This window comes from Dendropsophus ebraccatus, chromosome 14 (genome assembly GCF_027789765.1).
Source record: "Dendropsophus ebraccatus isolate aDenEbr1 chromosome 14, aDenEbr1.pat, whole genome shotgun sequence".
In the NCBI taxonomy this organism is placed as follows: domain Eukaryota; kingdom Metazoa; phylum Chordata; class Amphibia; order Anura; family Hylidae; genus Dendropsophus; species Dendropsophus ebraccatus.
The window spans coordinates 60219354-60272067 of record NC_091467.1 but is presented as its reverse complement, the minus strand read 5'-3'; the positions used below and the strand labels follow the sequence as shown (position 1 = coordinate 60272067).

Below are 52714 nucleotides of genomic sequence, written 5' to 3'. Positions count from 1 at the left end.
TGGATGGAATACTAGAGAGGGGCTTCCCAGATGGATGGGATACTAGAGAGGGGCTTCCCAATGTACTTTGGTTAGATGGATGGAATACTAGAGACGGCCTTCCCAGTGCACTTCGGTTGTGAGCTTTTGACCCCCATTTTGTCTCCTTTGTTTAGAAATTGGATGAACAGTCAGCAGACATCATCTAATTCTTATACACGCAGCCTTGGAATTCTTTCTACATTCCCGGTGACTCACATATACAGCCAGATACCTAGAAGGGCGTTGTCTCCTGTCAGAACACAATAAAGGAATGGTGCCATTAACCTGGACTGATGATGCCCTCAAGGACCTTCTAAATCCACGTGCGAGTGTTGGTATACAGCATGACTTGACTTCAATGGTGTTAGCTATATGTCTCATTATTTCTAGTACCTATGTAATTACAGGTTTACTGGCTTTATAAACAATAAGGGGTGCAGGATATTCACATGGGACCCATGTGACTGCACATCCACCTAATATTGGAGGTGCACACTGGCTAGATAAAATGCAAAGAGTGCCGATATACTATCTTAGAGAATCCATATAATCATAACCAAAGAAAAAAAATCTAAGGTATACATCCCAATGTAAAATTGTAATATACTTGATTGAAACAGCGGACTAACAATAAACTGTATACAGAATGTAGAAACCATCAGGATTTCAACCTGATGAAGTCAGGTTCATATAGACGAAACATGTGGGGAACGGTTGTGCCAGAACCACTCTTTTCTTTGCTTATGACCATGCGGGTTTCCTGCCATACACAAAAACCTGTATATTGGCCATGGTGTGTGGTAGAACTATGGGGATGATATGGTGAGCTCACCGTGAACAAGGACTGATGTGAGCCATAACCTCTGTGCTTAAAATGTTGGTTCTATAGCCTATATAGGGGCTTTGGAGTCCAGCAGGTGGTCCCTATCAGTGATTGACAGCCGTCCCTGTATCAGTGTACTGATTAGGACCGCCCACTTGGCTCCTCAGCCCATAAATGGATAGAACTTATCCTGAAACTTTTCCCATCTACACATTGTAATATAGTGATCTCCTTTTACCTCCTGAGTGGATCTGATATGTCAGTATATTATCTAATCTGATGGCTCGCTCCGGGACGAGGTGAATCCTCATTGCCTGGTGACCTTTGGTTATCATAGTAATGGTGTCATTAGCGAATATACAAGACAGATGTTAATATACCACATGTAGTAAGATGATGTGGCCGATGCTGCTGGGAAACAAACTGGTTAGACTGGAAATCACATGTATTACTGCTGCATTTATATACAGGCAATGAAATGTACATAGGTTTGGAGAGGGATGTCCTACAATACTCTTCCTGACACAGGTTTTTCTGAAATAGTTTTTTTTTTTTTTTAATTTAAAGGGGTTATCCAGCGTGGGGGCTATTTTTAGATCTGGCCGGGGAGGAGGTGGCTGAAAGAAAAGACGTCCACTCACCTCCCAGGGTCCCGCATCGGGTCCCACACCCAGAAGCGGCCGGGAACCAGGCACCGGAGCGCAGCGATGCGGGACCCGCCGCTGGAACCCGGGGAGGTGAGTGGACGTCTTTTCTTTCAGCCACCTCCTCCCCGGCCAGATCTAAAAATAGCCCCCACGCTGGATAACCCCTTTAAGCAATTTAATTAATATTTATAATTTACTTAATTAAGCCATTTAGCCTCATACTTTACTGAAATTTCAACTAAATCCCCCCAATCCTAAAATATATGTTGATATGCTGAATCTGTACATATTAGTTGCAGCAAAGCTTGCTTTCCCATCCCCAACTTTACTAGATACCGTATCCGATGCCTGAGACAGAGAGCATCGGGCATATGATGCAATGTGGGGATGGCTCTGCTATTCCCTGCTGCTGCCCGATCCCCACCAGCCTGCCCACCGTTTTTTTCAAATCATTGCCCAAGGAGCAGTGACTAATAAAGCTATTTAGAGACAGAGACCAGGGAAGCAGGGTGGGAAGGTGAGCTATGCTGCGTCCATACTCCACTAATGTGCACCGATTCAGCATTGCATTGGGCAGTGCAGAATTTTGGGGGAGGGGCTCTTTAGTTGACATTTTCTACCAGAAAGGGGCCAAATAGCTTTAAGTCAATGTACTATTAAGCAAGTTATTTTTTTTTTTTAATTAACCGATCGGCGCTGATGCGGGGATCCTGGTGTCTTGGTCCTTTTTTCAAAACAGTGACAGGTTCCTGTGCTCAGCGCCATTTTGTTCTTGAGCATCGGCCCGGCTCTATATACTGGAGGTGGGCCCAGCCCCCCCAATGTAACAATATTCCTTCCCCACGTTGATGTGTCCCTATTGATTCTATTGGAGGCGTGTCACTGAGGGAGGGGAGATATCGTCACACTGGGCCCACCTCCAGTACAAAGAGCCGGGCCGGTGCACAAGAACAAAATGGTACTGAGCATGGGAACCGGGCCGAGCCACCGGGATTCCCGCCCTGAAGCCGATCAGGTAATGTATAAAAAAAAAAAGTGACTTCCCTAATGGTACATTTGCTTTAATAGGATCTAAGTAAGGGTCCTATTCAAGCAGATATCTCTCTGTGTAGTAATGGCAACAATCAGCTGAAGAGCCGATCATTGGCTGATTGTGGTCTTTTAGCAAGTTTAAAAATCATCGGCTGCCGATGTGCATAGCTACATGTAATAGTGATGTCCCAGGTCCCCACTGAGATCCAGAAGCGGCCGAGAGCGGGCGACTGGAGCTGCAGGATACCGGCCCCAGTACTGGAACTGGGGGAGGTGAGAGAATGTTACGTCTTTCATGCTCCCCTCCCCAGCACTCTGCCAAAAGTCACCCCAGCCCGGAGTTCTCCTTTAATGCTTACTTTGTAGCATCTTTTTCATACCTGCCTAAAACTTTGCACGGTACTGTATAGTTAGGGAAGGTCTTGAAAAGAAGATGCAAAGAAATATTGAACAAGCATTAAATTAACATATTTTAAACATGTCTGGCCATTCGGAGGTGAACATACTTTGGCCATGAAGAGGTTTATGTACAACATCTAGTGGGTGATCACCTGCTAAACTATGTCTATCTGAGTACGACACATACTTCATTCATCGTGACCACGATCGTGCGGCCATGATCCATTCTCCAAGCAGTCAAAGTGCAGCAGCTAATTGCCCATGTCATGTTATAATTATGAGCGGCAAAGTGTGTCCTGAATGTAGATCATCAGACTGGAGGCCATAGTCTGATATGTATCACCTTCTACTGCTTTTATTACACTGTTAGGAGGGTAATGTCACATGTAGCTGACTCCTCCCTATTTACACACCCGAAATAAAAGAAGAAGAACCAGATGGGTCATCGCATTTAGTAGCTTACTGTCTGGGATCTTCACAAAGCAGATGACACTGGAGTGAAGAACATCTGAGGTTGCTTGCGGTTCACTTATAGGTATGTACCAAGCCTTAGATAAAGAGAAACCTCGGGGCCTTCCGGGGTGTTGTGATGCATATAGCAGTTTAGTGGAAAGCAGGGGTGGGGGGTTGGGAAGGGGTTGGATCATATGTATCTGGTGGCTATAGGGCTTACAGTGGTCATGTTGGCTGGGGTCCTTTCATACTCCTTGGGCTGCCACATTGGACATGAGGTTGCACTTATGTGTGATGCTCGTGATCGTGTGTAATAGTCTCCTGGCTGGTGTAGGTTAGGGTGCCCTTGTTGGTGAGGTGCAATAAATAGCCTGGGGTAACTTGAAAACAGTAAACCACACTTTACTTTACTTGGTAAACAGAAGAGTACTTTCACTTTAAGATGGTGGCACAGTGTTTAATAAGAATCCATACAGACTTTGCAGAGGCTGGAGAAAGTTTCCGAAATACTATTCCTGCAATTCTTCTCTGGTGTTATCTTGTACAGTTTGCAGCCACAGGGTGCACTAACTATAGGCACTGCAATTCCCAGCTGTGGGGTGCACTAACTATAGGCACTGCAATTCCCAGCTGTGGGGTGCACTAACTATAGGCACTGCAATTCCCAGCTGTGGGGTGCACTAACTATAGGCCTGCAATTCCCAGCCACAGGGTGCTCTAACTATAGGCACTGCAATTCCCAGCTGCGGGGTGCACTAACTATAGGCACTACAATTCCCAGCTGTGGGGTGCACTAACTATAGGCACTGCAATTCCCAGCTGTGGGGTGCACTAACTATAGGCACTACAATTCCCAGCTGTGGGGTGCACTAACTATAAGAACTGCAATTCCCAGCTTCCGGGTGCACTAACGATAGGCACTACAATTCCCAGCCACAGGGTGCACTAACTATAGGCACTGCAATTCCCAGCTGTGGGGTGCACTAACTATAGGCACTGCAATTCCCAGCTGCCGGGTGCACTAACTATAGGCACTACAATTCCCAGCCACAGGGTGCACTAACTATAGGCACTGCAATTCCCAGCTGTGGGGTGCACTAACTATAGGCACTGCAATTCCCAGCTGTGGGGTGCACTAACTATAAGAACTGCAATTCCCAGCTGCCGGGTGCACTAACTATAGGCACTACAATTCCCAGCCACAGGGTGCACTAACTATAGGCACTGCAATTCCCAGCTGTGGGGTGCACTAACTATAGGCACTGCAATTCCCAGCTGCCGGGTGCACTAACTATAGGCACTACAATTCCCAGCCACAGGGTGCACTAACTATAGGCACTGCAATTCCCAGCCGTGGGGTGCACTAACTATAGGCACTGCAATTCCCAGCTGTGGGGTGCACTAACTATAAGAACTGCAATTCCCAGCTGCCGGGTGCTCTAACTATAGGCACTGCAATTCCCAGCTGTAGGGTGCACTAACTATAAGAACTGCAATTCCCAGCTGTGGGGTGCACTAACTATAGGCACGGCAATTCCCAGCTGCAGGGTGCAAAACTATAGGCACTACAATTCCCAGCCACAGGGTGCACTAACTATAGGCACTGCAATTCCCAGCTGTGGGGTGCACTAACTATAAGAACTGCAATTCCCAGCTGTGGGGTGCACTAACTATAGGCACGGCAATTCCCAGCTGCAGGGTGCAAAACTATAGGCACTACAATTCCCAGCCACAGGGTGCACTAACTATAGGCACTGCAATTCCCAGCTGTGGGGTGCACTAACTATAAAAACTGCAATTCCCAGCTGCAGGGTACAGATCCTCAACTATACAACACTTAAGCTGTCCGGTGTTAAGCTAGGTCAGGGCCATTATATTGTCTAGGTATGTGAGGTTTTTACCTACATCTCCCTATCAGCTTCTCCTTTCTGCCTTCATAGACCAACACACTCCAGCTTCTTACTCTTCTTTCTGATTTCCTTTGAAGAGACAGATGGGCTAGGCCTATGCCTCGCCTCCCTTCCGCAAGGTCCCTACAGAACGATGTCGGCTGATCGTTGCACTCTATTCCACGGAACGATTATCGTCCGTATTCGGCCGATATCGGCCGCTACGGACGATAATCGTCCCGTGGAATAGAGTGCAACGATCAGCTGACATCGTTCATGTCGCCTGATCGTTGCAGTCGCTTGTTTTTCAACATGTTGAAAAACAAGCGACTGATACAGCAACGATCTGCTGCCGTCGCTCTGTTGAATAGGAGCACTGGCAGCAGACGCTGCTGTATCCTATGGGCTGCCTGGACGATCAGTGTTCACCCGGGCAGCCCCCCCCCTGCCCCTCCCGCACTCACCCGCTCACTGCAGCCGCGATGAATAGCGGCGGCAGCGAGCGGGGAACGAGGAGCAAACGAGCGCTGAGAGCGCTCGTTTGCTCCTCTAGACGACCCGTGAAATAGGGCCATTAGATGGGAAAACCATTTAGTGTCACTATATCACCTTCTTAAGAAATTCACCCACATATATGAGCCAGATATTCTGTGCCAATTTTTTTTGTATTGTCTATCCCCTTGAGAAAACTTTTTTCAATGCACATTTGGGAGGTTTTACTGTATTTGCCTGACAAGGTGAGATCCTAGGATCATTACTTAGATCCCATATGACAGGGGTATCAAACTCAAATACACAGTGGGCCAAAATTTAAAAAACTGGACAAAGTCATTGGCCAGCTTTGATAATTATTGAAGCGCGAATGCGGCGGTCCTGGCACTGTCAAAGTAGCGTGCTGGCACTGTCAGTGGTGTGCGTCTCCCAGCTCTGTGCACTATGATAAATTACATGATAAATTTCCATGATATGATCAAACCCATGTAATAGTCAACCCCCCAATATTGCCCCATGTTGTAGCCAACCTAACCAAAATTGCCCCACATATAAGCCAGCCCTGCCAATAGTGCCCAAATAGTAGCCAGCCCCCCAAGTGTCCCATATAGTAGCCAGCCATCCCCAATAGTATCATATAGTAGCCAGCCCTCCCCTGTAGTCTCATAGTAACCAGCCCTCCCCAGTAGTCTCATATAGTAGCCAGCCCTCCCTATAGTCTCATAGAGTAGCCAGTCCTCCCCATATTCTCTTATAAAGTAGCCAGTCTACCCTGTAGTCTCATATAGTAGCCAGCCCTCCCCCATAGTCTCTTATATAGTAGCCAGTCCTCCCCAATAGTCTCTTTTATAGTAGCCAGCCCACCCTGTAGTCTCATATATTAGCCAGCCTTCCCAATAGTGCCCAAATAGTAGCCATCCCCCAAGTGTCCCATATAGTAGCCAGCCCTTCCCTGTAGACTCTTTTATAGTAGCAAGCCCTCCCCTGTAGTCTCATATAGTAGCCAGCCCTCCCCCCATAGTCTCTCATATAGTAGGCAGTCCTCCCCAATAGTCTCATATAATAGCCAGCCCTCCCCATAGTCTATTATATAGTAGCCAGCCCTCCCCAATAGTCTCTTATGTAGTAGCCAGCCCTCCCCATAGTCTCATATAGTAGCCAGCCCTCCCCCATAGTCTCTTATATAGTAGCCATGGTGGGCCAGATGTAATTCAAGATTTGGCCCGCGGGCCAGAGTTTGACATGACTGCCGTATGAAATGTTGAACTCCATAGAGGAACCATAAAGCTACAGAATAGGTGAGATACATTACTAAGAAGAGAGAGATCTAAATACTCCCAGACTATGTTTGTAAAGGTTATACAGTTATATGACTCATAATCTTTTATTTCTGTGCCCTGACTTGTACATAGAGCTAGGAGGCACCGGCTACATTTATGAGAACCTTTTACCATCCTCTTAGAGTAAAAAAGTCCGCTAGATGTATTAGATTAGATCCGATGGGGAAATCTTGGACATACAGAAGATATGTTGTATACTATATAGAATTTTCCCATATAAAGTTGTATGATGGGATTATAGGTTTGCATTGTCCTACATGTGGTCGCCATATGCAAGAGAAAAGTCAATAGTACTATTGTAGCATATAGTGTCATATATGTTTTACATTAGATCTTCTCATGGGTCCTTCTTATATTTATATGGCGCCAACATATTCCACAGCACTTTACAATTCAATACAATGCTTTGTGACGTCAATACATGTTGGATATTTTAAACCAAATGTACCAGCAGGTAGACTGGCACCGGTGCGGGGTTGTTGGCGCCGCATCCTTTTCTTTGAACCGCGGCCTGGTTCCCGCGCACATCGCTGGTCTATTCCTGAGCACCACCCTGGTCTGAAGCACTGGAGGTCCTCTCTAAGTGTGACGAAACCCCTCCCCTCTGTGACGTGGCTCCATTGACTCTAATGGAGACGCATCACAGAGGGAAGGGCAGAGTGTCACACCAGGGGCAACTGGGCCCGCCTCCAGTGCTACAGGCCGGGAATAGACCAGTGCCATGCGTGGGACTACAGCACCACCATCCCTATGCTGGCACCAGTCTATTGATGTAAAAAGTTTAAAGTGATGTAACTGATGGTCCACTTGCTTTAAACAAATTAAACTCAGTGGAAAGTGATCTCGATCCGTCTTGCATTTCAGTTATCAGATATTGAGGAACAATCATGTGGGTTCCCACTCTCACTTTCCTTCTATTCACCCTGTCGGCCATTTGTTATGGAGACAATCCTGGGGCCAAGATTCAGGTCACAGAACATGGCCTTAAAAAAGGTAAGTCGTAAGCTTTGTGTATTATGCTATTGAATACTTAAAGTGTCAATGCTGTTTGTAAGAACAGTTTACGTATCGTAGAGACATCATAGAAACATGTCAAAATACTTGACTAGTCCGGGTCTCAGTGTTCACACTTGTACCAATAGGGAGAACGAGCCGGGAGAAGACCACGCTAAGCACGATTGTCTCCCGGCTTCCTGTCATGTCATGAGTTGGGCTCATAGTGTAAGTTTATGGAGCCCGACTCTTTTTCTCACACAGAGCAGAGAGCGGACATGCTGCAGCACAGTGCTCTTCCCGCTCATTCTCCTGATCAGTCAGACCAGGAACCGACAAAAACTTTTGACTTTTTTTTTTTTTTTACAAACGACAGTGATACTTTAACATCCTTGCATTGATTTTATTATTGTTGAATTGATCATTGTTAGAGAAAACAAGAAGAGGGGGTTGGCTACACACCAGCTCAGATTGAGGACTGGAAGGAAACAAACACTGGGGGACATCTTCCACAAGCTGTAGATAGAGAAGAGAGCAGCTACAAGGAGTTCATACAAGAAACTGCAGAGGCTGTAGACAAGAAACTAAGCAGCATTTTTTAATAAAGTTCTATTGAGAAAATGTTGTTGCACCATAATAAGTATAAAATCAAGAATAAAACTATGTGTTTTATGGGAACTGCGGTGCAGCAACTATAACATATATCACCTAATACATGGAGCTAAGGCTCTTTATTGGATCTTTATTGTTTATTTCTGGTACCACTGCTATATCAATCATTGGATCCGATCAGCTGACTAGCCTATGATGGCCTATTGTGTGGATAAACTATAAATAATTTTTGCCCGAAAAACCCATTTACCTTCTAACCAATGAATATTTAAAGCCAAAAAAGTTATTCTTATCAATGATAAAGTTTTAGTTGCTGTTTTCAAAATAGCAGGACAATTTATGTAAGTGTTCAGTTTATAAGTAATATTTAAAGTGACACTGTACCCACAATCTGATCCCCCAAACCACTTGTACCTTCGGATAGCTGCTTTTAATCCAAGATCTGTCCTGGGGTCCTTTTGGCAGGGGATGCAGTTATTGTCATAAAAATCTAATTTTAAAAGTGCAAAGTTAGGGCACAGATACGCCCATAGGGCACAGGGCTGCAATTTTAAAATTAATTTTTTATGACAATAACTGCATCACCTGCCAAATGGACCGCAGGACAGATCTTGGATTTAGGGTATAAACCCACACACCGTATATGCAGCGTATTTACTGCTGCGATACGCAGCAAACTCGCAGCAAACTCGCAGCAGATTAGATCTAAATAACTGAACACAGCATCAAATCTGTACCAACAAATCTGCTGCGTATTTGTTGCATATCTGCTGCATATACGGTGTGTGGGTTTATACCCTAAAAGCAGCTATCTGAAGGTACAAGTGGTTTTGGGGGGGTCAGGAACATGGAGACAATCACTGCAGCCTGTGCTCTATTCCTTCTCTGTGGAGCAGTGGAAGGTTTCTGAATTCAGAACCTGGAGATGTTCTGTGGCCCCGAACTGATTGTCTTCCCATTCTCAGCAACATACATCCAGACGTACAACATGTAGATGTTGTTTTCGGCCAGATTTGGCCAGGACACCGGTGTTACAAGGCAACAGTGTCATCCTCTGAGCCACCATGCCACCCATATTACATACAAATAATACTTAAATGACCATTTCTCTGATTTTATTCCGCAGGGGTGGGCTATCTACTGAGTAAAATTAAGGGAAATAACACTGAGTACCTGCTGCCAGATGTGGCTGGAAGTGAAAATATAGCATCTGAAGAAATTGGATACGAGTTCACCCAGTGAGTAGTTATAGCCAGTATATTGACAATGTATTAGGACACCACCACATTACATCTACAAGAGCTGTTAGGACACCCCATCCTAAATCTATAGGCATTGATATGGGGCTGTTGCAGTTATAGGAGGTTCTACTCTTTGGGTGGGTTCACACTACGGAATTCTTGGGGATAAACTCCACGGAGTTCCGCCGGCTGTAGCGCGCTCATGGACTTGCGCCTTTCCACCGGCTCCATAGACACCATTCTATGGGACGGCTGATTCCGCATTCCGCCAAAAGAACTGACATGTCAATTCTTTCGGCGGAATGCGGAATCAGCCGACCCATAGAATGGTGTCTATGGAGCCGGCGGAAAGGCGCGCGTACAGCTGGCGGAATTCCGCGTTGGTTATCCGCGAGAATTCCTCAATGTGAACCCACCCTTTCGGAAAGACTTTCTACAAGATTTTGGAGGTTAGATGGTTTGGCTGACCATCTTACTTCTAGCTTGTTCCTAAGGTGCTGGATGGGGTTGAGGTCCAGGCTCTCTGAGACCGGTCAAGTTCTTCCAAACCAAACTCCCCTCCATGCCTTCATGGGCCTTGCTTTGTGCACTGGGGCAAATACAGATAAGACCTTCTTCAAACTTCTTCATAGAGTTAAAAGAATATAATTGTCCAAAATATGTTGGTACAATGAAGTATTAAGATTTCCTTTTAGGCTTAACCCTGAAAACACCCCTAAAGCATTACCCCCATCCACCAAACTTTACAGCTGGCACAATGCAGTCAGGCAAGTAACGTTCTCCTGGAATTCACCAAACCCGAGATAGAGAAGCGTAAGTCATTCCACAGAACATGTTTCCTCTGCTCCAGAGTCCAGCGACAGCGGCTTTACACCTCTCCATCTGACACCTGGCATTGTGCTTAGTGAAACAAGGCATGCATGCAGCTGCTCAGCCATAGAAACCCACACCATGAAGCTCCCAGTGGGCTTAGTGGTTGTGCTGATTGATCCTAATGCCAAAAGAGGTTTGGTCTCTGCAGTTATGGAGCCAGCAGAGCGTTAATGAACTTTATGCCCTATGATCCTCAGTACTCGATGACCCTGTTCTGTAACTGTAAGCGGTCTCTGATTTGCTTTGGTTCATACCCCCACTTCCCAATATTACTGCTCACAGTAGATCATGCAATATCTAGGATTAAAAAAAAATTCACAAAATGACTTATGGCTCCCCTGACAGTTGTCCTTCTTGCTTCTTTGTGTTTAGGATTCGCATTGAAGATTTTCATCTGGGGTCTGCGTCTTCGCAATGGGCGCCCAAGACGGGAATGCATGTATCAATGGAAAATGGCAATGCTACCATCACCTGCAACTGGAAACTGGACAGCTGGCTAATGTGAGTATACTGACGGCTGGAAAATGACCTTAAAATACAGTGGAAGCTAACACATTTTTTTATTTTTTATTTCAGTAAAGACGGTGGATCAAGCGTGCTGACCTTAACCGGTCTATCTATCTCCATGGTCCTGGGGATCTATCGAAGTGATCCAGGTGTACCATCTATTTCCCTGGTCGAATGCCAAGCCAGCGTTCTAAATGTGGACGTCCAAATGATGGGTGGAGTAAGGTAAATAACTAGTATGGACATTTCTATTCACTTTATCTACAAGTTATTTTGACCTACTGGGAACATGGCTACAGTGCTACATAATACTCATTGTAAAATTTCATGTTGCTTAAAGGGGTAGTTTACAAAAAAATATTCTTTCACATCAACAGGTGCCATAAAGAGATTCGTAATTTATTTCTTTTAGATAAATCTTAAGTCTTCCAGTACTTATCAGCTGCTGTATGTCCTGCAGGAAGTGGTGTATTCTTTTCAGTCTGACACAGTACTCTCTGCTGCCACCTCTGTCTATGTCAGGAACTGCCCAGAGAAGAAGCAAATCCCCATAGAAAACCTCTCCTGCCCTAAAGAAAGGAAAGAAAATCACTGCCTGCAGGACATACAGCAGCTGATAAATACTAGAAGACTTGATTTTTTTAATAGAAGTAAATTACAAATCTCTTGCACTTTATTGCACCAGTTGATTTGAAATAACTTTTTTTTTGTAAATTACCCCTTTAAGCATGGTTGCTAACTATTTAGAGAGGACATGGGGAATATTCCAAAAGGGGATGAATAAATTAATTTTGATAAGCCATCAACCTACATCATTTAAATCCCACATAGTACATAACTACAGCTTTCAGACCAGAACCCCAAAAGAAATACAAATCTTATACTCCCTGTATAAATGAAGCCCCCAGACCAGAACCCCAAAAGAAATACAGATCTCACTAGAACTGCTCAAATACAGGTTCCAGACCAGGAGCCCTAAACACATACAGATCTTACACCTTCTGCATAAATACAGGCTCCAGACCAGGAGCCCTAAACACATACAGATCTTACACCTTCTGCATAAATACAGGCTCCAGACCAGGAGCCCTAAACACATACAGATCTTACACCTTCTGCATAAATACAGGCTCCAGACCAGGAGCCCTAAACACATACAGATCTTACACCTTCTGCATAAATACAGGCTTCAGACCAGGAGCCCTAAACACATACAGATCTTACACCTTCTGCATAAATACAGGCTCCAGACCAGGAGCCCTAAACACATACAGATCTTACACCTTCTGCATAAATACAGGCTTCAGACCAGGAGCCCTAAACACATACAGATCTTACACCTTCTGCATAAATACAGGCTCCAGACCAGAAGCCCTAAACACATACAGATCTTACACCTTCTGCATAAATACAGGCTCCAGACCAGAACCCCTAAAGAAATACAAATCTTACACTCCCTGTATAAATACAGGCTCCAGACCAGAAGCCCTAAAGAAATACAAATCTTACACTCCCTGTATAAATACAGGCTCCAGACCAGAAGCCCTAAAGAAATACAAATCTTACACTCCCTGTATAAATACAGGCTCCAGACCAGAAGCCCTAAAGAAATACAAATCTTACACTCCCTGTATAAATACAGGCTCCAGACCAGAAGCCCTAAAGAAATACAAATCTCACTAGAACATGAAAAATACAGACTCCAGACCGGAACCCCTAAAGAAATACAAATCTTACACTCCCTGTATAAATACAGGCTCCAGACCAGATGCCCTCAACAAATACAGATCTCACTAGAACATGAAAAATATAGGCTCCAGACCAGAAGCCCTAAAGAAATACAAATCTTACACTCCCTGTATAAATACAGGCTCCAGACCAGAAGCCCTAAAGAAATACAAATCTTACACTCCCTGTATAAATACAGGCTCCAGACCAGAAGCCCTAAAGAAATACAAATCTCACTAGAACATGAAAAATACAGACTCCAGACCGGAACCCCTAAAGAAATACAAATCTTACACTCCCTGTATAAATACAGGCTCCAGACCAGATGCCCTCAACAAATACAGATCTCACTAGAACATGAAAAATATAGGCTCCAGACCAGAAGCCCTAAAGAAATACAAATCTTACACTCCCTGTATAAATACAGGCTACAGACCAGAAGCCCTAAACAAATACAAATCTCTCTAGAACATGAAAAATACAGACTCCAGACCGGAACCCCTAAAGAAATACAGATCTCACACTATCTGCATAAATACAGGCTCCAGACCAGAACCCCTAAAGAAATACAAATCTCACTAGAATTGCATAAATACAGGCTCAATCTATGGCTGCTTTTACATGCCTATAGCATTCCATATTATTCCACTGTAAAATTCTAAAAAATATTTTTTCATCATTTTCAGCTACATCATTGATAACATAAAACAACCCATTCAAGATGTGGTACGAAAAACTGTACAGCAGCAGGTGAGGATTAAGGGGCTCTATAGTTCACAAACTATAAAAATGTTAAAAATTGTGTATGAACACTGGTAAAGGTTTAGGTGTGAGTACAGTATACGACTAGATGGATCATTATCATCCCATTATTAAAGGAGTAGTTGAAATAAATTCAAATCAACTGGTGCCAGAAAGTGCCAGAGATTTGTAATTTACTTCTATTAAAAAAAAACCTCAAGCCTTCCAGTACTTATCAGCTGCTGTATGTCCTGCAGAAAGTTGTATTCTTTCCAGTCTGGAGAGAAAGAAAAGTTTTATTTGGGAATTTCCTACTGCTCTGAACAGTTCCTGAGATGGCAGCAGAGAGCACTGTGTCGGACTGGAAAGAATACACCACTTCCTGCAGAACATACAGCAGCTGATAAGTGCTGAAAGACTGGAATTTTTTTTTTAACTAGAAGTAAATTACAAATCTCTGACACTTTCTGGCACCAATTGATTTAAAAGAAAACAATTTTTGGTGAACTTCCCCTTTAAAGGAAAACCCCTGGTCATATACTCTATTAGGAGAGCAGCTACAGTCCTGGAGGACCCAGCGTAGCCATGCATTACAAGGAAAGCTATTTGGTTGAATGGCCAATAGGTAATGCGACATAACTTGAAGTATAATCTAAAGCTATGTGGAATCTATCCATGAACCCCCTGTGTGATGTGCCGTTCCTAAAAAAACAAATGGGTGTTCCCAACTGGGGGGCGTGTCCCAACACAGTCTGGTGCTGTCAGCTCTGATTGGATAGTGTCAGAGTGTGTAGGGACACGTCCCCCCAATTGGTAACACCCAGTTGGTTATTAAGTCTTACATTTCTAGAGCTGTAAGAAAAGACTTTCCAGAATTGAGATTCCATGGGCATTGCATGTATTTTCTAAAACAGACAGGTCAGGGGTGGTGACAGGTTCCCTTTAAGAGAATTGATATTACAGTGGTACCTTGGTTTAAGAGCAACTTGGTTTAAGAGCGTTTTGGTTTAAGAGCTCACAGTTTTTCAAAATTGTGACTTGGTTTAAGAGCATTGCTTTGGTTTAAGAGCTCCCGGTACTGGGTGGGAGCAGGAGTGGAAGAGGGGCATGGCCTGCATAGTGTGGTCTACAGCCTGTACTCTGACCCAGGAAGTCTCCCTCACCTTCCAAATCATAGCAGATTCACTTCAGGCTGGGGCTTACATCAGGGGACAGGACTGTGGGGGGTAATCACTCCATAGCTGTAACCCCTCTCTCCCCGGACAGAGAGCACTGCATGTATGTACCTGTCCTGCTCATTCCTTCATGCCCCCTGCAGTCTCTGTCCGCCCTTGTGTTTCCCATCCTCTCCATTACTGTACAGTAACTTATAATATCACAGATTCTGCTGTTTCTGAATGTTGGTTTCATTTGTTTTACATGTTATTCAGAATAATAAATCATTATTTTTGGGGTGTGGAACCAATTGTCTGCATACCAGTGATTTCTTATGGGAAAATTTGCTTTGGTTTAAGAGTGGATTTGGATTACAAGTGCCATCCCGGAACGAATTATGCTCCTAATCCAAGGCACCACTGTATTTCTTTCATTTGGGGATATAGTATATGTAGTATACTGATGTATTATGTAGTATACTGCACTGTCCTATATGGAGGAATGTATTATAAAGTGTATACGGTAAGATCAATGGAAGTTGATGGCACATGGACCCAACTTACTGGCCGATGCTTATACAATCATGTATGTATAAGAGGGTCGACACTCACCAGGCTTCCTTCTACATACACTGCTGGACTACTCCATCTTGTGCCTACTTTCTACGATGGTTGTACAATGGCATACATAGGGGACTACTCCCATCTGTGATGGAAGAATTAGATAATTTATACAGTGTAGGGCCATGTTCACACAACGTGAAACACCAGCCATTCTGTGACCCGGCTGGGTCGCAGAACAGCCGGTGTTAGTGAAGATCATCCTGGCTGGTCTGTAGTACTGGCCAGATGATCTTCATTTGTGCTTAATTGGGATGCGGGTGCACCCGTGTGTGCCCACATCCCAATTCATCATTGCATACAATGGAGAGTGTGGCCGGAGCCGCACTCTCCATTGTGTGATCTGACAGGCTTGTGCGGCCACTATTCAATGAATAGCGGCTGAACAAAACTGACATGGTGTGGCCAGAGGGTATACCATGGGGAAGATTTATCAAACATGGTGTAAAGTGAAACTGGCTCAGTTGCCTCTAGCAACCAATCAGATTCCACTTTTTATTCCGCACAGACTCTTTGGAAAATGAAAGGTGGAATCTGATTGGTTGCTAGGGGCAACTGAGCCAGTTTCACTTTACACCATGTTTGCTAAATCTCCCCCATGTGTATACACTCTGGCTGGGATTCCCTCTAACCGCAGTGCACGTAAGTTGTGTATTAATACACAATTTACGTTGTGTGAACATGGCCTAGATATGTATTACTATGTGTGCTGCAATAATATAATATACTAATAATAATACTCACTATTACCTCTATTTTAGCTGTGCACGGCCCTAAGAGAGCAAGTTAAGAAACAAGATCAGTCCTTTAGTCACCTCAACTGTGAGTATAAGAAATGTTCTCTATAATGGGTACAATATGGCGGCTGTCACAGCATGGGCTTTCTCTATCAGCAATGTGGTGACATTTGTTTTATTATATTTAGTTATATTCTTCTTCTTCTTCTTTTTTCCCAGTGAATATGTCATTAAATCGACATGTGGGCGTCGACCTATCTCTTGTGGGTTCTCCAGAGATATCAGATCACTACGCGAACTTAGGATTAAAGGTACAAATGTGCAGTATACAATAACAGCCATAGCTATTAACTGTGGTATTATAACTCGGCTCCATTAACTTCAATGGAACTGAGCTGTAATACCACACGCAACCTGAGGAAAAGAGAGGCGCTGTTTGGTGAAGAAAGCGGCCATGTTTTCTCTAATACAACAACATACAATGCGTTTCCCTAATATTAGTCCATCTCCTCCATGCAGGGCTTTTTCCATTCACATAATGAATCACACAGCGAGGCTTCCTTCTCTCCAGCACCCATGACTATCCCAGTCCAGGATGGCGCCATGATTTATGTGGGAGTCTCCCAGGCTACATTTGATTCCCTCGCTTCTTCTTACTACTCTGCTGGGTTTATGACTTTTCTGGTGTCCCATATGGCGGTAAGTGTGAACAGTAGTGCACAGGATAGTAGTGCACCCACCGTACACTCCTCCTACTGGTTACTGATGCAATATTTTATTGTGCAGGGATCCAAAGAGTTAACAACCACAGAGTTGGCAGCGTACGTGCCAGAGGTAGGTGTATCCAATTAGGGTGCTGATCAGTATGTCCGTGTTGTTTAGCCACTCCAACTTCCATGAGTATCACCCCAAGACCACAGTCCCAACCTCCATGAGTATCACCCCAAGACCACAGTCCCAACCTCCATGAGTATCACCCCAAGAACACAGTCCCAACCTCCATGAGTATCACCCCAAGAACACAGTCCCAACCTCCATGAGTACCAACCCAAGAACACAGTCCCAACCGTGAAGCATGGAGGTGGAAACATCATATGTTGAGTGACTGGACCATATTGAAAGGAGAATTGAGAATGGGTCTTGTCTGGGCCTTCCAGCATAACAATGACCCGAAACACACAGGAGCGGCTCTGTAAGGGCAGTGTCGGACTGGGGTATCTGGGGCGTACCAGAAGAAATGATCCTGAGGGCCCACCAATGAAGAACCAGTGAGAAACGATATGTCAGTCAGTGTTTATGCAGGTTCTAAAGCTGGGGGCCCACCGGAGGATTCTCCAGTCTTCTGGTGGGCCAGTCCGACCCTGTGTAAGGGCCCTATTACATAGAACGATAATCAGCCAAATCAGACCTATTTGGCCAATTATCGCTCCATGTAATAGAGACAATGATCAGCCAATGAAATGATAATCCGCTGATTGTTTCTTTAGGTCCGGACCTAAAATCATTGGGCGTCGCTACATATAATTGCAATGCGTGGCCGATATCGCATGATTGAATAAACTGTTCATACATCACCTCTCCATGCTCCGTGTCTCCTCCTGCCCTCTGCTTTCTCTCCCATCACCGCATGCTGCAGCTTCTCTGAGCTGACAGGCCGCTCAGCCGGGACCGCTGTGGCCAGTGATTGGCTGAGCGGCCTGTCAGCCCAGAAAAGCTGCAGAGAAGAGAAAAGCATGGGGTAGGAGAAGACCTGGAGTGTGGACAGGTAATGTATGAACAGTTTAGGGCAAGGGATGCTCGGACATCACTAACAATGTCCATGCAGCCCTTGCTAAACGACAATCGAGCCATGTAATAGGCCCAGTAAATGAATGCCGATATAGCAGATTTGCGTTTGTTTACATTTTTGATCCGGCTGTGTAATAAGACCCTAAAAGCCCTACTACAAAGTGATTATCAGCCACATTTTGCCGATCGGCGGCCATTGTGGCCGATAATCGTTTTGTGAAGTAAAAGGCAACCATCAGCCAACATGAGTGATGTCGTCTGATCATTGTCTTTCAACATGTTGAAAGACAAACGACACGGGGAGCAACAATCTGCTGCCGTCGTCGCCCCGTGCAATAGAAGCGGCTGCAGCAGACTGCCACTATCTCCTATGGGCTCCTCCCGCAGCACCCTCTCACTGTGACCCATGTAATAGTGCCGGCAGTGAGCAGGGAATGAGGAGCAGGCGAGCGCTGACCTGACAGGTCGGCACACGCTTGCTCCTGGAGATCACCCCGTGTAATAGACGTGTGTATGACTGACAAGACACATAGATAGCGTATGACTACTGTGACTAGTCACTATTATTACCTGTAGAAAGAATAGAGCAGCACCTATGTGCACAGTCACCACTAAAGCACGAGTGACAATGACTATTCACAAAATCATAAAACTGGGCGTCTTTTTCAACCTGTCAACCATTGTGCCCAATGATAAAAAAAATAATCCCGAAGGAAGATATGGAGACTGACTGTCAGATAGGCCCGAGTCCCATAGAGATGAATTATACTGCTCCTGTTTTCTAGATTTCTCAACATTACCCAAACCCTGCACCAGTGGAAATCCAAATGGAAGCTACGAGGGCCCCGCTGGTGTCCCTTCTGGCGAACAATATGACCGTCCAGTTTGGCGGGCTGTTACAGACCTACGCCAATGCTTCACAGACCAAAGTCGAGAATATCTTCAGTGTTGATGTAGTAAGTCAGCTGTCATGTGACTGGATGTTCTAGCATAGTATATACAGATGTCAGTCTATAACACGCCTGTATTTCTCCTATAGGTGGTCAGCCTCCAAGTCACCTTTAAATTATCAGAAGCCAAAGGAGCCCACGGCTTGAATCTTACAGGTTCTGTTGAATTTGTCAGGTAAACGCATGGTTTCTCGTGACTTTCTCTTTAAAATGCCGTCCTTATTATAACGGCTTAGTGTTTTGCGATAATAAATGAGATGACTAACTGGTCCCACCTATATAATGTCAATGGGTCCCATAAACAACCGTTTGCCCCTGGCATCTGAGAAGTCCTTCTGCATAGAGACACATATATACAGTGGTTGTCAGGAAGGGGTTAAAAGGACAAGCCATCTTTGTCCATATATGCCATTAGGACATATAGGCATTAAGACTCTAAGACCAGGTTCACACTATGTAAAAACAACGGCTGTATTTCATAACAACGGCCGTAATTGTGCAAACGACGGCCGTTTTTTCACAACTGCCGGGTTTCCCCGAAAATAAGACAGTGCCTTATATTAATTTTTGCTCAAAAACAGGCACTTGGGGGGGAGATTTATCACAGTGGTGTAAAGTAGAATTGTCTTAGTTGCCCCTAGCAACCAATCAGATCCCACTTTTCATTCCTCACAGATTCTTTACAAAATTAAAGGTGGAATCTGATTGGTTGCTAGGGGCAACTGAGCCAATTCTACTTTACACCACTTTGATAAATCTCCCTCTATGTCTTATTTTCGGGGTTTGTCTTATTCCTCTTTCCCCGGCCAGGGGGAGAGAGATAAGACATCCCCCCGGACCTCCCTGGAATACTCACATCCTTGCAGCGGGACCAAGAGGGCATTAGGACAGTGGGACGTGCGTCAAGCGTGCGGGTGGCAGCATGCGCCAGGAAGTGTGGAGGACGTGGGGGCCATGGTTCAGTATACATGCGGCGCAGGCTGCGAAAGGTCCACGAGGGGATTAGGTGAGTTCTGGGTGGCAGCGGGCGGTCTTACTTTTGGGGGATGCCCTAGTTTACAGTAGGGTTGCCTTATTTTCAGGGGGGTTCTTACTTTAGGCTATTTGGTGGGGTAGTTGGGGTGTCTTTTTTTAGGAGGGTGTCTTATTTTTGGGGAAACACGGTACGGCCGTTGATTTGAAATACGGCCAATGTTTTTACATAGTGTGAACCTGGCCTAATAGTCATAGGCTTCACTATCATCCTGTACAGAGAACCACTAAAAAGAGCTGCTGCGGTCTCACCAACTACAGGTAGCATATATTATTATTGGTGATTGGAATGATCACAACACTGCAGATATTCTGGCTATATACAGGTTACTGCTTTCAATGTATGTATATAAATTTTGCGCTAAAGATATCATTTGCCTTGTGACAGGTTACAGATAGAAGGGAGTCAACAGGCCATTACAGCACAGAAGGTAGGCCGCATACCCATCAACTCTTTATTATGCTGCTGAACATCATATTATAACCTTATGAGTCACTGAGTCTTTTTATACAAAACTCCAGTCGAGTCAAGTACAGTAGTTGTGATACTGTGATGGTGACTATGAAAATGTTTTCTGGTTGATCTAGGGTTTTATTTTTCAATTTTTATATAGAAACACATTCATCGTACGACTTATAAGTGCTTTACGAGTATTAATCTTCTAGGCATATGGCCATAGTTAAAAAATAATAAAGAAGTGATACTCACCTACCCTAATCCCCCTCTGCTGTTACTCACTGGTACGCCCTGGTTCCCAGTGCTGCCCTCACAGGACCTGCTGGTGTCCCACCTCAAGCAGTAAGTGACTGAGTGCAGCAATTCCTGCAGGGAATCACATTACCAGGAAGAACTGGTGATAAGCAGAGGAAGAGTGGTGGGGGCTCAAGGTCAGTGAGTATCACTTATCACTTGTTATTTTTACACCAGGTGTATCTAAAAAACTGTTTTACGCGGCCGGTGTTTGTGAGCAGAGAGCGGCGTCCGGGCGGTGAGTCACCCGCGGTATAGTTTGAAGTTTGAAGCTGCGAGAAGGAGGAGGGGGAGCGGAGGGGACATGATGAAGCCCTTGAGTGAGGAGCGGCATCGACGGTGGTGGCAGAGATGTAATGGGGATAGTACAGGTACTACTCCCCCATCATCTGCTCATACTATGAGCAGATGATGGGAGGAGTAGTACAGTGCATATATGGCGGCGGGGAGGAGGTTGGTGGACTGTTTGGTAATGGCCCTGGTACTACTCCTCCCATCATCTGCTCCTACTATGAGCAGATGATGGGAGTAGTAGTACTGTGTATATGTGTCCAGCCCGAGCAGGGAAGGAGAGGGGGAGGTATTAGATGCACAGGCACCTCTCTCCCTCCCTGCTCGGTGCCCTCCAAATTGATTGAATACATTTATGGAATACTTTGGGGAGCAAGGACACTTGCTCCCCAAAGTATTCCATAAATTTATTCAATCAAAAACATACTGTACATTACATTTTTACATACACATCAATTGAATCCATAGAATGTCCAGCAGGGGGAGCACTATATATAGAAGTCATTGGTACTCATTGACTGCTATATATAGCGCGCCCCCTGCTGGAAACTCCATAGGAATTACAAGTGATTTGTGACATCACGGTTCCGGAAAGAATTCTAACATTCCATGATCTACTAAATTAAGGGAAATAACAGTATATGTGCATTTCCCATAATTAATGTACATTAGAAATTTGTCTAACTTTCCATAAGTAATAACATATTAAAAAATACTTTTGGCCGGAGTTGTCCTTTAAGCTCTGAAGCCTGCAGAATTGTGAATTCAGCTTTGGACTATAATGCAAGCTATATTTAAGCTGCAATCTGTAGAGAGACAAGTCAAACAAACAGAGCCAAATGGGGACACCAACCTGAAGGCACTTAGTTGCATAGCTCGGTTTCGATCTGTTTTCTCTGGAACGGAACATTGTTTGTAATAAGGGTGCCTGTTGAAAATAATGCTGCATTGTTTGACCAGCATACATTTCCTAAAAGATTCCCTTTAAGGGTTGTTTGGTGGTCTTTTACCCCACAAATGTTACTTAAGTCCTTACTTTAATAAAATAAGGAAACCATTGCAGTAGAAATCATGGGTACAGTGTGGTGGGATCATATTATGAGAATTTTGCCTGCGATGTTTCATACAGGTAAGTGGTGGGACGCAGAAGATGCTACATAGTAGGATTTACAGGCATTCATGGAGCCTGCTGCTCCTTAGAGACACTGTAATCTGTCTCCTGAGGCGAGATAGTCATCTCACCTCATGGCAGATCCAGCCCAGCACATATAGTCAGCACAGCAATGAATGCATCTTCCCCAGACTGCTCAGTATATGTTATAGTGACCCCATTCTTCTTGCTCTAGGTGGTTGTAGCAGAGAGTGGAGTCCAGCAGCTTTTTCATAAAGTGATTATACCAGTTATTAATGGTAAGAAATACAATACCAGCTCTCTTAATACTATTTATCACCATTGTCCATTCATATTATATTATATACTTATCTGTTGTATTTTACATTACAGAAAATTTAGCAAGTGGAGTGTTCATTCCCACCACCTTCCTGAAAAACGGTTCTGTCAGTATTGAGAAGGTGAGAGAGTCCTTACTATGTCACTCACATGTCGCTCTATTAGTTACACAGTAATGTGACCTATGCCCTGTTCACACCCCATATGACTGTAGAGCTCCTTTGCCTATTCTAAACATAGTCATGTGGCCCCTGTCCCCCAAAATAGTGTCCCCAAGGTGGTATATAGTGACTGTACGAAAACACTGTTAAAGGGGCCATGTATAAATCTTACCTGTAGCAAATACATCTATACTTCCATAATTTATGGCCCCAGAAAAGCTGCTGATCAATATTGTGGCTCCTAATGGGTGGATAGCAGACATTTAAAGGGGTTGTTCACCAAATGTTTTTCTCTTTCAAAACAACTGGTGCCAAAAAGTGCCAGGGATTTATAATTTACTTCTATTAAAAAATATCAAGTCTTCCAGTACTTATCAGCTGCTGTATGTCCTACAGGAAGTGGTGTATTCTTTCCAGTCTCACATAGTGCTCTCTGCTGCCACCTCTGTCCATGTCAGGAACTGTCCAGAGCAGGAGAGGTTTTCTATGGGGATTTGAACAGTTCCTGACATGGACAGAGGTGGCAGCAGAGAGCACTGTGTCAGACTGGAAAGAATACACCACTTCCTGCAGGACATGCAGCAGCTGATAAGTACGGGAAGACTTAACATTTTTTAATAGAAATAAATTACAAATCCTTTAAAGGGGTTGTCCCACAAAGGACATTCATTACCTACAAGGAAGTCATTTGTGACCACATGGGGAATCCCCTATTCACGTGATAAGTGGAAGCGCCAGCAGTCAGACCACCACAGATCCGACGCTCATTGGTTAGCATGCGGATGAGATGCTGACCACCATCCTCTTTCACCAATCATTAAGAATATAATGTCTTCATTTCAGGGATTTGCGGTATTGGCGGCCGATCTGCAGTAGAACTCTTCAGGCCGGAGGCGTCACATTACGGATTATCGGATGTATTCTGCATCTTACCAGCAAGGACTGTGTGGATTTCTGTAGACACTACAAGAACGAATGCTAGGACGTCTGACCATCATGGCTGTAGATGCTGCGCAGAATATGGACTGTAGCCTATTGTATATAGAGTGATTTTTTACATTTGTATACCTCAAACACCCTGGATTACTCCATTACTTATCTGGATTATCATAACTGATAATAATATTCCGACTGGACAGATGAAAAAAGGGGTTCATCCATTTCCCCAAATAAGTGACCCTAGAGATGTCAGCCACTACCAGCGCCGCCCCTCATAGAGGCAATATGGCTGCCTGGTCGTCCTAAATGTAATGGGAAAATGTAAATTACAGATTAAAGGGGTTGTAGAAGATTAAAAACATAGCTACTCTTTTCTAGAAACAGCGCCACCCTCAGTTTGTGTGAGGTATTGCAGTTCTATTGAAGTGAGTTGTAATACCGCAGACAACCTGGGGACAAAGGTTTTTGATTTTTTTTTTGGCAGAAATCAATAGTCCAGGCGATTTTAAGAAACTTTGTAATTGGGTTTATTAGGCAAATATGCCATTATCTGCATTCACAAAGACTTTCCCCAGGTCCCCCCCCCTCCCTCCTCTCTCTCATTCACTGCTCATTATCAGGAAATCTCGACTCTTTAACATCAATCGGGCCCTGTCTGTTCTATGGAGTCAACAGCAGAGAGCAGAGAACAAAGGATTACACAGTGAGAGCTGTGTGAAAGCTGGTATTCAGAGGTCTGAGAGGTCAGTGCTGACTGTTAGAGGGGATAGCCTGGTGATGTAGCTGTAAATTAACTCTTTGTTGTCCTGTTTTGGTGCCTCATCTCCCTCCGACCCTCCCCACTCCATCGAAAACAATGTAGACAGGGGGGAGAGCTGCAAACTGCTTTTTCATGATAAAAATGCATTTTTCGACTAATAAACCTAATTACAAAGTTTCTTAAAATAAGCTTTCTTAAAGCGTAACTGTCATTTCAGGGTAATTTTTTTAAAAAACATTAAATATCAATAGTACAAGTGATTTTAAGAAACTTTGTAATAGGTTTTATAAACCAAAAGAGTTTCCTTCTGTAGTGAAAAAGCAATCTCCCAGCCTCCCCCCTCACATCATAAGCAGCAGGATTTCTGTCTCCATTATGTGGCTATGGAGAGGGGAGGGGCTGTTAGGAGTGACTGAGTACGGAGCAGTCCTGCACAGCACAACACCCTGCAATCTTCTCTCAGTAAGTTCATAGATAAGCACTGACCTTTCTGACACCTGAATTTAGCGTTTTAGGTGCCCAGAGAGTCTACAGACAGCTGACCTTCATGTCACCTCTACTTGCTCCCTCATCTCCCTCAGCCCCTCCCCCCTTCATAGGCTTACAATGGAGAGAGCAGAACCCGTCTTCACTGGCTTCTCTGTAATGAAGAGGTGTTTGCCTGATAATGCACAGATAAGAAGTCAGGGGGGGGGGGGGAGGCTGGGAGATTGCTCCTTGAGAACAGAAGGAGGCTTTTTTGGCTGATGAAACCTATTACAGAGTTTCTTAAAATCGCTTATACTACTGATTTCTGCAATAAAAAAAAACACGACAGTTACGCTTTAAACTTCCAAAAATTAGTGCCGTTACAATGCAGTGTTTTGTAATGTAAGAGACTGATTTTCACCATTGAGTGACGGCTGCAGTCCACAAAACTGCAACGTCATGTACTGCAGCTGTAACCTGATAGGTAAAGTGTGATCGTCATACAAACACGTGTAATGTTTCCATAGGTCGGGGTCAGGATATTAAGACTCTCCTCAAGCACTAAAAGATGGGAGAATCGCTCAGCTAAGTGCTCCTCTACCCATCTCTCCTCTCCGCAGGAGTCTGACTCCATTGAGAGACTATGTAACTGGTCTTATATAGTGAGCAGTAAATAGGGGAGAGAAGCCCTTATCTGAGCTCTTCTCCCCATTTCTTCCATTGGAGTCAATCAGTTTTTTATCCAAAGATACAGACAGAATGGTAAAATGCCGCTAGATTCCTTTCCTGAGATGTTTATGTTTGTACAGAAATAAATCTCTTTCATGTACGTGTGCTGTGGACTCCCTAACCTCACATAGCGTCCGTCAGGCAGCTCCGTCTCTGCCATTCTTCTGCTGCCATGATGGAGGAAATCAACAGCAAGGAGTCATCAGCACAGGTGTGAGCATAGTGTTACGTAATAGCTATAGTATAATAGGCGGCTCCATGGAAGGGCAGGAACTTTACAGGTTACATTTCATAAAATGAAAGGGGTATTCAAGAAAATTAAAACTATTTACATTGGGTGGCAGCAGTAAGGGGTGATACAGCTTCTCTGCTTCTACCAGTGACCGTGCTGGGAACTGCAGGGTTGCCCAATCCCTGGTCACAGCACTCCAGTTACATATCCCTGGTGCTGCTGTATTCAGATACTGAGTCTCCTATAATACATGTTAGCATTGTGTAATTCTATTAAGAGGAAAAAGAGACATGGCGGCACGTCCACATGCTGTTCACTGATCCTCTGCTGCTCAGCAACATGAAAACTAAGATCAGGTGTGTACATTTCAGGTGTACAAGCCCACCCACCACCTCACAGCTCCAGAATGATGTGGAAGAAAGTTGTAACAATCAGGAAGGTTCCCTGTGATGCAGAGCTATTTGATGTCTTCAATGTGTTGTTCATGGTGCTGAAAACAAAGATAAAGCTGAACACAAAACAACTTTCTGTGTTGATAACTTTATTTAACCGGCCGGATAACTTTTGAAGTATTGAGTATGTACTTACCTCTCCCCGAGCCGGTGGTGAGCGGCAGGGCTGGCCTCAGGACCCCCGCTGGAATTTCCTTCATCCTTCAAGTTGTGATGATGTCACGACTCGGGGGAAAATGCCTGTCCTGGCAGATGGACTGCCTGAGGCTGGTCCTGCCGCTTACTGCAGGCACGGGGAGAGGTAAGTACGCTCTCCTTATCAAATTCCCACCTGCCCCTGCTGTCTGCTGCATTTTCAAAATGGATGAACTTCGAAAGTTATCCGGCCGGTAAAAAAGTTATCAACACAGAAAGTTGTTTTATGTTCAGCTTCATCTTTGTTTTCTTCTTTAAGACAATCGATTTCTAAAACTATTCTGGTCTTCTTGGATACGCTACACAACAACCTTCCCATTGGATCCAATGCCCTTGATCCAATATGGCAGCATTCAAGATGGCAGCCATGTTCTGGATATAGCCTAAAAGATAGGCCCCCCTCACCAACTACTTACTGGAGTTACTATATATTATTATTTTACCCCCCCCCCCTGCCCCCCTGAAATATAGGGGGGTCATAAGACTGACTTTCTAGTGTATATGTGACTGCCATAGTTTACTATAAGGGAATAACTTATTGCATAACACCCCCCAACAAACAAACATATGTAAGTAGGGAAGACTAGAGTCACGAATGCCTGAATGTGCAGAACAATGGGAGCTGTCAGGGTCAGGATTACATGGAGGGATACATCATGGATATCCCCATATATATCATTAGCAGCAAAGCCACTGGAAGTTCGCGCTCCGTGATACAATATAATCACACAATAGAGCAATAAGCGGTCACAGTGTGAATACAGCCTGACAAGGTAACACATACAGAGCCTACAGTCCCATGGAGGGTGCCGCCACACACCCTACAGGCCTTACCCCCAATACAAGCCTGAGGCGGACCCTGGAGGACTTTTTCTATCCTGGCCCTTCAGCTTGTACTGACAGTGAGTGTCAGGGCATGCTGGGGATTGTAGTTTTATAATATTTAGAGACCCACAGATTGGGGAACACTGCTCTACTCATAGTATATATCTATACAGGCCATGCTCTACTCATAGTATATATCTATACAGGCCATGCTCTACTCATAGTATATATATATATATACAGGCCATGCTCTACTCATACTATATATATATACAGGCCATGCTCTACTCATAGTATATATCTATACAGGCCATGCTCTACTCATAGTATATATCTATACAGGCCATGTTCTACTCATAGTATATATCTATACAGGCCATGCTCTACTCATACTATATATATATACAGGCCATGCTCTACTTATACTATATATCTATACAGGCCATGCTCTACTCATAGTATATATATATATACAGGCCATGCTCTACTCATAGTATATATATATATATACAGGCCATGCTCTACTCATAGTATATATATATATACAGGCCATGCTCTACTCATACTATATATATATACAGGCCATGCTCTACTCATAGTATATATTTATACAGGCCATGCTCTACTCATAGTATATATCTATACAGGCCATGCTCTACTCATAGTATATATCTATACAGGCCATGTTCTACTCATAGTATATATCTATACAGGCCATGCTCTACTCATACTATATATATATACAGGCCATGCTCTACTTATACTATATATCTATACAGGCCATGCTCTACTCATAGTATATATATATATACAGGCCATGCTCTACTCATAGTATATATATATACAGGCCATGCTCTACTCATAGTATATATATATACAGGCCATGCTCTACTCATAGTATATATCTATACAGGCCATGCTCTACTCATAGTATATATATATATATATATATATATATATATATATATATATATACAGGCCATTCTCTACTCATAGTATATATCTATACAGGCCATGCTCTACTCAAAGTATATATCTATACAGGCCATGCTCTACTCATAGTATATATCTATACAGGCCATGCTCTACTCATAGTATATATCTATACAGGCCATGCTCTACTCATAGTATATATCTATACAGGCCATGCTCTACTCATAGTATATATATATATACAGGCCATTCTCTACTCATAGTATATATCTATACAGGCCATGCTCTACTCAAAGTATATATCTATACAGGCCATGCTCTACTCATAGTATATATATATATATATATATATATATATATATATATATATATATATACAGGCCATGCTCTACTCATACTATATATCTATACAGGCCATGCTCTACTCATAGTATATATCTATACAGGCCATGCTCTACTCATACTATATATATATACAGGCCATGCTCTACTTATACTATATATCTATACAGGCCATGCTCTACTCATAGTATATATATATATACAGGCCATGCTCTACTCATAGTATATATATATACAGGCCATGCTCTACTCATAGTATATATATATACAGGCCATGCTCTACTCATAGTATATATCTATACAGGCCATGCTCTACTCATAGTATATATATATATATATATATATATACAGGCCATTCTCTACTCATAGTATATATCTATACAGGCCATGCTCTACTCAAAGTATATATCTATACAGGCCATGCTCTACTCATAGTATATATCTATACAGGCCATGCTCTACTCATAGTATATATCTATACAGGCCATGCTCTACTCATAGTATATATATATATATATATATATATATATATATATATATACAGGCCATGCTCTACTCAAACTATATATATATACAGGCCATGCTCTACACATATTATATATATATATATATATATATATATATATATATATATATATATATACAGGCCATTCTCTACTCATAGTATATATCTATACAGGCCATGTTCTACTCATAGTATATATCTATACAGGCCATGCTCTACTCATACTATATATATATATATATATATACAGGCCATGCTCTACTCATAGTATATATCTATACAGGCCATGCTCTACTCATAGTATATATATATACAGGCCATTCTCTACTCATAGTATATATCTATACAGGCCATGCTCTACTCAAAGTATATATCTATACAGCCCATGCTCTACTCATAGTATATATATATATATATATATATATATATATATATATATACAGGCCATGCTCTACTCATACTATATATCTATACAGGCCATGCTCTACTCATAGTATATATATATATATATATATATATATATATATATATATACAGGCCATTCTCTACTCATAGTATATATCTATACAGGCCATGCTCTACTCATACTATATATATATACAGGCCATGCTCTACTCATAGTATATATCCAGGCCCGCTTCTGCCATGAGGCGGAATGAGTATTCCGCCTCAGGCGGCAGATTTTGCGCCCCTGCAGGGGGCGGCAAGATTTTCCCCGCCGCTGTCATTTTAGCTAAGTTTAACTTAGCTAAAATGACAGCCACAGCACAGGCTCACCAGACCTCGCGAGTCGCGCTGCTCACGGTCACCACCGGCGTCTCCTCGTCGTACCGTCGGGCCGGCCATTCCGACGTCACCCGTCACGTGACCCGGCTTCCTCCTTCTGATTGGTTAAGTGCCTGCGCCACGGACGTCCGCCGCGGCGCTACTCAGCTGAGGTCACGAGACGTGTCCAGGAAGAAGAAGTGCAGTTCGGGTCTTCGTCTGCGGAGGAGAGGTTGCCGTGCGACTTGGTATGTTCCTGGGGTGGGACGGGGTTTGGATGGGGGGCGGGCGGCTTGCAGAGGTGCGGGGGTGGGTTGTGGGGGGATCTGTTAGTTTTTTCCGGGTTGGCAGTCTATTGTCATTATGAGGAGGTCTCTGCATTGAGGTGGTCAGGGCCTCTGCAGAGACCTCCTCATAATGACAATAGACTTAATGCTGCCAGGGCCTTTGTTTGCTGCTTTTTCCCTTTTTTTTTTTTTTTTTAACAGGTACAGACTGGACTACTTCGAAAGAAGATTTTTACATTTTTTATTTAATAAAAGGGTCAACGAGGTGTCTCTGGGGAGTTTTATTTCAATAAAGAGCTTTTTGAAATTGTTTTATTTTTTTTTTTTTACTTATTTTTGGCTTGGTAGTGGAAGCCATCTAATAGATGGCGTCCATTACTAAGCCAGGCTTAGCGTTAGCCAGTAAAAGGGCTAACACTAACTCCCCACGCTTATTACCCCGGTACCCACCACCACCAGGGGTACCGGGAAGAGCCAGATACCGTCAGGCCTGGAGCACCAGAAAATGGCGCTCCTGGACTGGGCGGCAGCAGGCTGGTGTTATTAGGTTGGCAGTGGCCAAAATAAATGGCCCCTTCCACACTGATAGCGTCCGGCTGCTGTTGCTTAGTTTTGTATCTGGCTGGTTATGGAAAATGAGGGGGACCCCACGCATTTTTTTTTTCGATTTATTTATTTATTTAATAAAACATTCATGGGCCCCCTTATTTTCTATAACCAGTCAGATACAGAACCAAGCAACAGTAGCCTGACACTATCATGGTGACAATGGCCAAAATAAATGGCCCCTGCCACACTGATAGCGTCAGGTTGCTGCTGCTTGATTTTGTATCTGGCTGGTTATGGAAAATGAAGGGGACCCTATGTATTTTTATTTACTTATTTGATAAACTAATGCATGCTTTCGCCCCTTCAGTTTCCATAACCAGTCAGATACAGAACCAGCCAACAGCATCCTGACACTATCAGGGTAGCAGTGTACAAACATAAATGGCCCCTGCCTTCCTGATAGTGTCAGGCTGCTGCAGCTTGGTTGGTTATGGAAAATGAGGGGGACCCCACACATTTTATTTATTTAATAAACTAATGGATAGGGTCTCCCCTATTTTCCATAACCAGACAGATACAAAACCAAGCAGCAGCAGCCTGACACTATCAGAGGCAAGCGCCATTTATTTTAGTCATTGCCAGCTTGATAACGCCAGCCTGTTGCTGCCTAGTCCTGGATCATCATTTTCTGGCGTTCCAGGCCAGACAGTATCTGGTTCTTCCAAGTACCCCTGGTGACAGTAGGTACTAAAGGTAATAAGCATGGGGGTTAGTGTCAGCGCTTATAATAGCCAACACAAAGCCCTAGCTTACTAATGGATGCCATCTATTAGGCGGCTTCCACTACTAAGCCAAACATAAGTAAGAAGAAAAACAATTTAGCAAAGCTCTTTATTGAAATAAAATACCCCCAAGAACCCTTGTTGACCCTTTTTCATTAAAAGTAAGAATCTTCTATCTGAAGTAGTGCAGAATGAAAGTATTAAAAAATGTAAACAAAATAAAATGATACTTACCTGCCCTTGGTCCACCTTTATCAGTCCCTAAGGGTCCATTTACACAGAAAGATTATCTGACAGATTATCTGCCAAAGATTTGAAGCCAAAGCCAGGAATGGATTTGAAAAGAGGAAAAAAATCGCAAGCTTTCCTTTATTACCTGTTCCCTGTTTATAGTCTGTTTCTGGCTTTGGCTTCAAATCTTTGTCAGATAATCTTTCTGTGTAAATGGACCCTAAGGGGTCATTTACACAGAAAGACTATCTGCCAAAGATTTGAAGCCAAAGCCAGAAACAGACTATAAGTAGAAGTCAGGTCATATAGGAAAACCTGAAATTTCTCCTCTTTTTAAATCCATTCCTGGCTTTGGCTTCAAATCTTTGGCAGATAATCTGTCAGATAATCTTTCTGTGTAAATGGACAAATGTGACGATTTGCAACACCAGTAGATTTTGCCAGACAATCCAGGCTGTGTGTCAAAATCTGGTGCCACCTTTTGCTCTTTGCTTGAGGCATTCAGCAGAAGTACAGCAAACCTCATAGAGCTGTGCCCTGTAGCCAGCGCAACGAATTTGCACTTGGTGAATATAACCATGTACCACATGGTTATATTCACTGCTGTGGTGTGGTTATGCATTTGGTATATTTACTGCTGATATATATATATACACAGTGGTACCTTGGTTTAAGAGTAACTTGGTTTTAAGAGTGTTTTGGTGTAAGAGCTCCGCTTATTACGTCATATCTACGGTCAACAATGACACAAGAAAGACTTGTTGTTCTTGGGGGGGGGGGGGGGGGGGCGCCATTTAAATTTTCGCCTCAGGCAGCAGAAAAGCTAGAATCGGCCCTGTATATATCTATACAGGCCATGCTCTACTCATAGTATATATCTATACAGGCCATGCTCTACTCATACTATATATATATACAGGCCATGCTCTACTTATACTATATATCTATACAGGCCATGCTCTACTCATAGTATATATATATATACAGGCCATGCTCTACTCATAGTATATATATATACAGGCCATGCTCTACTCATAGTATATATATATACAGGCCATGCTCTACTCATAGTATATATCTATACAGGCCATGCTCTACTCATAGTATATATATATATATATATATATATATATATATATATATATATACAGGCCATTCTCTACTCATAGTATATATCTATACAGGCCATGCTCTACTCAAAGTATATATCTATACAGGCCATGCTCTACTCATAGTATATATCTATACAGGCCATGCTCTACTCATAGTATATATCTATACAGGCCATGCTCTACTCATAGTATATATATATATATATATATATATATATATATATATATATATATATACAGGCCATGCTCTACTCATACTATATATCTATACAGGCCATGCTCTACTCATAGTATATATATATATATATATATATATATATATATATATATATATACAGGCCATTCTCTACTCATAGTATATATCTATACAGGCCATGCTCTACTCATAGTATATATCTATACAGGCCATGCTCTACTCATAGTATATATCTATACAGGCCATGCTCTACTCATACTATATATATATATACAGGCCATGCTCTACTCATAGTATATATCTATACAGGCCATGCTCTACTCATACTATATATATATATACAGGCCATGCTCTACTCATAGTATATATCTATACAGGCCATGCTCTACTCATAGTATATATCTATACAGGCCATGCTCTACTCATAGTATATATATATACAGGCCATGCTCTACTCATAGTATATATCTATACAGGCCATGCTCTACTCATAGTATATATCTTTACAGGCCATGCTCTACTCATACTATATATATATACAGGCCATGCTCTACTCATAGTATATATATATATACAGGCCATGCTCTACTCATAGTATATATATATATATCTATACAGGCCATGCTCTACTCATAGTATATATCTATACAGGCCATGCTCTACTCATAGTATATATCTATACAGGCCATGCTCTACTCATAGTATATATCTATACAGGTGACTTTCTGAAACACAAGGCAAATTATCCTTACAATTTGGCAACGACAACATTTTTACTAGTGATGAGCAAAACTACAACTCCCAGCATACCCCACGGCCCTCCCTGACCTGTGGCTCTCCAGCTGCAAAACTACAACTCCCATAAAGCCCTGAGAGCGTAATAATAGATGAAGCTGGAGAGCAACAAGTTTAGAAACACTGCTTCATGACTATCAACGTTATATGTATCAGAGTGCAAGGTACGGAACGCTACACTGCCACCCAGTGCCTGGAGGCTGTAATAACATACCCCGCACTGCTGCCACCCAGTGCCTGGAGGCTGTAATAACACACCCCGCACTGCTGCCACCCAGTGCCTGGAGGCTGTAATAACACACCCCGCACTGCTGCCACCCAGTGCCTGGAGGCTGTAATAACACCCTCCGCACTACCTCCTCGGATCACTCCCCTTTCTCTGCCGGGCCGGTCACGTGACTCTACGTCACACTTCCTCCCTGGTGTTGCGGCAGCATGGCCTCTGTGTGTACGGGAGCTTGCCATTGACAGGTATGGAGGCTGCGCAGTGGCGACGCTCAGCTCGTGCAGGGCAGTCACGTGTCACCGGTGACCTTCCCATGTACAGTACTATCATGGGGACAGCTGGGGCTTAAAGGGGAATTCCACTTGCAGTTTCAGTTGGTATATGGGCAATAGAGGGGTGATGGCTTATTGCATGAATATGCTGTTACTTATTAATATACGGTCAGGCTGCTGATATATGGGGGTCCTGCACTTAAAACATTGCGGGGTCCCCACTGACTCTAATCTTAGGGGGATAAGTTTATTTCACTTTAAATTGTCCCTTTGAGGGTACGTTCACACTTACCGGATCCGCAGCAGATTTCATTTAAATAACTGAACACAGCATCAAATCTGCTGCGGATCCTGTAGGTGTGAACGCACCCTAAGTCTAGCACTTTCCTTTCTTGCAGGTATAAGGCGGCCCTTGCCATGGAGCCGGTGAGGTTATGTCGCCTGCTATGTCGGGCCGCGGCGTGGCTGTCGTGTCGCGGTGTAAGCTCCGGCCTCCGTCATCCTCGGAGGGTCACAGCTCGGACGGAGGAGTTCAGGTCCAGGGTGGCTGCCGGGCCGCACCTTAAAGACTTTGTCATCCCCGTGCCTGCAGGTCCTGCTCCTTCATCTATGGAGGAGGAGGATGATGTCCCTCATTACATCGCAGAGAGGCCCTCCACCACCTATAATAAAGGTTAGGAGTGGGATTTTGCGCACTTTGGCGCCCAGGCCTGTTCTCCATATACCGGTGTCCGTATGTCAGGGATGGGGACCCAGCTGCTGCAAAACTCCAATCCCCCATCAAGCTTTAGCTTCGGCTGCCCAGGCATGATGGGAATTGTTGCAACAGCTGGAGGTCCTTTAGCATAAAGGGGTACTCTAGTGATTTTTTTTTTTTCTTTCAAATCAACCGGTGTCAGAAAGTTATATAGATTTGTAATTTACTTCTATTTAAAATCTGCAATCTTGCCGTACTTATCAGCTGCTGTATGTCCTGCAGGAAGTGATGTATAGGGCTCTCTGCTGCCACCTCTGTCCATGTCAGGAACTGTGCCGAGCAGGAGAGGTTTTCTATGTGGATTTGCTGCTGCTCTGGACAGTTCCTGACATGGACAGAGGTGGCAGCAGAGAGCACTTCCTGAGACTGGAGAGAATACACCACTTCCTGCAGGTGATACAGCGGCTGATAAGTACTGGAGGATTGGAGTTTTTTTTTTTTTTATAGAAGTAAATTGCACATTTCTGGCACTTTCTAGCAACAGTTTATCTGAAATTATTTTTTCTTTGGTGAACTACCCCTTTAAACTGCTAAAAAAAAAATCTGTTTAACCATGTGAGTAATAACTAATTCTGAATAGTGTATTGTATATACAGTCACCAGATGAGGTTCTTGCACTTGCAGGGTCATGCTTTCTGAAGGGCCTTATGTGACCACGGCAGGATTCTATGGTATTGTGACCATCTGTCCATGTCATGCATATAAACTGCAGTGGCGTCTGTCCATGATGGGCAGCACTGAAACAAGAACTCAGTCAATGTTCTCTCCCATTTCACTTTCTTGTCTATATTCCTTCCCACATAGTGGTAGAGATGAAGAGTTGGCTGAATTCCTAGCTAGGGTGTCCTGTGCACAGGAACAGGAAGTACACCAGATAGGAAGTTGGGCTGAAGAAAACAGACCAAACAGTTCAGTCCCCAATATATGTTTAAAGTGTTGTTAATTTTTTTTTTTTTTTTTTTTTGCAGAAATCAATAGTCCAGGCGATTTTAAGAAACTTTGTAATTGGGTTTATTAGGCAAATATGCCATTATCTGCATTCAAAAAGCCTTTCCCAGGTCCCCCCCTTCCCTCCTCTCTCTCATTCACTGCTCACTATCAGGAAATCTAGACTGGTTTACATCAGTCGGGCCCTGTGTAACCTATGGAGAGGGGAGGGGGAGGGAGATTAGAGGGAGGTTGTCCAGGCTTACATGTCCCATTTCTTCTAGAAGTAGCGCCACTCTTGTCCTTGTTTGTGTGTGGTACTGCAGCCACATTAAAGTGAACGGAGCTGACCTGTAATACCACACACAACCTGAGGACAGGGTGGTGCCGTTTTTGAAAGACTGTTATATTTTATTAGTAATTCTAATCCTCCTGTGTTTTAGTTTACTTTGAGACCTATGGATGTCAGATGAATGTAAACGATACAGAGATCGCCTGGTCTATATTACAGAAGAGCGGATATGTCCGGAGTGATTCAGCTGCAGAGGTAACAAAACAGTGAGATGATAGGCGGACATGTTGCTTTATGTCATGCCGAAAACTAAATCCGTTCAGAGTGGATACTCCTATACGGCATACATTACTGATGGCTCCTCGCTCCCCCTCCCTTCTCTCAGTGTTAGAGACAGTGGAAAGAAAGGGAACAAGGGTGTACACTACAGGCAAGCAGAGCACCCACAGCAAACTGTACACTCCTGAGCGGATACTGCCATCCGGCATACAATACTGATGGCTCCTCGCTCCCCCTCCCTTCCCTTAGTGTTAAAGATAGCAGCAGGGAAGTGAAGGAGGGTGTACACAGCAGTCAAGCAGAGCACCCACAGCAAACTGTAGACTCCTGAGCGGATACTGCCATCCGGCATACAATACTGATGGCTCCTCGCTCCCCCTCCCTTCCCTTAGTGTTAAAGATAGCAGCAGGGAAGTGAAGGAGGGTGTACACAGCAGTCAAGCAGAGCACCCACAGCAAACTGTACACTCCTGAGCGGATACTGCCATCCGGCATACAATACTGATGGCTCCTCGCTCCCCCTCCCTTCTCTCAGTGTTAGAGATAGCAGCAGGGAAGGGGGGTGTACACAGCATTTGAATCCCAATTTCTGGACAAGGTGGATGCAGCCCGAGAATTCCAATTTCTGGAGAAGGTGGATGCAGCCCGAGGACTGCCTATAGCTGTATCCATGTTTTCCAGGCAGTCCTCTATTTGTTGCCAGTTTTATGTGTTTGGTAATAAGTTTGGTTTTTTTTTTTCCTTTCAGGCTGATGTCATCCTTCTGGTCACTTGTTCTATCAGGTACTATTGATGTGTATGTTCCTGTGTACACTAGATATTACAGTAGTCAGTGATTAAGAGGCACCATTTCTTGGGGCTCTATAGAGCAGCATAGACTATTAACCCCTTCCTGATCCCCTGAATTTAGATTAAATTATAATTTCATCCTTTTCACCTTCTAATAAATTAGTTTTTTCGCTGACAGAGTTGTTGTGTTTTTTTTTTTTTTTGCTTATTCTTCTGTAGGACAAATTGTGCTTTTTTTTAATTTCATTATTTTCTGGCCTGTGACCAAATATTGGTATTAGACAAGAGACAAAATCTAACTATATCTTGGATTTTACCGATAGGAATTTCCTGACTTTCCCTCTCTGCATAGTCTTATAATCCGTATAATATAGGGCCTGACTATACCTCTTTATGGATTATCGGACGCTGCATGTAGTGAGGCACCAGGGTTGTAGTTCAGGGTGATTGATGTCATATTGAAGGGGTTCTCCAAGATTAGATAAACACAGCTAATTTCTTTAAAAAAAACAGCGCCTCCCCTGTCCTCAGGTTGTATGTGGTATTACAACTCATATCCATACCAATGAACTGCAATACCACAAACAAATTAAAGGAAAAGTCTGGATATTTAAAAAATTTTTTATCTGGGGTGAACATAATAAACAGTCACAACTCACCTCCCCTGTGCTATTGCAGCACTGGATTGCTGCTCCGGGACCCCTGCCAGCCTCCTGGATCTCCTTCACAACCTGGCTGATGGACTGCCTGCTTAGCCAGTCAGTGACTGGGACACCGCTGCAGTCACCATTGGCTGAGCGGGCAGTCCATCAGCTGGGTCGGTTATTTCCCCCGGGTCGTGACGCCATCCAGCGGGGGTCCTGGAGCCTGTGACATGGCGCTTTGCCGGCAGGGGGAGATTTAAGTAATGATTGTTTATTATGTTCCGCCCTGTTTTTCAAATTGCCTGACTTCTCCTTTAAGGACAAGGATAGTGCTGTTACTGGAAGAAAGCAGCTCTGTTTTTCTATTCCCGGGCAACTCCTTTAAATCCAAAAACCCATCAGGTGAAATACACGAGCGGACTAATAATGGCCGTCACTTGCAGAGAGAAGGCAGAGCAGACTATCTGGAATCGACTAAAACAACTTGGTTCTATGAAGCGGAAGCGATGTAAATCCCGAGGTCCCCTGCGGATCGGTATACTGGGTAGGTCATAGTAGCTGGATTTTACTATCCCCATTTCTATTATCTCGGGTAATATAGTGTATGAATTAGATTCCATGTGTAGCGTATACACGGTAATCTCGTCTTTTGTTGGCCTCCTGAAGGGTGTATGGCCGAGAGGCTGAAAGAGGAGATCCTACAGCGGGAGAAGCTGGTGGACGTCCTGGCCGGTCCTGATGCCTACCGTGACCTGCCAAGGCTTCTTTCTGTAGCGGAGAGCGGACAGCAAGCTGCCAACGTGCTACTGTCCCTAGACGAGACCTATGCCGATGTCATGCCAGTCCAGACATCAGCCAACAGTGTCTCATCCTTTGTGTAGGTGATTGCCGTTTAGGAATATGGTGGTGGTACCATGCCACCGCTACCTCCATAATGGGCATCTCTACTCTCCAGCATTGATCCTTTGTACTCCGCTACTGATGTTGATTGCCTTCTATATAAGCTAAAACACTACCCCCTTAGTGCACACCCTATTCAGAGATATCATTGGTGGCTCCATTGGGACAATGCTATTCACCACACCACAATGGAGACCTATGATAGACAAGTGGGGGCTATTGGGAACCGTATTTGTCATGTCATCCATCACTGCTGTCATGGTTTCTATTATATTCACTACAATATATTCCCTAAATCTATCATGGGTGTATCTCCCATCTCCAGCCTATGCATTACATATAATGTGGAAAACCATTGCACAGTCAGTGAATGGAGGTTACCTAAACCCTATGTGCCTGTAGTTAAAGGGGTACTCCAGCGTAAATGTTTTTTTCAAATCAACTGGTGTCAGAAAGCGCCAGAGATTTGTAATTTATTTCTATATAAAAATCTCTAAGTCTCCCAGTACTTATCAGCTGCTGTATGCCCTGCAGGGAGTGGTGTATTCTCTCCAGTCTGACACAGTGCTCTCTGCGGCCACCTCTGTCCATGTCAGGAACTGTCGAGAGCAGAAGCAAATAACCATAGAAAACCTTTCCTGCTCTCCAGAATGGAAAGAATACACCACTTCCTGCAGGACATTCTGCAGCTGATAAATACAGGAAGACTAGAGATTTTTTTAAATAGAAGTAAAATACAAATCTACATAATTTTCTGGTTCCAGCTGATTTGAAAGAATTTTTTTGCCCTTAAATGTCTCTCATATGGAACCCATAACTCTATGATAATAATTTTATTTATTTATGTAGCACCAACATATTCCGAAGCGTTTTACAGTGTATGTCTAGACATTACAGAGAGACGCATGTAACCATTGTTGCTTGTCCTGTTTCTCTTTCCAGCTCCATCATGCGCGGCTGTAATAACATGTGCACCTACTGCATTGTTCCATTCACACGAGGGAGAGAGAGAAGCCGGCCCGTCCACTCCATCTTAGAGGAAGTACGGCTGCTCTCCAGCCAGGTATGAACACTGACGTATATAAAGTCCCCGGCCCTGGTATATTGTAAGCTACAGTACAGGGGGTACTTCCTGCCCAAATCAGCTTGGATGATGGGTAACTCCATTTACACCAATAGGGAAAGACCTGTCAATGATACAACAGGGGAACTGTCCAGGCAAAGCGTCTTATCATAAAATTATAGGGCACTCGCTTCTAAACTAGGGCCCCTTTATGAAGCTTTCACTTCCAGGCTTGATGCTGTGTTTTGCAGGGGGTTAAAGAGGTGACGTTACTCGGTCAGAACGTCAATAGTTACCTGGACGCCACTTCGGTTCAGTTTCCTTCTGCGGACACCTCGCACCTCAGCCGTGGCTTCAGCACCATCTACAAACCAAGACAAGGGGGACTCCGGTTTGTCGACCTCCTGGATCAGGTTTCCAGAATAGACCCGGAAATGAGAATACGCTTCACTTCTCCACATCCGAAGGATTTTCCTGATGAGGTTGGTTATGGTTAAGATATTTGAAGTGGTATTCCACTTAAACATAACTTTTCATATGTTGCTGCCCATGGTAAGACTAACAATTCCTTCCATACTTGTTATTATCTATTCAGTCTCCTTCCCCCAGCTCTGAGCTGCTGCTTTCTGCTGAAGACACAAAAATCTGTGTGTGAGCCTTTCTCTCTGTCTCCCCCTCCTTCCCCTTCTGAGACAGCTGATGTAAATAAGTCCCTGACTGGCTTTATCTGCAACTTTGTAGCCTTTTCGTAATGCTGGAAAGGTTAATCTGAGGGGAAGTTGCTGCTGCCTATTTACTAAAGTAGGAGCTGAGACTGCAGTAACGTGGAGCTGCCACCACATGACGTATGAGCCAACTGCGCCAAGCGGCTGATCGGATAGGCCATCATTAGTATTTTCCTGGGGGTCCTCCCATTAGTTTCATGCTGCCTGAACCACAGTCAGCATGGAAACACCGACAGGCTTCCTTATCACAACAATATGAATGGTTGTTCCCCTTTCAGAGTAATTGTAGTTGTAACTTTGTTCAGGAATATTAATCCGTGTACCCCGGCAGTCTCTGGCTCTGAATGGCGGATCACTCCTTTATATGCACCTAGGAAGAGACCTGTCATCCATGGCTGATGGTCCCAACGTACCCTAAACAGGACAGAGACTCCTTCAGACATCATTATGTGTTTCTTTAATGTGTCTACATTTCTAAGGTTCTTCATTTAATACGAGAGCGTCCCAACATCTGCAAACAAATCCACATCCCGGCTCAGAGTGGGAGTAATCGGGTTCTAGAAGCCATGCGTCGCGGGTAAGTCCCCGCCATCCCCAACCACATCAGTGTATGTTACAGCTTTTCTTCAGTTATGGACATAAAGAAACAACCCTTAAAGGGGTACTCCAGAGCATACATTTTTTAAATGAGCAAAGTTTTGTTCAAGGAACAGATTATGCTCATGATCCAAAATGTCCTTGTACTTTTATCATCTTCTATTACTCTCTGCTGCCCCCGGTGTTCCTGTCGGGAACTGCAGGCTTGTTTAGTGCCCATTGTTGGCAGCAGAGGGGCCTGTGATGGAAGTGGAATGGTAGAGAAACAAGTATACACTTATTTTAATGAAGTTATATTACAAAGTAGTATAACATTATTAAAAAAAAAATATTCGCCAAAAAAAAGGTTAACTCTCCAGAGGACCCCTTTAAAGCTTTAGCCCCATGTGAGCTGCTGTATAATCCAGACAAAGTAGATAGACAAATAGGGGGGGATTTATCAAACATGGTGTAAAGTGAAAACTGGCTCAGTTGCCCCTAGCAACCAATCAGATTCCACCTTTCATTCCTCACAGACTCTTTGGAAAATGAAAGGTGGAATCTGATTGGTTGCTAGGGGCAACTGGGACAATTCTACTTCACCCTAGTTTGATAAATCTCCCTGATAATGTGGGTTTTTTTTTTCTTAAAAAAAGAGGAGGTGTTATTCTAATCCTAGATAACCTTCTTATAGCAATGTAAGGTCATTGCTGCACAGCCATACCTTCTTTTAAAGGGGTTATCCAGCAATACAATAACATGGCCACTTTCTTCCAGAGACAGCACCACTCTTGTCTCTAGTTTGGGTGCAGGTTGTGAAACTCAGTTCTATTGAAGTGACTGGAGCATAATTGCAAACCGCACCTGAGCTGGAGACAAGAGTGGTGCTGTCTCTGGAAGAAAGTGGCCATGTTTTTGTAGCGCTCTGTAACCCCTTTACCCTTCTTTTCTCTGTTTTTTTCCACAGTTACACTAGAGAAGCTTACCTGGATCTTGTACAGAATATCAGAGAACATGTCCCAGGTATGTTACTCCACACTCTTACAGTCCGGACAATGCTTAGATCATAACCATAGTAGCTTCATATCTTTCAATTGTTGGCCACACAGAACACTACCACAACAATGCACCCAGCCCTGTAAGATTTTTTATAGACATGGCTGCTGACAAAAAGAAGCAGCCAAGATTTTCTATTTCTGAACAATCCCTTCAATAATAGTGGGAAAAAACAAGGTTCTTCTTCCAAATGTCTTGGGAGGGTTTATTCAGTGTAAAAACAGCACCACCCCTGTCCTCATGTCGTGTGTGGTAATAGTCAACACTATTCACTTTAATGGAACTGAGCTTTGAAACCCACACCTAAACTGAGGACAGGAGGGATGCTGTTTCTGGAAGAAAGCTGCTACGTTTTTCTGTGTTTCAAACAACTTTCCTCCATGTGATATTATAGTTATATGTCAGGAATCACATAGACTAAGTCCTGACATAAATGACACTTTACCCGAGAAAAACACCCCCCAAAAAAACTTGGCCTCTAGGTGTCTCACTTCCCTGTAATCTGCTGTCCACTGCCTGTTGTCAGGGGAAATCTGTCTCTAGTAACAGCTAGATAGGGCAAATTACAGGAAGGGGCGGGGCTTATCATGTGCTATGTGCAAAATAGAGTATTGGTGAACAAACATTAGTGCTCATGTGAGGACGTGGCCTAAGTGATGTAGGCACAGATATTGACTGGTTGATCACTAGTATTTGTTTGAGCAATAGTAAGTATAACTAGTATTTGGTTGATAACTAGTAAGTATCACTAGGATTTGATCACTAGGTTTATTCACATATTGACTTTTTACTGTTTCTAGTAACATTATAATGGACGCACCTTGTGCTGTTTATAGGTGTCAGTCTCAGCAGTGATTTTATAACCGGCTTCTGCCAAGAAACAGAGGAAGACCACCAGCAAACGTTGTCGCTGTTACGTGACGTGTCCTACAATGCAGCTTTCCTGTTTGCCTACAGCATGAGGAAGGTGACTCGAAGCCTCCTTAGCTTTTACTGCTTGCGTTTGTTTTTTTTAATAACCTAAATATGTAAAACCTCCTTGTGCATCAGAAAACAAGAGCCTTCCATCGGCTGAACGATGACGTCCCACCCGAAGTGAAGAAGAGGCGACTGGAGGAACTCATAGCAGTCTTCAGAGAAGAGGCAGAAAAGGTCAATCAAAGAGCGGTGGGAAGTACACAGCTTGTCCTGGTGGAAGGAGTGAGTATATGACAAGTCATTCCTAAGAAATGTCCTGCCTTATTACACAGCCCGATATTCTGAATAAGCCAGCGCCAATCTGCTAGATCGGCGCTCGCTTACTTGGCCCGATAATCGTGCAGCAAGGGCTGTATATAAATATATAGTTATATATCTCATACATACCTCTCCACACTCCTGATGGTCTTCTCGCTTCTGCCCGCTCTCTGTAGTCACCGCTGGAACCTCAAAGCCGGTCTCTGAAGTGACAGACTGCTCAGCCAATCACTGACCGAGACAGGACAGCGCAGCAGCCAGTGATTGGTTGAGCGGCCTGTCACTTCAAAGACGGATGTAGAAGCTTCAGTGGCAGCAGTAAGTAGAAGTGAGAAGAACATCGGGAAGTGGGAGCATGTATAACTTTAATATTTTCTTTACACATTCATCAGCCGTTGGACGTGCATTGCTATTACAGGTGTTCATCGCCTGATCGTTGCTTTTATTACAGAGAGCAATAATCTGCCGAATCAGCCTGATAAGACATATTATCACTCCGTGTAATAAGGACCTTGGTCAGGTAATGCAGGAGGCCTAAAAAAAAGGCCCCACTAAGCCCCAGCCCTTTCTAATAGGTAAAATTTTAAAGTTTATTGCATCACACACTTACAGTCTAATGGAATGGTCTGTGGTCTCATGGAGTTAGTCTGTGTTAGACAGTTGTTGTTATCAGTACTTAGAAGTTTGAAAATTTGAAATGTGCTCCTCCAACATGTTTCACCATTAACATAGCATCATCAGGGGGTATGGACTACTCACAAGTATTAGGCACTAGTCTTTTTGTAATCAACACTTGCTAGGGGTTCTGTCCAGTCTCTCCACATCCGATGATAGAATAGGCTGCAGAGTATGCTTGTACAATTCCTTCAATTGAACACGTAAAAGTTTTGTGTGATGTAGATTTTATGTATGTACATTATGTTCATTTTCCCTTTCCTCTCTTCAGGTTAGTAAGCGCTCGTCCTCAGAGCTGTGTGGAAGGAATGATGGAAACACCAAGGTGGTTTTCCCTGATCTTCCAATTACAAGCCCTTCATTATTAGAGAACGATGTCAGAGCCAAACCTGGGGACTATGTGTTAGTGAAGGTAAGCTGTCTGTAATGGAGGCTTGCTAGGGGTAAGTCCGCACTTGTTACCAGCTGTGTACATGATCAGAATGGTATGACATACCGCTGTGTACATGAGCCGTACCCATTTCAGTGCACTGAACATAGTCTCCTACTGAAACAGAAAGCGACCAAACATCCACTAGTATATTACGTCCACTGAAATAAATGGGTGTGGTTCATGTACGAGCAGTATACATCGCCATTATGTTCTGCCTTTGATCCAGCATTTACAGTGAATGTAAGTGGGAATGGCCGCACAAACGATCATGTGGCTTGGTTGCTTGGTCGCCTGATTAATTAAGCCGCCCAAAGGCTGTAACAGGTGGCGATTACAGGATCGCCTTCATCATCATCATCATCATCATCATCTAACTCTTGTTCTTCTGTACAACAAGCTCAGTAAAAAGCTGAGGGCACTCACCGTATCGTAGCGATACTTTATTTCAGCATATATTAAAACCTTCACTTGCACATGTCATTAATCAGCAGACGCCAAACCTCTTCACATGCATAACACAAACATGACGGCCATTTTGCGCGCGCTTCATCAGGTAAATGAAGCGCACATGCGCGCAAAATGGCCATCATGTTTGTGTTATGCATGTGAAGAGGTTTGGCGTCTGCTGATTAATGACACGTGCCAGTGAAGGTTTTAATATATGCTGAAATAAAGAAGTATCGCTACAATCCGGTGAGTGCCCCCAGCTTTTTACTGAACTTGTTGTACGTACAATATGTCTATTTGAGAGGTGCACCTTTGGTGCGATTTGTGCAGTCCCAAGTGTGTCCAAGGTCTTATAGCGCACAGAAATACAATTGAATGGACTAATAGGAGTAGTGTCAGTGATATTCTAAAACATTCTTGTTCTTCTGTGTTACAGATTATTTCTTCCAGCTCACAAAGCTTAAGGGGAAGACTTCTTGGTCTGGCCAGTCTCCAGACATCACCAGCCTATTCCTGACTGTAGGGGGTCTGACCCCATAGGAATTTTCATCAATTTGTCATTTTTCTTATAAATTGTTCAGTGTACATTAAAACCATGTCATACTTTATAAGATCAAGTGGCTCCTGAGTCATTCTCTTCATAATACAGTCATACTGTCACACTTCTGTGTTCTTTGAATAGGGCTTAGAGGGTTAAAAGTTTTTTTTTTTCTTTATTACTATGTAGCAGAGGCTGCAAAGAAAAATAATTGTTATTTTCCTATTGGACCTTCTTGGAGCACTGTTGTTATGTCTGTATTGGTTGATAATAGAAAAAAACAGGCATGGGAGGCCAGCAATTGCATTGCAGTAATTTATTGTATTGTACGGTTTTGTTCGCTATTGTACTGCGCGGTGGAGAGTTTTCAAGCCTTTTAATAATTAGTTACTCATGAATTTTGGAGCAGGAGGAAAAGCAAAAGCAAAGGCGTCCGTCCGTTTCTGAGCTGGGGTCCTTGTATCGTTTTCCGGGTAGTTTTTATTTAAAAACTGCACATCTACAGTAATTCTATAAAACAAAGAGTAGGAGTACAAGGTCTTCGTATACATTATACAATAAACCAGTAAAGCATGTACTGCAGGATACATCATATGAGCTGCTGCCTGTCATCTCTGTTTCCATAGACAGGAGGAGATAGTCAGGAACTAATTCTGAGATAGTGTAAACCTAGACTAGACAGTCTAAAAAAACACCAGATTTGGTACTGTTTAAAACTATGGCACATTATTACCCTGTCTAGTCTAGGTATCCGCATCTCCTAAACATGGCTTCCCTGCCTCCTCGGGCACATTTGCGGCTATCGGAGGTGGTTGCGAAGCCAAGAACAGCCAAAGCACGTAACTTCTGAAACTACGTAAACAGCTTAGCTTGCAGGTCTACACTGTTTGTGCAGCTCCCATTAAAGTTAACGGGAGTGAAGTAAATTAAATAATCTGTTTTCGGCTCTCAACCACCATTCGGTGCTGCAAACATCCGGAAGGGGACGAGAAGCCATCTTTACAAGAATGGAATACTCCTTTAAATTGATGATTGCCATTGATGATAGCACAATGCATTCTGCCTTTACAAACATATGGGATAGAACGGTTCATTGTTAAGTGCTCAATGAATTCCGTCTTGATTCCAGGTCACCACTACATCTGGTATTAATGGGTTATCATCGATTAGAAAAAATTACAGTTCAGCTCCAGTCACTTCAATGGTAAATGCCATGAGAATGATGCCTGTCTGACTGCACTGTGCCAGCTTTAAAATTTTGGTGGAGGAGGGATAATGTTATGGGGTGTTTCCTAGGGGGCGACTTTGGCCCCTTAGTACCAACGAAGGGACATCTTAAACCGTAGCTGCCATTTCAATGTCATTTTTCGGAAAACAATAAATATCTATAGTACAAGTGATTTAAAGAAATTCTGTAATAGGTTTTATTTACCAAAAGAGTTTCCTTCTGTACTGAAAAAGCTGTTTTCCTAGCTCCCCCTTACTTCAGAAGAAGCAGGATTTCTGTGTCCATTATGCTCTATAGAGAGGGGAGGGGCTGAGAGGAGTGAGTGAGCATGGAGCAGTCCTGCACAGCACAACACCCTGCAATCTTCTCTCAGCAAGTTCCTAGATAAGCACTGACCTTTCTGACCCCTGAATCAAGCATTTTAGATGCCCAGACAGTCTACAAACAGCTGACCTTCATGTCTCTTCTTCCTGCTCACTCATCTCCCTTGGCCCCTCCCCACTCCATAGGATATAATGCACCCAGCAGAAACAGTCTTCACTGGCTTCTCTGTAATGACTGATTTGCCTGATACTGCACAGATAAGAAGTGAGGGGAGAGGCTTGTAAATTGCTTTTTGAGTAAAGAAAGAAGCTTTGTTGCCTAATAAAACCTATTATAGAGTTGATTAAAATCACTTATACTACTGATTTCTGCAAAAAAAAAAATGACAGTGAGGCTGCATTCACACGTTCTGTGTTCCGCATGGAACACAGACGTGGAATGCCTGTAACGGACTTCTCCCCCCGACCGGGCAGCATCTGTGATAAGATGCTGGGAGCAGGGGAACTGTACAGATATGCCCCACGCTCTAATGACAGCGACTTGCGGGCTGATTCATTACAGCACACCGCATATCTGTACAGTTCCCCCGCTCCCAGCATCTTATCACAGATGCTGTCCGGGTGGAGGAGAGTCCGTTACAGGCATTTCACGTTCCTCACGGAACGTGGGAATACAGCCTTAGCGTTTGAGTTCTATTCTAGTTCCTACTGCTTTAGTAATTGATTCTCCGCTACACCCATCTCTTCCCTGCTAAGTTCCCTCTGGTCAGTATACAGTTAACCCTTTGTCTCGTCTTGTAATTGACAATCTGCTTTTCTACTCATCGCGGCTCTGTCATTGCGGCACGGCACATCTGTACAGTTCTCCCGCTCCCAGCATCATCACAGATGCTGCCCGGTCGGGGGGAGAAGTCCGTTACAGGCATTTCAATGTCCGTGTTCTGTCCGGAACACGGAACGTGTGAATGCAGCCTTACACTTTAATGCTTCAGTATACCACGACAACTGTACTGTATGCATACAACCTTATGGGATCATAATGGCCTGGTTGAGTGAGGGTGGTATAGAAGACCTTGACTGATCTTCACAGAGCCCTCCCCTCAACACCTGGTGAACCAGAACTGAGATTGTGACCTCTGACCTCTCCTCAACAGCAGTGCCTGATCTCACAAATGCTCTTCTGGATGAATGGGCAAAAGTTCCAAAATCTTGCAGAAAGTTTACCAAGAAGTGTGAAAGCTGTTCATATTGATTCCTATTGTTGTCTTAAAAGCTCCTTTAGGTATAATTTTTAAGGTGTGACGTTGATTGACAAGTGACATTGATTGACAGTTACAGGTATAAAGAACTTACCGTTTTAGATACACATTCTCCCGATTGTCCAGGTTTTCCAGTAACTATTGGTATTGGCAGAAGCCTGGCAATGTAACCTGTAGTAGAATACAGAGTGAAGTATTAGGCCCGGTCATTATCCATAGTTTATTACTATTGTGGTATAGAGTATTTAGTGATGGAATAGGAGACCATCTTACTCACTGTTGAATTGAGTTATAAAGATATTGAAGTGAATATTAATAACGGCTTTCAGCCAGGCAGCGATCTAGAATAAAAATAAATTAGTCAATAAAAAAATCTATAAGAGTTATGTTATGTTAGCAGAGTTTGGTTGTCCTCTAACACATTATTCACCATCTCATGCTAAATACAAGGGTTCTGTTACTTGAGCTGATCCCAAGTCTAAACAGCTTGAATAATCGAGCAGCTTTTCGGACCTCGGCGTAGTCCTCAGCTTGTGGTATACGGCTGAGACTGCGGCCATATTTAGGCTGCATTCTCACGTTCCATGAGGATGTGGAATGCCTGTAACAGACTCTCCCCCCCCAGACAGCATCTGTGATAAGATGCTGGGAGCGAGGGAACTGTACTGATATGTGCCACGCTGTAATGACAGCGCCGCGTGGGCTGATTCATTACAACACGCTGCATAATCTGTACAGTTCCCCCACTCCCAGCATCTTATTACAGATGCTGCCCAGTCGGGGGAGAGTCCGTTACAGGCATTCACGGAACACGGAGGTGGGAATACACTCTGAGGGGTTTGAGTTCTATGTTTCATTTGCACCAGCTTAATTCCTTCTGCTTTAGTAATTGATTCTCCGCCACACCCGTGTCTTCCCTGCTGAGTTCCCTCTGGTCAGTAAACAGTTAACCTTTGTATCGTCTTGTGATTGACATTCTTTTTTTTTTTCTACTCATCTTTTGCTTTGTCAGTCTATGTTCTATGTGCCTGGTACAATCTCGTGCTGCACCACAGGTCCCTGGCGACCTATAAAGTGTTTGTCCGTAGTCTTTGCTAGCTATTAGTCTAAGTGAGTGTGCTAAGTGTGCTATCCTGTATCTGTATATCTCTTTACCTGGTTATTCTGATCTCAGCACTTGTACTTCTGACTACTCTTTGTGATTCTGTCCCGCATTGTCCGTTAGGTTTGACCTGGCCCGTACGACCATTGCTTTGGTGTTTTGTCTGTCTTGACTTTGTTCTGTGTTTTACACGTTTTGGTGCACTTTAGGGATGGTCGTCCAGTTGCCTGCAGCCGCTTAGAGCTGTCACAAGCACAATCAGCACTCACTGTCCATGTCCTCCTTGTATTCTTCCTGGTCGTCCCGTGGCAGCCTAGCTGTCAGCTGGGCCGTCAAGCAATCATTGGTGCAGCCGTTAAAGGGGTTATCCAGCGCTACAAAAACATGGCCACTTTTCCCCCTACTGTTGTCTCCAGTTCAGGTGCAGTTTGCAATTAAGCTCCATTTACTTCAATGGAACTGAGTTTCAAAACCCCACCCAAACTGGAGACAACAGTAGGGAGAAAGTGGCCATGTTTTTGTAGCGCTTGATAACCCCTTTAACCTTACCCTATAATCAACCTGTGTAAAGGGCCTTAGGCTACATTCACAGAACACGGACGTGGAATGCCTGTAACGGACTTCTCCCCCCGCCCGGGCAGCATCTGTAATTAGATGCTGGGAGTGGGGGAACTGTACAAATATGCACTGTGCTTTAATGACAAAGCCACGCGGCTGATTCATTACAGTGCGGCGCATATCTGTACAGTTCCCCCGCTCCCAGCATCTTATCACAGATGCTGCCCGGGTGGGGGAGAGTCCATTACAGGCATTCCACGTCCGTGTTCCGTCCGAAACACGGAACTTTTAAATGTAGCCTAAGGCTTCCCTCAGACGCAGTGTTTTTTTTTTTTTTTAGCAGTGATGGTAATAAAGTTGCGTCATACTATAATAGTTGAAAATTGCTGCTCAATAGGCAAATCACATAAAATCTGGAACAAATTTGGATTTTTGTAAAACTCCAAGTTGTTCTGAATTAATTTGCCAAACGCTAGACATAATGTAGATAACTTTACTTTTAGAACATCCATACGTTTCTATTAAGGTGGTAAAAACAACTAAACGTGTACTGAATGATAAACCATGAAGTGAGAAAGAGTTTGTACTCACGTGTTCGGGACAACCACAGTCAGTGCCCTGGATGATCAGTGAGATGATAAGGTTAAAGTTAGTCCTGGAATGAAAGGAAAAGACTTGATATAGTAGTGCATAAAGACAAGAACGTTTGTATCAGTCTATGATAGAGATGAGCAAACCGGGTTCGGTATTTGATTAGCTGGGGCTGCTGAACTTGGATAAAGCTCTAAGGTTGTCTGGAAAACATGGATTCAGCCAATGACTATATCCATGTTTTCCACATAGCCTTAGGGCTTTATCCAACTTCAGCAGCCACCGCTAATCAAATGCCGAACGATCGGGTTCGGATTGACTCGAGCATGCTTGAGGTTCGCTGCATCTAACTTCTCCTGCCACCTGGAGTCACATGGTGAGGGCTCAGGTTCGTTCGGTAAGTTCGCTCATCACTAAAGATGAGCGAAACCACAGTAATTTGGGTTTCAAAAACCCCTAAATATTCAGCATTTGATTCCTGGGGGTTGAAGAACATGGATGAAACTCTAGGTTCTTCAGTAGTAACTGGATATAACCTAATGTGAGGGATAACTGGTGATGGTTCTCTTTGTATACTTTTCTGCAACCCCCAACTAAGTTCTCCATTTTTGGAGAGAAGCGGGTGCTGGGGGTAGTGATTATGTGAGGGCACTCACACGCTGGATAGGCTCTGGACAGCCATCTCTAGGAGCCATCACATTGGACAATCGGTCTCCATCCTGTGACCACATGTTTTGTCTCTAAGGGATTCTAGCTGCCATTATTCAGCAGGATAATGCTCACCCACTCAAAGCAAGAATTTCCCCCGAGTGTCAGATCATAACACGTCCTTGGCTGCCCACCACCAGATTTGTCACCAGCTGAGCTTTTACAGCCTACAAGTGTGCAGGATCTACAGGCCCAGCTGCAATATCTATGGGCAAATGTGCGGCAGGATACATGGATGTCTTCATGTCCAACCGTACCTCATCTTGTGTCCAGGTTAGAGGCACCCAACACTGCACTAGAGCCTCCTTTCAATAGTAAAATGTACAATGTTCAGTGTCCCCATAGAGGATGAACTGAGTGCTGGATGGGTATGCATTGTGTGCTCTATTCATTTCAGGAAAGATTTTGGTCCTATTTTTTGGTTCAGTGGAGGTTGGACTTTTACATTTCAGAATCAGTGGAGGTTGGACCTTCATATTACAGGATCAGCGGAGGTTGGACCTTCACATTACAGGATCAGCAGAGGTTGGACCTTCACATTACAGGATCAGCAGAGGTTGGACCTTCACATTTCAGAATCAGCGGAGGTTGGAGCTTCACATTACAGGATCAGCAGAGGTTGGACCTTCACATTTCAGAATCAGTGGAGGTTGGATCTTCACGTTTCAGAATCAGTGGAGGTTGGACCTTCACATTACAGGATCAGCGTAGGTTGGACCTTCACATTACAGGATCAGCGTAGGTTGGACCTTCATATTACAGGATCAGCGAAGGGTTGGACCTTCACGTTTCAGAATCAGTGGAGGTTGGATCTTCACGTTTCAGACTCAGTGGAGGTTGGACCTTCACATTTTTGGATCAGCGGAGGTTGGACCTTCACATTACAAGAGGTGGAGGTTGGAGCTTCACATTACAGGATCAGCAGAGGTTGGACCTTCACGTTTCAAAATCAGTGGAGGTTGGACCTTCACATTTCTGGATCAGCGGAGGTTGGACCTTCACATTAAAGGAGGTGGAGGTTGGATATTCATGTTTTAGAATCAGTGGAGGTTGGATCTTCACATTGCAGGATCAGTGGAGGTTGGATCTTCACATTGCAGGATCAGTGGAGGTTGGACCTTCACATTACAGGAGGTGGAGGTTGGACCTTCACATTACAGGAGGTGGAGGTTGGACCTTCACATTAAAGGAGGTGGAGGTTGGATATTCATGTTTTAGAATCAGTGGAGGTTGGATCTTCACATTGCAGGATCAGTGGAGGTTGGACCTTCACATTGCAGGATCAGT

The 52714-nt window shown here is 43.7% G+C and overlaps 2 protein-coding genes across 2 annotated transcripts; both read left to right on the top strand.

Annotated features, from left to right (window-relative positions):
• The first annotated feature begins 3302 nt into the window (after nucleotides 1-3302).
• On the top strand, nucleotides 3303-25722 carry LOC138771983 (BPI fold-containing family C protein-like). The gene is made up of 16 exons (XM_069952030.1): nucleotides 3303-3457; nucleotides 7961-8089; nucleotides 9828-9939; nucleotides 11188-11316; nucleotides 11392-11547; nucleotides 13737-13800; nucleotides 16328-16388; nucleotides 16523-16614; nucleotides 16823-17002; nucleotides 17090-17137; nucleotides 18877-19047; nucleotides 19131-19216; nucleotides 20462-20504; nucleotides 22462-22525; nucleotides 22620-22687; nucleotides 23570-25722. Exons 2-16 carry the CDS (start codon nucleotides 7984-7986, stop codon nucleotides 23600-23602), a joined length of 1413 nt encoding a protein of 470 aa, XP_069808131.1. The 5' UTR covers nucleotides 3303-3457; nucleotides 7961-7983; the 3' UTR covers nucleotides 23603-25722.
• Nucleotides 25723-34232: 8510 nt separating this feature from the next.
• On the top strand, nucleotides 34233-45733 carry CDK5RAP1 (CDK5 regulatory subunit associated protein 1). Its single transcript, XM_069951802.1, has 14 exons — nucleotides 34233-34294; nucleotides 34720-34994; nucleotides 36449-36552; nucleotides 37325-37359; nucleotides 38453-38553; nucleotides 38676-38886; nucleotides 39852-39972; nucleotides 40224-40454; nucleotides 41177-41274; nucleotides 42241-42296; nucleotides 43166-43296; nucleotides 43380-43529; nucleotides 44512-44652; nucleotides 45557-45733. The coding sequence occupies exons 2-14, from the start codon at nucleotides 34739-34741 to the stop codon at nucleotides 45635-45637; spliced, it is 1716 nt and encodes a 571-aa protein (XP_069807903.1). The 5' UTR covers nucleotides 34233-34294; nucleotides 34720-34738; the 3' UTR covers nucleotides 45638-45733.
• The last annotated feature ends 6981 nt before the right edge of the window (nucleotides 45734-52714 follow it).

What these genes read in the sequence shown, in the direction of transcription:
- LOC138771983 (XM_069952030.1), top strand. Translation starts at nt 7,984, where the DNA reads ATGTGGGTTCCCACTCTCACTTTCCTTCTATTCACCCTGTCGGCCATT. An exon ending in AGAACATGGCCTTAAAAAAG is followed by an intron (nt 8,090 to 9,827) that starts GTAAGTCGTAAG and finishes TTTATTCCGCAG; the next exon opens with GGGTGGGCTATCTACTGAGT. An exon ending in GAAAAACTGTACAGCAGCAG is followed by an intron (nt 13,801 to 16,327) that starts GTGAGGATTAAG and finishes CCTCTATTTTAG; the next exon opens with CTGTGCACGGCCCTAAGAGA.
- CDK5RAP1 (XM_069951802.1), top strand. Translation starts at nt 34,739, where the DNA reads ATGGAGCCGGTGAGGTTATGTCGCCTGCTATGTCGGGCCGCGGCGTGG. An exon ending in GGAGTGATTCAGCTGCAGAG is followed by an intron (nt 36,553 to 37,324) that starts GTAACAAAACAG and finishes TTTTCCTTTCAG; the next exon opens with GCTGATGTCATCCTTCTGGT. An exon ending in CTGGTCACTTGTTCTATCAG is followed by an intron (nt 37,360 to 38,452) that starts GTACTATTGATG and finishes CGTCACTTGCAG; the next exon opens with AGAGAAGGCAGAGCAGACTA.